The sequence below is a fragment of the Ovis canadensis genome, chromosome 2 (genome assembly GCF_042477335.2).
Source record: "Ovis canadensis isolate MfBH-ARS-UI-01 breed Bighorn chromosome 2, ARS-UI_OviCan_v2, whole genome shotgun sequence".
NCBI classification, from domain to species: domain Eukaryota; kingdom Metazoa; phylum Chordata; class Mammalia; order Artiodactyla; family Bovidae; genus Ovis; species Ovis canadensis.
The window spans coordinates 251718658-251775054 of NC_091246.1; the positions used below are offsets into that span (position 1 = coordinate 251718658).

The following is a 56397-nucleotide window of genomic DNA, read 5'->3' on the forward strand; positions in this document are numbered from 1 at the left end:
GAGAGATTGCCCAGCCTCTGCCTTCAGACAGGGAAGGTGGAAACCCTCCTGGTCCCAAGGCACTATTTCTCTTCTTGAATGTGTCTAAGGGCAGAGGTCATAGAGGGCCCCCAAATGCAGTCACCGCCCGCCCCCACCCCCGCCCCTTATCTGATATCCAGCGGCTATCTCCCCTGCAGACTGAGCTTCTGTTCTTGTGAAAATGGGAAGCATTGTGAGAACAGGAAGCTCCCTGTCTTCACCCCTAAGAATGTATTATCTTGATTAAGGTAATGAAGGACGCGCTCTGAAATACGTGGATGCGGGCCAAAGCAGATGGACGGAATTGATCTGTGTTTGCCAGCTCTCGCCAGCACACTGCAGCGATTTTGCAGGCCACGCCAAGCTCCTGGGGGATGGCACAATGGAGACGTGTCACTGGGAACAGGCTGAAGGGCTTGGGTGACCCAATGACCTGAGCCAGTTCTATGCCTTTGCTGCTGAATACGTGTTTTGTTTCGAAGGCAAGATCTTTTAAGGCAGTTTCATTTCTGAGATGTTGACAGCTACCATGGGCAGCCCCATTGCTAAGCACACAGAGGAACACAGGATGTAAGCTTTGTGGGCCAGTTTTCTTTTCAACATACTTTTTTGTATCGGAGAATAGCCAATTAACAATGTTGTGATGGTTTCAGTTGAATAGCAAGAGGACTGAGCTGTTCATATCCATGTATCCACTCTCCCCTAAACTCCCATCAAGGCTGCCACATATCATTGAGCAGAGTTGCCTGTGCTATAGAGTAGGACCTTGCTGGTCATCCGTTATAAATATAGCAGGGTGTACACTTCCACCAGTCATGGGCCAGTTTCTAAGTCAGAGAGCCCAGCTGTGCACTGGTTCTGGAACATTGCTCCTCCCTTGGCTGGTTCTCTCCTTCCGGGCCCTTGGAGCCTCCAGAAGCTTCCCCCACCCTCCATCTGTGATTCCATCGTGTCCTTCAGTGCATTCATTAACCCTCGCAAGTGCTTCCTGAGTGCCTACTGTGTGCCAGGCGCCGCTTAGATGGTCATGCTAATCCGGTGATTCGACAGTTTTTTGTGCATCGATTGGCCTTCCTCAGTGCAGCGTTGAGGGGGTTGGGTGGGCAGCTTCCTGAGGACTGCGAGCACATCTTCATTCTGTGTCCCCCAGTCCCTGGAACAAAGCCGCGGCTCCATAAATGTCTGTGGAGCAAATGAAGAGAGAGATGGCAACAGTATAAGAGGAGTACGTCCTAAAACAGAAACGAGCATTTATCTCTATTTTTACAGGTGTCAAAACATTCTCAATAAACGCTGCTTCATCTGATTCTTCACCACAGTCCCTTGAGATGCACTTGTCTTCATCTGCGGCGGGAAGGTGGCGGCTTGGGTGGAGCGTGAGCATCTCAGCAGGAGGGGACTTTAGGTGTCGGATCCTGTGGTCTTTCTACCCCTTATGGGAGTGCTGGGGGGAGGGGAACACGGAGAGATCACTCCCCACAGAGAACAGCAGAGAGGGCTGGGTCCAAGGCTGCAGGGGGAGGGAGGAGGAAGCCCCCTGCCGAGGTTCGGTGGCTAGTCACTGAGTCCCTGGTCTGGCCCACGGAGATGGCGCTGAAGAGAATCAGAGACCACAGGTGTTGGGAGGCACCTTGGAATGACCCAGCCAAGCAGCTCGCAGCCTGGGGACCCTTACCATTCCCTGGGGCTGCTTCTAAAAGTGTCCTTACCAGGCTGCATCCCCAGAAGATCCGGGGCTGCTGGGACCCCCTTTAAAAGTCCGTTTGCCTACTGGGCGCAGCCGTAGAGTTCAAAGCCGCTTGGGAGGTGGCGTGGCTGTGCTGAGTCAAAGGCTCGTTGGGGGTGGTCTGAACCGCGCCCAGAGCCTGCAGCCTCTCCCAGCTGCACGCCCCCTTACTCTTGGACGCACTGGGCCTCCCTCTCTTCAGACACCCAGGGGCAGGTTGCCTCTGAGTCTGTAGGCCGATTTGGTCTCTCTTGAGCACTGAGCTCACCCCTGAACTTCCTGGAGGCGGAACTGAGGAATCTAGACAGGCTTGTGCCAGATGCCGTGGCTGGTGGGGTATTGGGGGGAGGATGGCAGGGGCGTATCCCAGCATGCCCAGCCAGGACCGCATCCGGGAGCATTTCGGGCTAGTTCCTGGACTGTCCCCTCCATGGCCCCTCTCCAGGATGGACGGCAGTGGGGGCAAATGGGAGCTGGTTTCCTGCGCTCCCACACTGGCCTTTGCTGCCTCCACCCTCTTTCTAAAACCCAGAGTAAAAGGAGTTAGACGACTGTGGCGGGGTGGTCCCTCATGCTTTTGGCCAGGCTCCTGGGCAGCTGAACAGGGAGACCTCCTTGCAAGACCAATAGTCACAGAATCGATAGGGATGTTTTCTGCCACTCTGGTGCTTAGTTGGTTTCAGACCACAGTCAAAGGAGATAAATGACAGGTATGATACTTACCACATGTAGTTCTTAAAAATCTACATGCCTCTTCCCACTAGGCTGGAAATTCCCTAAGAGCAAAGACCCGCCTGATCCACCTCTGCGCTCCGTGTCCGCTGTGTCTACGTGTCCGATCTGTTGGCTCAATGAGAAGACATGCATTTAACCAAGATTTGAGTCATAAAAACCCAACATGAATGTAGTTTAGGTCACGACTCTCTCTCCATATATAGAAAAGTACAATGTTTCTGTCACCAAAAATGCACATATCAACAAATATGAATATTAAGAACAAATTTCTCTCTCAGACCTCCCCCATCAGTCCCCACTTTCCTTGGCTGGAAGGAAGTATTGGAATAGGGAATAGTGTCCCAGATTATGACATCAAATTAACTGCACCTTGAATTTTAGTTTTAATATTAAAAATATTTTGAAGGACATGTAAAAGGTGTTGCTGCTGCTGCTGCTAAGTCGCTTCAGTCGTGTCCGACTCCGTGCGACCCCATAGACGGCAGCCCACCAGGCTCCCCCGTCCCTGGGATTCTCCAGGCAAGAACCCTGGAGTGGGTTGCCCTTTCCTTCTCCAATGCACGAAAGTGAAAAGTGAAGTGAAGTCGCTCAGTCGTGTCCGACTCTCAGCGACCCCATGGACTGCAGTCCACCAGGCCCCTCCATCCATGGGATTTTCCAGGCAAGAGTCCTGGAATGGGGTGCCATTTCTTTCTCTGGTAAAAGGTGTTAAGACTAATCAAAGACATGAAAAATATGTTTTAAAAACTTTTAGGTTCTATTTTCAGCAAAAGTAAATTCGAAAAATCAGTAACTTCAAAACTAAAGAAGCCGCAGTGAAACTGTTAGGTCCTTGTTATATAACCCTTCAAAAAGCGAAGCAGAAAAATGAAGGGTTTTTTTTTTTTTTTTTTGCGTATATATAACTGCACCAACCTATCCTATTCCTATCAGAGTGGCAGAAGCCTACCTATCAGGGCTTCCCTGACAGCTCAGTTGGTAAAGAATCTGCCTGCAATGCAGGAGGCCCCAGTTCGATTCCTGGGTCGGGAAGATCTGCTGGTGAAGGGAAAGGCTACCCACTCCAGTATTCTTGTGCTTTCCTGGTAGCTCAGCTGGTAAAGAATCAGCAGGTAAAGAATCTGCCCGCAATGCGGGAGACCTGGGTTTGATTCCTGGGTTGGGAAGATCCCCTGGAGAAGGGAAGAGCTACCCACTCTAGTATTCTGGCCTGGAGAATTCCGTGGACTGTATAGTCCATGGGGTCGCAAAGAGTCAGACACGACTGAGCAATTTTCACTTTCACATCCTATTCCTGCAAATCTGTCCTAAAGAAATAATTCAAAAGCTGCAAAAAGCTACACAAAAGAAGATTCCAGCCTTGACTTCTGGACCAAAAACAAAAAAATCTGGCAAAGTGCAAATGTTCCCCCAAAAGGAAATACTTAATAATTTACAGTAGACCAACACATTGAAATCTTATTCAATCTTATAATAATTATGAAGACTATAGAAATTTGGAAAAGGAACATAGTTTTGCTGGTTTTGCTGGGTTTACAAATGTTAAAAATATGCCTGTGTGCCTACCGGCAAGAACATACTGTGCAAAGTAATGAAATCTTTGAGAATGAGATAACATATACCAAAATATTAACAATGGGTATCTCTGCCTGAAAGGATTATGGATGCTTTTCAGTTTCCCCTTCAAGTTTCCTATGTGTTTTGTTTTGGAGGGAGAGTATAATGGATTCCGGAGTCAGCCTTTTCAGCCTGGATATATCATTTATGATGATGATACACTCTGAGGGTTAGCATTTACTCTACTACTATCTCGACAATAAAATCAAGTATCACCTCTTTAAAAAGTAAGCGAATTAGATACCCAGAAGCTGACTGCTTCTCACGACATCTGTGGCTACCTCTCTGGTCTCCAACGCGCACCTGGATTGTGGCTGTAACAGCTGCCACTTGATTTCCTGTCTTTCGCTCTTGTCTGGTCTCAGCACAGCAGCTGGAGCGCTGGTCTGAGTGCACACGTCGGGTCGACCCTCCCACAGCACCCTGCGGGGACTCCCGTTGTACCCGGAGGTGCAGCGCCTTAAAGGTCCCACGGGCTCTGCCTCCCCACCCCCAGCTCTGAAAGCTCTACCCACTCCTCCCTCCGGCCACACTGACTGCCCTTCCCTCCAGCAGGCTAGAAACGTTTCCTCCTTGGGACCTGGGCATCCCCCCTGCCGGGAGCAGGCTCCCCGTCCCTGGAATCCTCGCCCCCGACCCCCTGCTCCCAGGAGCATGGCTGATTCATCTCAGGTTTTCTGCCGCTCAGGCGTTGCTTTGTCTGTGAGGTCTGCCTGGACCAACCACCCCCCCCCCGCCCCCGTGCTCTCCAGATCCCCCTCACCTTGCTCTGCTTTCCATTTTCCATCACCTGTATCCTCTATCACACTGCTCCGTATATTATTTATTATATATATTGTTTCTTTTCTGTCTCAGGCATTAGAATGCAACCTCCCTCAAGGAAGGAAACTTGGGTTTGCTCTGTTTCCCTCATAGATTTAAAACATGCCTGTCTTTTAGGTGCCTATAAATATATTCTGAACTACAGCTAATTTAAATAAGATGAGTTCCTGTTAGGAGCTTCATTAAGAAGGTAAAAAGCAGACTTCCCTGGTGGGACAGCATGTGAGAGTCCGCCTGCCAATGCAGGGGACGCAGGTTCGACACCTGGTCCGGGAAGATACCACCTGCCGCAGAGCAGCTAAGCCCGTGGCCACAGCTACCCAAGCCTGCGTGCCTGGGGCCGGTGCCAGCAACGAGAAGCCGCTGCAGTGAGGCGCCTGCGCACTGGAGGGAAGTGTGGCCCCCGCTCGGTGCAACTGGAGAAGGGCCACACGGCAACAAAGACCCAGGGCAACAGGAAACAAACAATTTAAAAAAAACAAAAAAACAAAAAAACGGCGGATAAAACCGAGCTGAGGTCCAGGCCTGAGTTGGAGAAGCTAACAAAGTCTACAGGGTCTGGATCCAGAGTCTTCAGGACACGGCCCATGGAAGTCAGGTCTGGGTTGACCCTGCAGTATCCCTGGGCTGGAGAAAAACCCTGACCAGAAGCCAATGTGCACAGGAAGGAAATGTATGAAGTATTTTTGATAAAGTGTGTAGAGAATCTCAAAGCTATTAATTGTGTTAAGAGATGCAAGTAAATGTTTGCTCCACTTAATGTACAGTTTAACTCAATTACCATCTAACTCTAGGGGTGTGATTACCGGCCAAGGTTACTTTATAAGAAATCCTTGTTTCAGTAAAATAATACATTGTTATCTAGACCTCTTCCATGCCTCCCTCCCCTGCCTGTGTTCATTCCATTCATCCAAATCCAACATCCGATTTGGGGTGCATTTCCTCTCAAGAGGGCAGATAAAACTACTGTCTTTGGTGCAATTAACGAAGCTCCTTGTTTCATAATTTCCACGCCCCCCTGTTCTTCTGTTCTTTGCAATGAGGAGATCTGTGCTATAAGGCCTTGGGCCAGCTGACAGCTGCCCCTCTCCGACGTCACCCTCTAGCAGAGAGGTGGGACCGTGTATCTGCTCTGGCTGGTGGGTACCACCAACAGACATCCTGCGTCTGCTCCGGCCCCAGCCCACTGTTAACAGGTGTGCCCAACCAGTTGCAGGCAGACTATTCAAAACACAAGCATCATGGGATCTGGTCCCAACATGTCATGGAAATAGATGGGGAAACAATGGAGACAGTGACAGATTTTGTTTTCTTGGGCTCCAAAATCACTGCAGATGGTGACTGCAGCCATGAAATTAAAAGACACTTGCTCCTTGAAAGAAAAGCTATGACCAACCTAGACAGCATATAAAAAAGCAGAGACATTACTTTGCCAACATTAGTCAAAACTATGGTTTTTCCAGTAGGCATGTATGGATGTGAGACTTGGACCATAAAGAAGGCTGAGTACTGAGGAACTGACGCTTTTGAACTATGGTGTTGGAGAAGACTCTTGAGAGTCCCTTGGATAGCAAGGAGATCCAACCAGTCCATCCTAAAGGAAATCAGTCCTGAATATTCATTGGAAGGACTGATGCTGAAGCTGAAGCTCCAATACTTGGTCACCTGATGTGAAGACCCAACTCATTAGAAATGACCCTGACGCTGGGTAAGACTGAGGGCAGGAGGAGATGGGTGTGACAGAGGATGAGATGGTTAGATGGCAACACTGACTCAATGGACATGAGTTTGAGCAAGCTTCTGGGAGTTGGTGAAGGACAGGAAACCCCGGTGTGCTGAAGTCCATGGGGTCGCAAAGAATTGGACACGACTGAGCAACTGAACAATAACAAAGTCCACTCAGGTAAATCCCAACTTGTCAAACTATCTTGTCTTTTAAGAAAATGGATTATGTATCCAGAATCCGACCATCTCTCATCAAGTCTATAACTACCACCCTGGCCCAAGCCACCACCATCTCGTCCCTGATTACTAACAACGTCCAGGAGTTGGTCTCTCCTCTTCCACCCCGACCCCTACAGTCTGCTCGACTCCACTGGACCGTGGGACTGAGGCTCGCTCCATTGAACCTATTGGAAGCTGTCATATCAGCTGTTCACCTTCTTGAGATGAGATCGAAGTGTGTCCAAAAATACTTCCAGAGACCTGGGCTGGTGCATCAGCTGTTCAGGGTGGCTGCTGTTTCCTCAAGCGTTTGAAGACAGGGGCACACAGAGGGATGTCAGCCAGGGCTGGTGGAAACGGCCCTCATCAGGAAAGGAAAATGTCGCATCGCCAGTGTGGACACAAAATAAAACACCCAGCTTCACGTTTGTACTGTGAGCGACCGTCCTGTGCATTGATGAGCGAGTCACCAAGAGGCTGCTCCTCTCGGGTGCTAACTCCTCCGCAGTGGCCCCCCGCCCTCTCTGCTTCTCTGCTGGAGTTTGGTCGGTTCTGGTTTCAGGGCGAGGGTAAACATGCTCAAAGTCTTTATCGTGGGGCGTTGCCCCGGTGGGATTAAGAAAACAGATATGCCTGTTATTCTCAGAATGATCTCCAAACTAACGCTGAAGCAAAGTGATCTAGTTTTCTTTGAAATTCTGTTAAGAGGCATAAAAGTAGATCCACCGACTATATAAAAGGCTCATCTTAAGTATACCTGAACCACAGAGAACTGTGCGCCCTTTTATCTCAACTTATGATGAAACCCTTAGTTTAACAATGCGTAAAGAGAAATTCTTTTGCTTCTTGGGGCAAGGTGGCTTTCTTTGCCATCAGACAAAAGCTTGTAGAGCGTGAACAAAAGCAAAGTCTAGTGTGTGGGAGGTCTTGCTTTTGTCATGCCTGGTAGTGAGAGAGATCCATCACTAGTCTTGGAAGTTTTGCACTGGAATCAAGCCTTGTTGTATTGTTGTGTGTGTGTAGGGGGTGCTCTTGCCTGGAGAATCCCAGGGACAGAGGAGCCTAGTGGGCTGCTGTCTGTGGGGTCGCACAGAGTCGGACACGACTGAAGCGACTTAGCAGCAGCAGCAGCAGCAGCAGCAGCAGCAGCAGCAGCAGGGGTGGCTGCTGGCCCATGGTCGCGCTCACCTCGCCTCTTCAGCAGGACTGCCCTGGATTTGCGGCTGTGGGCTGGGTCCCTGGGTACTTTCAGGGCAAGGACTGCTGTGTCAGAACCACCTGCCATCTGTTGGTGAAAATTTTTTGGATTCTACGGGATGAGTCACTTCTTTCTCCTGCTGTTCCTTCTGCTGCCAGGATGAATTTACCTACTGGACTTTATCAGGGGATGTGCTGGAGTGGCTTGGCATGCAATGCTTTGTCCTGTGCGAAGTTCAGGTCCTTGATGAGCGATCGTCCCAAGGCCAGTGCTAGAAGAGGTGGGGAGGAGGCTCCCCTGAGTTTCAACAAGACGGAGAGATGACCAGACGCCATCCAGCCTGGCCCTCACCCCAGGGCCCTCCCAGATAGCGTGACAGCTGTTGCCTTCACCTGGCTTGAGTCCACAGTCTAAGGTGGTTCCACATTTTCTTGCCAACGCTGTCATGCTAGGGTGCCATCGTTGGCCAGCAAGCACAGCACAGGGCAAGCCCTGGGTGACTGTTGGTTAAACGAGTAACTCAGGTCTGCCAAAGAGGGGGTCAACTTCAGACCTACCAGGGCCACCAAGAGTTGGGTCCTGGGCTCGGCTTAGCCCGTGGGGACAGGGCACCTGATGGGCAGTACCACCTACAGAGCCAAGAACTCTGAAATTCTGATGCAGTCTGCTCTTGACAACCTCAAGAGGAGAGTGAGTACTGGAATGGTCTGGGGGAGAAATTCAGAAGTCTCTTTCCATACAAACAAGCTTAATGCTTTGATAGGTTTCCCTGCTGGCGTAGTTGGTAAAGAATCTGCCTGCAATGCAAGAGACCCCCTGCAATGCAGGAGATCAGGTATGATCCCTGGGTTGGGAAGAGCCCCTGTGGAGAAGGAAATGGCAACCAACTCCATTATTCTTGCCTGGTAAATCCCTTGGACAGAGGCTCTGCGGGCTACAGTTCACGGGGTCGCAAACAGCTGGACACGACTTAGTGGCTAAACCACCACCGTGCTCTGCCATGAGCTGAGATCAGCAGCTTCGGGAAGGGTAGGCATCTGGAGTGCCTGGGAAAGAAGACTTGGAACTCACAGCAGAGCCAAGTGCTTTGCCAAGGAGAACACTGCAGACCGGGTCCAGGCAGCTGTCTGTTGGCGAGCCAAGTGTGGTGGCCGAAGTCTTGGGCTGAAACAAGAAGACGCACGTCTCCACCAACTCATCTTCATGTGAGCTGACTTTCATTGTTGGTACTGTCATGTCCTGTCCCCTCTCACACACACAAAAAGCTCATTAAGGAGTTTCAAATCTAGCTTTATTAACAGATCCCCAAATATACTAAAATATTTCTATGCTTTGTGTGTTCCACTTTTTTTCCCACCACCCCAAAATTCTAAGCTAGTAGCAGCAGCAAATCCCTAAGTGCACAACATTCTAACTCCTTTAAGCATGCTCCATTTCACTGCAGTTTGCTAAAGATTTCCTGCCTGGAGAAATTACCAAGTCCCAGGTGGGTGGGATTTTATTCTTACCACAGAGTAGGTGTGATTTCGTGGGAGGCTCTTCCTCCTGATCTTCCTCGGAGATCAGAGGCAGAGTTCTGTGCTCCAGTCCCAGGTGGGAGGCGAAACTCCTGGACTGTGAGTACCAGGCACGAGTTACCTGGCCCCTGGCCCCCCTGCAGGGTCAGCGGCCGGAGGATGGGGCCAGTGGCGGGGGCCTGACCAAGGCACTGCCCGCCCTGGCTGACCTTTGCAATCAGAGGAGCGGCTAACCAAAATGGCATTAAGAAATGTTGCAAAACATTCCAAAATAGCCTATTCTAGAATGATCTGGGTGGTGTGGGATGCAGTTTGGGACAAGGTAAGCCTTCTTCAGAGAAATGATGCTGGTGTTAATCTCCGGGGCTGTGTTATTGATTTGCTGGAAGTAACATTTCCAACTGCAGGCCTTATCTACACGCAAGATGCACCTGTTTTTGGTTTTGGTTTGGCTTTTTTGGCAGCGTGTGGGATCTTAGTCCCCTGACCAGGGATTGAACCCACGCTCCCTGCATTGGAAGCCTGCAGTCTTATCTGCTGGACCACCAGAGAAGTGCTGAGATGCACTTGCTGCGATACTTCTAGAAGCCCTGCCTTCTCTGTATACCTAGCAAGCCGAGGTGCTTATCAGTACTCAGGGCTTCCTGACAGCACGGCTCTGGGAGGATAAATGTTCCCCACTCTGAAGGGCGATTTGGCCATAAAGGGGGTCCAGATGCGACATGGGAGCCTTGCTGAGCTCACCATATGAGGAAACTTTGGCAGATTTCCATGTCAGCACTTCAGAGCTGGAGAAACAAGGCTCGGGGGTCTGCCACGCAGCTGCAGGCATCATGCTGACTGGCCGGGCATTTACTTGGGCACATGGTCTCAGCACAGGTGCAGCAAAGCAACACCAAACCCAGGCGCCCTCTCCCTCCAGGGGATTCTAATTCAGAGAACGTGGGCACCTGTGTTACCTCCAGGGCGCCTCTGCGCTTGAAGTTGGGAGACCCTGAAACTGGGGGATAAAACAGCGTATCCACACCTAGATCAGTCCTACAAACTTGTGCAGACTTGTGGGCCTTTGTGTCATTTAAAAGCAAACGATACCACCACTGGCAAATGCCAAGGATGTCAGATGCTGCTGGCTTTTCTCAGTTTGGGGAAAATCTTGTGCACAGAGAGCAGCTACCAAAAATTGTAAACCTGGTCAGACTCTGTTAAAAATATAAAGTGGCCCCTGGCTACTCACTGCTTATGGAAGGGATTTATTTTCCAGCTCTTGGACTCTCTCAGAAATGTTGATGTGCTCGGGGATCTGTATTAGCAAAAGACCTATTCTTTCCCCTGAAACCACCTCACACGAACGGTAATACCCGAGAACTCGGGCCACCCGAGACTGGCAGAGGGGCTGCTCCCCAAAGTCAGCTGCCTGCTTCTTAAAGATGCCTGCGAGGAACACAAATGCCAGTGCAGTACTTCCTCAACCCTGGTTATTTAACAGACCAGAATCCTCTCTGGGAAGTGTTTAATCCTGCATCAAATACAGAAAGGCGAACCACTGGCTTCCAGCAAGTGCAAGTTCATCGCAAAGGCAACCAGGTGCTCCAGGAAGGACCTGAGCAGCAAAGGAGGGCTGGGCTCTTCAGGGAGCAGCCTCAGTCACTCGCCAGTTCACTCCAGCGCTGGAGAGAACTGAACAACAGGAAGAGAATCTTCTTAACGCATTTGGTGCGTGTGTAGATTTCACGGCTCTGAAGAAGATGCTTGGAGGGCGGGCATCCCAAGAGCCACAGGTGCAGCAGGTCTATATGGCACTTGGAAGCAAGCTGCCGGGGAGGCCGTGGCACCCATGCATGCACCTCGCTGAGACACCCAGGACCCCAGTCCAATGGCTGCAGACTCAGGACCAACCTTCCCCCTCTTCCTGGGAGATGCCCAGCACCGACTTGTTGGGGATTCCACAGTCCTGCAGAGACTTGCTGAGGTCAGAGAAACGTCTCCTGGGCACCTCCATCGTCTCAACGGCGCAGTGTTGGTAGGTGGCCTCGTTCTTGTGTTCGGCCACGGCCACGACGGTCTGCAAGTCATCAGTTGGCCGGAAGTGGCGGACGAACCTTCGGCCTGAGGGTGAGCGGATGGCGAGCAGCAGCCTTGGCTCTTCATCTGATGGCTCTTTCAGGTCTCCGACCCTGGAGGAGGTCTGTCTCTTGGTCCGCACGAGGACTCTCCTCTCTGGGGAACAGGTATGAGCCTGGGGATCTTTTTCACCCATCTTCGTGGTGCAGGCCTCCTCCTGGGAAAGAGCCTGGGCGCTGCTGAGCTGCAGGGAGCCGGCCTTCTTAGCGACAGTCTCCAGGGCGCCCTCCTCCAGGGTCCTCCTGTTGATGGAAGGGAGGACTGGGTACTTATTGAGGGAAGAGGACGCCCCAAAGGGCGCCTGCTGCAGCAGCTCTGGGATCTCACTGGGGGCTCCCTGACCTGGAGATCCGGGGGAGCAGGCTCCGGGTTTCTGGCTGCTCGGCGACTCGCAGGGAATGGCTGGAGGTAGAGAAGCCGGGGCGCAGCCGGAACAACCCTCTGTGCCCAGGTGCTTGTGCAGTCTTGGCCGAGTGCGTCCCTTGGCAGACTTGGGCCTCGTGACATGCATGTTGAGTGAGTCTGGCTGCCAAAGGAAGCTGTCGGTCACCGTGCTGCCAACAGGGCTGCATTCAGGGGGGGCTATAGTCACAGGGGCTTCGGTGGCCATAGCTTCTCAACAGCCCTAAGGAAGCAGGAGAAAAGAGGAGGCCATGCGTTAAATGTTCTGGGACTTCTGGACCTGAGCTGTCCCACTCCGCACGGGCCAGCATAAGGACCAGCCACAGTGGGGGCGGGGGAGGGGTGGTGCAGAGCAGCTTCTCTCTAGAAGCTGCAAGTCATTCATGCATTCACTCCAGGCATTGGAGCTATCAGTGAACCCAAGACCCTGCAGCTCAAAATATTACAGTGAGAAGAGGCTGGTGTTAAACCCACAGCAAACAGGTCTTTGGAAAGAGTAGCAACTGGTATGGCAAAAGTAAAGGTGCCGCACCAGAGAGTGACCGGGCGGCCCGGGGGCTCAGCGGTGAGGAGCCCGCCTGGGAGGCCTGCGGAGGAGGCCCGCAGGAGACTGCCTACGAAGCAGGAGTGCCCGGATGCTCAGCCATGTCTGACTTTCCAATCCCAGGGACTGCAGCCAGCCAGTCTCCTCTGCCCATGGGATTCTCCAGGCAAGAATGCTGGAGTGGGCTGCCATGCCCTTCTCTGGGGGAGCTTCCCCATCCAGGGACAGAACCCAGGTCTCCCACATTGCAGGTGGATTCTTGACTGTCTGAGCCACCAGGGGCTCCCTTTGTTCCAAAGAGGGCAAGGAATCCTGTTCGGTTGCCCAGCCAGGAAACCATGCCCAGCTTCACTTAAGACTTGAAAGTTAGACCCACAAGCGGCGTGCACTCCTTACAGAGGAGGGGCCCAGTCCTCACTGAGGAAGAGCCCCTCTCTGCCACCCCGGTTTTCCCTCCCTTTATCCTTTCCTCCCTCTTTTCCCACCTCCTCAGAGCTTCTTTTCATTCAACCTTGTGTGGCTCGGTGCACCTCACTTCATGCAATGACCCTCTGCTGCCCTCAGTCACCAGGCTAGGGGAGGAGAGGAGACCCCACTGCTGGTCCACTCACTGGCCAGAACTCAGGGAGGACTCGGCTTCCAGACCGGGGCCGGCAGTCCCTTTCCATAAATGGCCGGAGAGTAAATATTTTCGGCTCTGTGGGCCACAGTCTGTCGCGGCTACTCATTTCTGCCCATGTAGTGTGAAAGCCGCCATCGACAGTGTGGAAATGAACGGGAGTGGCTTTGCTCCAAGAAAACTGCCTTTCTGGACACTGGCATTTGAATTTCGTACCCTTTTTCATGTGGCACGGAAGAGTCTTCTATTTTTCTCAACCATTAAACACAGTTGTTAGCTCATGCTCAGTCGTGTCCGACTCTGTGCAAGCCCCACGGACTGCAGGCCCGTCGTGCTCCTCTGTCCGTGGGGATTCTCCAGGTGAGGATACTGGAGTGGGCTGTCTTGCCCTCCTCCAGGGGATCTTCTCGACCCAGAACAAACTCAGGTCTCCCACCTTGCAGGCAGATTTGTTACCGTCTGAGCCACCAGGGAAGCCCTGTTAGTTCGTGAGCCACACAGAGTGTGGGGACTCTCCCTGGTGGTCCAGTGATTACAAATCCACCTTGCAATGCAGGGGACGTGGGTTTCATCCCTGCTTGGGGATCCGTGGAGCAACTAAGCCTGCGTGCTGTAACCAGTCTGTGCACTGCATCAAAGGTCCCACGTGATGCAACTGAGACCAGACACAGCCAGATAAGTAAACAAATATTAAAAAAAAACCAGAAAGGCAGAGTGCTGCCCCAAGGCCATCAAGCAGCCTGAGAAACAGAACCCAGGTCCGTAACACCCAATTCTCAAGGGCCGAGCTTGGCCTCTCCCCCACCACTGATCACGTTCTGTTTCTTCAGTAGCTGTTGACATTTCTGGTACATTGCTTTCTTCATCTATAGAAGTAGCTGCATGACCTTGAAAACATTATGTAACTAGCTCTGAACCTCAGTCTCTTTGTCTGCAACAGGAGGACAGTAATATGAAGCAGAGTAGGTAAGGCCATAAAAACCAGACTTGTAAAAGCTTAGGCTTTTCTGCTTTTGGTTTCCTCTTTGTTTAGTGCTTTCAACTATTTAAGGTCCAAAAGTCTTACCAGCTGCCTCAGAGTTCTTTTCCAGGGGGTCCTGTGGTGGGTCCACTCCCAGTTACCTCTAGCTGGGTGACTCACGGGCCCCATGTCTGCCCCCTTCACCGCTCAGAAATGCCAGAAGGTGGACTCCAACGAGCTACTGCTTATGAAACTATCTCCAAAAAAGTGTTCTAATGTGTCCCTTCTTCTCCCACATTTTATTTATTTATTTGTGGGCACGCCACAAGGTGTGTGGGATCCTAGTTCTCTGACCACAGACCGAACCTGGGCCCTCAGCAGTGAAAGCACAGTGTCCTAACCGCTGGGCCACCAAGACGTCCTCCCAGTCCCACACTTTAATCATATACTTACCTCTCATCGACTTACTCCAAGCTACCTTCATCACACAACCCTGAGTGGCTCAACTCAAAGCCTCTTAGTTCTGTACCCCAGTATTCCCATTCTGTGCATATTACTATCCCTGCCTAATCTGAGGGTGTATGGCCTTCCTCGCTACTAAAACCACAGCTAAAACAAACACGCAACATTCCTATGTATCCCTTAAGTCCTACTCAGCTCAAAGTCTGCTCTGTCTTAACTGCAAGGCCCTGTGTGTACTCCACTCTGCTCACAGCCTGAGCCTTTCCACACTCCCAAGTTCCCACTTCGTCTTTCACACTCAATCTGGCTGCTGGGGAGTTTGGGAGCCTTCTCGGCATTAAAAAAAAAAAAAAAGCCTGCCCAACTCCTTGTTAATTTAATCTATTTTCTGATCAACTGTGAAGAATGTGGGGTTTTTTCCCCTTTAATTTTAAAGCCTTTCACTTGTAATTAAGCAGCTCTGCACCTGAAGTCAGGGCGGCATGGGAAGGTCAGAATTGCCCAACTGTTCTGCCAAAGAGAAGCTCAACTGGGAAGCTGACTCCCCCTCTCTGCCCACCCTCCCCCCCTCGAGGAAGGGCTATTAATTCGCCACAGCTTCTACAGAATTATCACAGACTTGGCTTCTAACTCCCACACATGCCTGGGGAAGGTTTAACTGTCAGTAAGTTTGGTAACTTAGAAACCTCTTCCTTAACAACTTTGATGAGGAAAGTCACGTGTTCTCGCAGGCTCTGCTGGATTATTTTTAACAGTAAAACTTGACTGCGTGCATGCACTTTCTATACCTTTTGGTGCTATATAATTATCCATGTTCAGGGGGTGTCATAGTCAAGACACCCTGGTCATAAGATAACATGACTTTGAGCTATCTCAGAGGGGAAAAAATCCTCAATTATGACTAATTCCTCTAAGCCCACTCATGGTTATTTAGAGATTAACACCTCCTTCAGGTAAAAGCGTTCCACCGAACCTGCTTTCATAACCCTCTGCCTCCTCGCGAGTGCAGGGACCATCTGCTACATGGAGGGAACACCAACTCTCCCCAGCTTCTCCCGCAGGGAGAGGGGAGGTGGGGGAAACAGGTGTCTGGGGACCTGGGCCAGCGGTGCCTTTCGATTCTCACCTTGGGTCTCATGCTCTACCTGGGAGGCTTCTGCCACAGCCATTGTCAACCCTGCTAGGCTCAGCTCACCACCTCTAGGCCTGGCACACTCTCAACCACAAAGTGATTTTTGACAGGATCTAGGCGTAGGCTTCTGTCAAGCTGCCAGCTGAATAGGCAAGTGGCCTGTTTACTTAAAACATAATAGCTGTACCCAGAGGCCTGCTAGGAGTCAGAAAGCAAACACTGATAACTGTTCCCAAGGAACCACCAAAGGACAGGTGCCCATTTCTTAGGATTAATACCAAATCAGCTGGAAAGAAGGAGAATTTTGACTGGAGAAGCTAAAGTCATATTCCTGCTTCCCAAAGGCCCCGACCTCCCCACAGCGGGTCAAACCACCCTATATCACTCACAACCCAAATCTAAGCCTACGATAAATGCAAGAAAATAATAAGCACCCACATACCATCTGCTGGTATATACCAAGGATACATACATTTGTTTTGAATTGGTCTTCTAAAAATGTTTATCAGTTAATACTCTCCCTTGCCAACCCCCACCCCTCCTTGTGAGGCTTTCAGGATGAAAACACTCAGAAGCAGCAGGAGAGGACAGCTGGCCTGAAAATGAGAACACCTTGGTACCATTCCCAGTTCTGCCTGGGACTAATGATTAGAATACACTGTCCGCAGAGAGCCAAGTTCAAAAGGGGGGCGTGGAGAAACTGGACCACAAGGCCACCAAGTGATCAAAGATTTGGAAAAGGAATTGGGGATGATTCCAACAGCAGTGAGGAGCGGTGATCAGGGGTTGGTGGAGGGGAAGAGCTCAATTCTTTTCCAAGTACAGGCAGCTCCAGAAGGAAGCAAGCTTGGGCAGCAGGAGCAATGTGGGAGGAGGGGCAAGAAAGAGCCTCTAGAAAGTGCCAATTGACTTGGGTGAAAGAGCACTGGTCTGGGGGAGGCTCAGAGCTGGTTCCGGCCTCTGCCAGAGTCACAGGACGTCCGCCTGTCCCTCTCAGTCTGCGTCCGGTCTGTACTGCCCAGCCAGGAGGACATGGCCCAACGGTTTCCAAGGCCCCTCGGCTTCAGCAGAGCCCGGGAACCGTCCCATTCCGGCAACGGTGAGCTCTGGCCAGCTGGGCTGGCTTTGCCCCTGGGGAGTAGCCCCTTCCCTCCTGGAACCCCAGCCTGTCTCCCGGGGTTCGCCCTTGGGCTCTGCTCTGGGGAGGCCTTCCCCGGGATGGGGGAACAGACGAGCCCTGCGGGGCTCGAGTCTGGCCCCTCCAGGCCCCCGGGGAGGCAGAGGACAGACCCTGGGGCCCGCCCAGCGGCCCAGCCGCCCGCGCTCACCTCCCCGCGCGGCTCCATCTGCTGTCGGTGGCAGGGCCCAGCCCGCGGGTAAACAGCCCGGGTCTCCGGGGCAACCACGCGGGTGGGCGGCCACGTGCTTCCGGTCTGACCGGAACAGCCAGAGAGGGCGGGGAGGGGTTGGGCGCGGTGGCGGGGAGGGGGTTGTCCCTGGGAGACTTGGGGCTGGGACCCGTGCCTGGCCTCCCCTGCCTCCACTCATCTCCTGCGGGGAGAGGGCACCAGGCGAGGGGAGCCCTGGCCTAGGGCTGGGAGCGGCCTCCTGCCTGCCTCAAACCCTTTTTGTGAGCAGTGGCTTAGGCCCGGACCCTCCTCAGTGTCCGGGGTTTTCAGATGAAGCTGCTGAACTGGCTGATTCTTGGGAACCCGCGAATCCCAGCCGCTGTTGTAAGGGCATCTGTTTGGGTCTGGTACCGCTTGTCCGCCTAATGTATGCGCCTTATCTCAGCGCAGCCTGCCAACGGCTGCCTCTTGACCTCCTTTCCCCATCAGCCTGCCACTCCCAGGCCACATCCAAAACCCTCCTGTAACTACATCTGCAGCCGGCTGACCCTCCTGACCGCTCCTTCTGCTTTGGTTAACTCCAGCCACTTCTACCATGCTTGTCTTCCAACACCTTCCAGAGGCCGGTTCATCGCCTTTTCTGCTTCCTCCCCTTCAACCTGCGTCTTCCCTACCCTGTCGAATCCAAGCTCCGTTGCCTCAGCTGTTCCCTCGCCAGAGCCCGTGCCCTATGCTGCAGTCTTTCCATCGCTCCCACCGGATGAAATCCCAGCCAGTCCACCCACACCAAGGTCCTGAAGAAATCCTGACGGGCGGTGATGTCACGGACACGTGCAGCCTCCAACCTCACCCGGACCCTCAGCCTTAACACAGAAATCCTTCCAGCTCAGTTCTGACTCCTTTCTTCTCACTGGCTGTTTCAAACCTTGTCCTCTCTCCTGGAATCTCTCACCTCTCCCTGTTCCTCCTCCTGCTCAGAAGATAACCTTTCTCCCTCTTCAGAGAGAAAATAGAAGCCGTCAGATGGAAGCTTCCTCAGCTCTCTGCCCTCAGAGCCGCAGACTCGCCTACTTCTGTCTCCTTGCTTTTCTCTCTCCCTCCGGTTCCAGTGAGAGGGGACCCATCCTCTGATTCTAAGACCAACGGCTGCTCCAGGGCTGCCCTGAAGCCTGCACCCTGTCCACGGGGCCCCACCCATCCGCAGCCTCCCCACACTCCAGGCCTTCGCTCCTGCTGTCTCCTCTGCCTGGAACGTTATTCTCCACTCTCCGCAACCCTTCATCCCCTTCCTTTGCCTCATGCCCACCTATCCTTCAAATCCCAACTTAATAGATGAACGTATTCTTCCAAGATGGAACTAAGGGAGCCTCAGAAGGAATCCTCCCTGGGCTCTTTAGTCTGCAGGCCCTGTTCTAGACTCTTGAAATTCCAAAGGAGTGACTAGCGACTGTATCATCTGAGGACTTGGTGGCTCAGACAGTGAAGAATCTGTTGGCAATGCAGGTGACCTGGGTTCGATCCCAGAGTGGGGAAGATCCCCTGGAGGAGGGCGTGGCAACCCACTGCAGTATTCTTGCCTGGGGAATTCCATGGACAGAGAAACCTGGTGGGTTACAAGCCACAGGGTCACAAGGAGTCGGATACAACTGAGCAACTACCACTTTCACACAGATTGTTAGAAGATCGTGTTAGGAGACATTCAAGAGCCGTATATCATCAGAAGGAGTTCAGATTCACTGTGTAGCCTGATGGCAATACATTTGCTGCTGTGGCTAGCTCAGACACGTGGACCCAGGACTCTAATGGAGCATGGCCCTGACCCTCCAGCAAGGTGTTCACACTTGGCTGAGAAGACAAGTCGCACAGCCATAAGGAGTTACAAAGCAGATCCTTCTCAGCACAGTCTGAGCCATGGCTGGAAGAGCAGCGCGGGCCGGATGTGATTATGAGACAAGTGACTGGCAGGGACGGGAAGTTCTCCGGGGGCCTGAGGAAGGGGGTTGTTTCACCAGAGGTGTCTCTTCCCATCTCAGAAAAGAAGCACCTGTTCTGCGGGAGCAGCTGGAGAGGGGCCTAGGCTGGGCAGGCTTCCTGCGCGGGTCACCCCCTCACCTGCCCTGCATACCCAAGGAGGCACCTAAGGACCCACGAGGGTGCAGAAGGTGGAGGTTTTTGGAGCTGATGGTTCTGCAGCTCTGTGCTGCTGGCTTGTTTCTTGTAAATGATTCTGTCAGAAAATATCTAAGCCAGGCTCTTCAGCCCTTCAACGCCCACCCCAAAAAAGATGAAAGTGGATTCTTCATCAGCTATTTTAATATCACCTAAGGATTATGCAATCCTTTGGAAAATCAAATTGGCTTCTCACCCCGTTTGTGTGTGTGAGTGAGCGTGTTTGTGGGTGTGGATGTATCCCCATGTGGGCACACAGGGAAATGGTGCTTATGCCTGGGGTCTGTTTCATCTTTAGCGGCCTGTGCCTTTTGCTCCAAGGGGCTGTGGAATGCACAGCTCTGGGGGGCGGGGGAGGCTGCAGGGAAGGGAAGCAGAGGAGGCCGGCCAGCCAGTTGCTGTGTCTGCCTGCTTTTTAAAGAGAAGGCTGACTCTGTGCCTTTGTCTCGCCTCCTTCTTTGAAGAGGATGCCTTTAAAGGATGAACCCTGTAATTCCGGGTCTCTGGCACACATACAAGGCGGATTCTCAGTAAACAGGGCCATGGATCACTGCCCTGTGGGTGGCCTGTGGACTCACCTCCTTTCCAGCCCGGGGTCTCTCTGCTTCCCAGCCCTCTTCCTGGGCTCCAGCCAGCTTGTTCCCCAAATGCACCCTCAGCTTTTTCATCTTCAGGGTCTTCATGCCTGCCTGCCCGGACCTTGGTCCCTTCCTTGAAGTTAATCCAAATTCACTGACCCTTTGAGACTCTTCTTAAAAATCACCACTTTCTTGAAGCCTTTCCTGACCATACCCGCCCCCCACACCGTCCTGTGCTTTCTCTAATCCCTTTCAGTCCAGGGGAACCTGCCAGAGATGGCACCGTGGACTTTACTAGGTCAGCTCTTCTGATCTTCTTCACTCTCCTCCTTACCAATGTAGTTGCAAAAAACAATTGAGCCTCAGCGCCGCCCCCCGCCCCCCCGCCAAGTTAATGATTGGCAGAGGAGTGTTAGAACCCCAGTCTGGCTGATTCCAAAGCCCACTGTGTGCCCTGCGCCTCTTCTCACCCCTGGCGTCCCACCTGGCACTCGCCCTGTGCCTGCCTCTTGTGCTGGAAGAGAGGTGGCAGGTGTGACCTCTGGGGTCAAGGCTTGAGTCTGAATTCCAGCTCCACCACTTGCTAGCTGGCCATCTTGGGTAAATGCTTTAACTGCTGTGGACCTCAGTTTCACATCTTAGAGTGAGATGATAAGAATTGGATTGTTGTGAGGCTGAGATGAGATAATGCGTGTACAGGTCTTAGCACAGTGTGTGGCCGGTAGTAAATGCTCGGTGAGGGTTAAGTCCATTGCGCTGTTGTTCTGGGTTCACAGGGCACCTCCCCTTCAGGCGATTATGAGCTCCCTGTGGGCAGGAAGTTGCCTGCGTCTGTGTCCGCTGCTTTGTGGTGGGTGCGTAGCAAATGAGAATTAGAGTAAGGGCAGAGGTGATGTTGATTGCACAGCTGACTTTTCTACGAGAGATCCTGCATGCTGCCCATTGGTATCCCCCCTGAGGGTATGTGGCTTGAAGTGGAAATAACCTCTCCCAGGGCTGGGCTGAAGGCAGGAGCTTCAGTTTCTTAGCAGCTTGTCCCCAGAGACCAACTGGCCTTTTCGTTTGTTTGTTTTTCAATTAGAGACTTGTGGATTTTGGCGTCTGTGCCCCCGTGGCCCAGTCTGTCTGTCCTCAGTCTCATTCGACAAGTCTATTGAGATCACAGCCTTGAAGCAGAAGGTCAGCTGGGCGGGTCTTTTGGTAAAGAGACCAAGAGACTGGCACAGTTAGTTGTGCCTCCTGATGAATCAGCTTCCTGAGGGCACTGCAAGAGAAGTTTCTAGAGAATGAAATTTGCCCCTTGAAGTACTGTAGCTGGTGTTTTTTAAAAATATTATTTCTGCCATATGGTTGGAAAATATCCAAAAATGTATCGCCTACTTCCCAGTGTTCTCCAGCAAAGCATACCAGGCATGGTAACTCACCTTGGCTACTGTTGACGAAGTGCTTTCACCATCGGGAGCTTGCTGAGTCTTGCCGGCAGTCCGTGGGGGGCCAGCTTATTGTCTCTGCCCCACAGATGAAGACTGTGAGGCTCGGGGGAGCTTCAGCGGCTCTGCCAAGAAGTGGCCGACTCTGCACAATGCAACGTTTTCCCGGGGCTTGGAAGGCATTAACTACACCCCAGGTGAAACGCTGTTGACGTGACTGCAGCCATCTGCCCCGCGCTCACAGCCCCAGGTTCACGGGCTCGGTCAGTTATCCTTTTAATCATTCCTCCGTCTCCCCTGCCTCCTGCTAGGAGCGGCCGCTCCTTTTGTCATGCCCGTCCTACTTCTGGGTCTGAGAAAAGAGGCTGATTCTCCTGCCAGAGTTTTGTCGACCGTAAGAGCCTTGTGCCATGTGCTTGGATGCTCAGGGCTGTCTTCAGTTTTGTTTTGTCAGCCGTGTTTTGGATAGTTAGAGGGCTTGGCTCAGTGACCCGCGGGTCAGCAAGACAACTGCTAAGGGGGTTCGGGGTGCTGAGTTTGGAGTCAGACACACCTGGGGACTTCCCTGATGATCAGATGCAGGGGCCATGGGGTCGATCCCTGGCTGGGGAACTAAGAGCCCATAAGCCTCATGATGTGGCAAACAAAAGATAGCAGACTGAGACGCCCTTGGGTTAAGCCCTGGCTCTGCCAGTGTGGAGGGCAACACACCTAACCTCTGCCAGTCTCCGTCCCATCGCCCATGCACTGCGGTGGACCATCTGCGCCAGGCTTAGCCCCATTCTGGCCCTCCATGGTTGCAGCTTTGCTTTTATTTATGAGACGTGAAGCATGGCAGGACTCGGGCCGTTCATTCATTCGATCCTCAAATATTGATTACTGCACATCTCTCCACGGCTACTTTTCTTTATCAGAAAAACAAAGATAATGGCAGTACTTATCTAGCTGAGGACTGGATATGAGGACTTAATGTGTAAATATATGTGAAGCGCTCAGAATTGTGCCACGTGGAAAGTAAACGTGATACACGTTAGCCATCTTTTTTAGTACTAGCTGGTGCCAGGCACAGGGCTAGCTGGACTCCCGGTGAACAGCATAATGGTGACCCTTATGGACCTTGCAGGCTCCTTCCTCCTTCTGTTCCCCATGGGGAGAAAAAACCGAGCAATGTTTTATCACTGTCCACGGAAGATGAATTGATGGGTTGGAGAGAGTCGCTCTTAGGGACCCGCCTGCCCACAGCTCCCTCCGTCTCCCCCTTCATCAAGTCTCTATGCCTCTGATCCTGTGCTCTTGGCTTTGGTTCAAATCCCCCGTAAATGATTAGTCAAAGGGAGAGGACCATGTCCGTCTTGCCTAAGTTGTAGCTGTGGAGGTCAGTGTCTGTGGAAAAGCTCTGTAGCCTTCAAAGGGCCTCCTGGGCAAGAGGTCTAGGCAGTGGGCGCCCAGCGAGGTGGAAGGAGCACTGGATTTGGAGTTGGGACATAGGCTTGTCCTGCCCCCCACCGCACCCCGCAACTCGGTAAGCCGCGTGGGTCTCTTTCAGGCCATGCCTCCCCTCTGAGTTGGCTTCTCAACTGTCAAGTGAAGAAGTCATAGGTCCTGGAAGGGTTGCAGTGAGGAGTAAACAGATGCAGAAAACAAACGAGGTCATTCAAGGCCCCCCTAAATGCCTCCTTCCTTTTGGAGTTGAGTCCAGGGCTCCCTTCTCTGAGCTCGAAGGCATTTATTTACTCAGCCACTAGAGGGCACACACATCACTCTCGTAGACTGGCCTCCCTGGACCCAGGCTCAGGCGGAGGGGTGCAGCCCCGGGGGGCTCCCGGGAGAGAACACCTGTGCAAAAGTGGACGCCGCAGAGTTGGGGAGTGGGAGAAGCTGACACCTGGAGGCAGCTGCTGAGGCCATAAGCGGTCCCCCAGGGCGCTCAGGGCCTGGGCTGGCCTTTCAGAGATGTCCGGGAGGAGAAAAGGGGGCCGCCCTTTATTTATTTTTTTATTGAAGTATAGTTGACATACAGTATCATGTTAATTTCAGGAGCCCACTGTCGTGGCTGATGAAACACGCTGTGCAATGGTGACCGTGATAAAGTCTGTTAACCATCTGTCACCACACGAAATTATCACAGCGTTATTAACTATAGTCCTTATGCTGTGTGTTACATCCCCCTGCCATTTGATACCTGGAAGTCCATGCCTCTCAATGCCCTCACCTCCTTCGCCCAACCCCACCTCCCTTCCCTGTGGAAACCACCTGTCTGTTCTCTGTATCTGTGACTATTTCTGGTCTAGTTGTTCATTTGTTTTGTGTTTCAGATACCACATATAGCTGGAATCATATGGCACTTGTCTTTCTCTGTATGACATTTCACTTGGCCTAATATCCTCTAGGCCCATCCATGTTGTTGCAAATGGCAAACAATTTAGTTTTTTATGGCTGGGTAGTATTTCATTCCGGAGAAGGAAATGGCAACCCACTCCAGTATTCTCGCTTGGAAAACCCTATGGATAGAGGAGCCTGGAGGGCCTCAGTCCATAGGGTTGCAAAGAGTTGGACATGACGTAGCAACTGAACAATATTTCATTATATATACATGTTAAGGAGTGCTTAGGTTGCTTCATATCTTGGCTATTGTAAATAATGCTGCAGTGGATATAAAGGTCATATGTCTTTTCAGGTTAGTGTTTCTGTTTTCTTTGGATAACTACCCAGAAGTGGAGTAGTTGGATCATATGGTAGTGAGGCAAGGAGATCCAACCAGTCCATCCTAAAGGAAATCAGTCCTGAATATTCATTGGAAGGACTGATGCTGAAGCTGTAACTCCAATACTTTGGCCACTTTGATTCGAAGAACTGACTCATTGGAAAAGACCCTGATGATGGGAAAGGTTGAAGGCGGGAGGAGAAGGGGACGAAAGAGGATGAGATGGTTGGATGGCATCACCGACTCAATGGACATGAGTTTGAATAAACTCCGGGAGTCGGTGATAGACAGGGAAGCTTGGCGTGTTGCAGTCCGTGGGGTGAAAAAGAGTCAGACATGACTGAGACTCGTTTGAGATTCAGATTGAGATTGGTTGAGATTGAGACACGACTGAACTGAACTGAACTGATGGTAGTTCTATTTGTAACATTTTGAGAAACCTCCACACTGTTTGGCTACACCAATTTACGTTCCCGTCAGCAGTGCCCAAGAATTCCCTTTTCTCAACATCCTGGGGACTTGGTCCTTTAAATCATCACCTCCAGGGGCTACTCCTCCCATCATGGCCAGGTAGGGTCACAACCTTGGAGCAGACAGAGGCAGATCCCAGTGAGTGAGTGAGAGTGTCAGAGCAGCTGATATCCCATCCCTAAAGAGGGGGCCTGCCAGAGACTGTGCCAAGCCTCCAGGAAGCAATGGAGAGCCAAGCAGACTCTCTTCCCATGGGGTGCTTTCGATCCAGATATGGTCTGTACCTATTTGGTTTCTAACCAGCTTGGAGGCCCTCCTGGGGCCACAGTCTTGTCTCCTTAGAGGAAGGTGTGTGTGTGCTAAGTTGCTTCAGTCATGCCCGACTCTGAGACCCCATGGACTATAGCCCTCCAGGCTCCTCTGTCCGTGGGATTCTCCAGGCAAGGATACTGGAGTGGGTGGCCATTTCCTCCTCCAGGGGATCTTCCTGACCCAGGGATCAAAACCAGGCCTCCTACATTGCAGGCGGATTCTTTACCGCTGAGCCACCAGGGAATAGTTGATGCTTATTAAGAGCCTGTACTATCTCATCGCCAGAAATGCACCCAGGTCCCTTTCTTCTTCTCACCAAAGTGTCATCACTCGCTCTTTTGAAAAATATGAGTCCCTTCATCATGGGCTAAACCATCACACAGTTATTTTTTTTTTTCACACTCAAAAGAAACAAAGGAAGTCAGCCTGTAAGATGGAACCTAATTTAAAAACATCCCTTGCAGCATCTGAGCTGAAGGCTGGCTGGGACCAGGCCCGGTCAGGGCCCAGCCTCTCATCATCTACCAGAATCTTGCCAGTGAGGGCAAAAGTAGCAAATTCTCCCAGGATGCTCGAGCAGGACGCTTGGTTTTGAAATTTTCTTGGGACTTTGCCTCAGGACTCCATGTGAGGACATGGGACCCTGAGCCCACATCCTGCTCTGTCATCCTGGCAGACATGTGCCAGTTATGGCCACCATTACCATTGCTAATGACCTTCCCAGGTGGCTCAGAGGTGAAGAATCTGCCTGCCAATGCACGAGATGCAGGTTCGACCCCTAGGTCTGGGAGACCCCCCTGGGGGTGGGGATGGCAACCCACTCCGGTATTCTAACCAGGAAAATCCTGTGGACAGAGGAGATTGGCAGGCTACAGTCCATGGGGTTGCTGAGTCACGCGTGACTGAGCAGGTACGCATGCTCCATTGCTAATAGTAACAAGAAGGGTGTGGTCACCTGGTACAGCATTTTACAGTGCCAATCTGTTTTACTTGCTTTATTTAGTTGATCTGCACAAGTCTATGCAGTAGGGGGCTTTGTGAGCAGGAGGAAGTTGTCCAGACTCACTGGGCCTCAGTTTCTCCATCTCGAAACTGATAATAGAGTTTCTCAGGTTATTGCAAGGATTAAATAATGTAACACATCTGAAGCCCTTAAGGAAAATAGCACCTGGCATCTACTAGTTTCTTTTTATTTCTTCTGTACAAAGAATTTACTTTATTGGAAATAAATAGGTGTGATAAGTGATCTTCAAAGTGTTTTTTCTTTTTTTTACTGAGGTATAATTCATTTACAATGCTGTGTTGGTTTCAGGTGACGGCAGAATGACCTGGGTATGTGTTAGTCACTCAGTCGTGTCCGACTTTGTGTGACCCCATGGACTGTAGCAACCCCAGGCTCCTCTGTCCATGGGATTCTCTAGGCAAGAATCCTGGAGTGGGTAGCCATTCCCTTCTGCAGGGCATCTTCCCGACCCAGGGATTGAACCTGGGTCTCCTGCACTGCAGGCAGACGCTTTACCATCTGAGCCGCCAGGGAAGCCCCGTCTAGTTAGGCATCTATCTGTTCTTTTTCAGATTCTTCCCCCAGGTAGGTCGTTAGAGTGCTGAGTAGAGTTCCCTGTGCCGTGTGGTAGGGCCTTGTTGGTTAGCTATTTTATTTACAATAGTGTGTGCCTGTTAATCCCAAACTTCTGATTTGTCCATCCACCCCCACTTCCCTCTTTGGTAGTCATTAGTTTGTTTCCTATGAATATGAGTCTATTTCTGTTTTGCAAATAAGTTCATTTGTATAATTTTTTTAAGATTCCAACTAATTTCTTAATAAATGTTTGAAATGATTGATAGGCAATTTTAGTCTCTTTAGGAGAGGAAACTGGGATTCAGAGGGGCTAAGTTTATGGATAAGTTACTTGGTCATCAAGGAAGGAAAACCCAGGGGGACTGCCATGTACATGGGGCCAGACTTTCCCACACTGGATTTCCATCACAAGCCGTGTAGCATTGCCTGTCAACTTGGCACCACAGGAAATACTGACTCTTCCAAAAAAACTAAACAAGGGTGAAGGCTTAGTGTTACCAGAGAAAGAAATTTAAAAAAAAGAAAACTTGGACTTTTCAAACAATTGAACCATTCTTATCTTTATATTTAGGTCTAAATACCCGAGGGGGAATCATATTCAGAGGTGATTAGGTTTAAAAAGGTCTCTTTGCTCGGAGCCCCCCACTGAGGGCTTTTGAAGACCTGCGCTGTAGTTGTGGGTTTCAGTACCACGTGGCATCCCTCATTTTGGTCATTTTCTCCCCAAATAGGACTTCAGCGGGCAGAGCCCTCGGAAACAGAGGACGGTGTGGTTGTGGCTCCTTGGGCCGCCTGAGCTCCTCGGGAATGAAGGTCTTCGGGGTTATCGTGGTCTTTGCTTCCTGCTGTAAGTAGTTACAGCGGGGCGAGCTCCAAGGTGTTACCCCCTGTCTGTGTCTGTGTCTGGGGCGACCCCTCCTCAGGTGGCGTCAGGTGAGGGGAATCAAGCGTCGCTCAAAGGGGAATCCGGAGTGAAGTGGGCCCCCACCGAAGTCCTCCTTCCGCGGCTTCTGCACAAAGCACTCAGCCCAGTGCTGGGATCTCACAGAACATTTAGCAAATCAAAGGTTGCTAACCTTTTGCTAAGAAAGAGGGCATCCAACCACTGTTGTACCACACACATACCTTTCAGGAGTCTTTGGGTGCTGGTTGCCCGTATTTACTTATGTTTACATTAACTTTTATTGGCGTATAGTTGGTTTACGGTGCTGTGTTGGTTTCCCTGCATAGCATGTGATTATGCATGCATGTACACGTGTTATACCGCATGTACACGTGTCCCCTCTCTTGCAGATTCTTTCCCACCCAGGCCGTTGCCAAGTGTGGAGTGGAGTTCCCTGTGCTAGAGTAGGCTCTTTTTAGTCATGTGCTTTAGATGCAGTGGCGTGTCTGTGTCAGCCCCAGTCTCCCGATTTATCCCTCACCTCTGGCCTCCCTGGTAACCCTAGTTTGTTTTCTGCATCTTAAGTTGCCTTCATTTAAAGCCGTATGGATTCCAGAACAAAAGCGTGGGTATATATCTAGCTAGTTTCAGTTCAGTTCAGTGGCTCAGTCGTGTCCGACTCTTTGCGACCCCATGAATTGCAGCACGCCAGGCCTCCCTGTCCATCACCAACTCCCGGAGTTCACTCAGACTCACGTCCATCGAGTCAGGGATGCCATCCAGCCATCTCAACTAGCTAGTTTAGGAATGATTAATTCTCCTCAGAAAGGCATTCTTATGGTGACCTATGGAATAATGGGTAATTATAAGTCACTGCTTCCAGGAGATCAGATTACAGATCTCTGCAAAGTGAAAGAGAACTTACTGGGAAACAGTGTTGGGTTTGCTGGAAAACTCTCTGACGTGTTGCTTTGATTAGATGAGTGGAGATTTGCCCAAATCCATTTTTCTATCCGTTCCAGCTGTGAAACAATCACTTTTGGGTTCCCAAATCAAAATGTCAAAAATGGGATCCTGGTTCACTTAGTCAGTGGTGGAAGGCAGTTTTCAAGATCATGATGCTAGAGGCAGGGGATCTGTGTGCAGGAAGGACCACTGCTGCCCCCCGCCCCCCGCCCCCCGCTCCGTGCACGCCAGGAGCGGAGTCTCAGCATGGTCCTACCCTCTCTCCAGGTGCTGCTCCGGCAGCAGAGCCTGCCCCTAGGCTTGGGCCCCCGCCGCAGTGTGTGGGATCACAAGGCATCCAAAGTCACAGAAAGAGATGGGAGGGCTCCTGGGAAAATCTCCCTAAACCTCCCATTTTGGGTTTTCTTCTTCATGTTGTTATTTTTATTGTAAAACTAAGATTCATTTGTAATTACAATGTGAAATACATTAGTGTGGAGTAACAAGATAAAATCCCTTCTCATCTTTCACAGACCCTTATCCGTTTCGATGTAAACAGTCTTCAGAGTTTGATATACATCCTTTTAGGCCTTTACCTGGGCTTCCCAGGTGGGGCAGTGGTAAAGAATCCACCTGGAAACGAAAGAGGAAACGAAAGAGGCGAAGATTTGACCCCTGAGTCCGGAAAATCCCCTGGAGTAGGAGACATGGGTTTGACCGCTGGGTCAGGAAGATGCCCTGGAGGAGGAAATGGCAACCCACTCCAGTATTCTTACCTAAAGAATCCCATGGACTGGTGGGCTACAGTCCATGGGGTCCCAGAGAGTCAGACATGACTGAGAGATTGACATACACTCAGGCCTTTGAATACATATGTTGCCAACATTTCAATAGAAAATAATATAGGCTTGTTGTAAAAGATATATATAATCAGGCAGCATAAAAGTATTTAAGATAAATGTTGCCTGTTTTTTTCTCCACCTACTTCCTCAGTCCCACTGCCTAGTGATACTGCTATTAAAAGTAGTATGTTTTCAAGACGTCATTTAGTTATTATCTCCCTGTCAGTAGGCATGTGGGTAGTCTCCAATTTTTTGATATCACAAATAATGCTGCGGCAAACATTCCTCTCTCTCTCCATATATACATATATATATATGTACTCCTCACTTTCCTGAGCACTTTGTAGAAGTAAAAATTGCTAAGTTCTTGTGTGTGTGTGTGTGTGTGTGTGTGCACGCGCTCATTCATGTCTGACTCTTTGTGACCCCATGGACTGTGGGCTGCCAGGCTCTTGTGCCCGTGGAATCTTCCAGGCAAGAATACTGCAGTGGGTTGCCATTCCCTCCTCCAGGGAACCTTCTCTAGCCGGGGACGGAACTTGCATCTCTTGCATCTCCGGTGCTGGCAGGGGGATTCTTTACCACTGTGCCGCCTGTATTTGCTGTTAAAAAAATGAATTGAGGACAGCTTTTTCTGCCTCTTAAGTATTCTGTTTCTCCTGTGAGATTGTAAAAGCCGTGGCGATTTTTGCAGGGACTGGCATTTCTGGCTTTGAACCTTTCTTGTTAATGATTAACATCAGACCTGAGGGTGTTTCTGCACGGGATGGTGGTCTTTTACTGTGGGGAGAAGACTGTAGTTGGCAGCATTGTCCCAAACGTCCTGGAAACTGGGTTCTCCTCCTGGGTTAGCAAGAAACTAGCTGTGTGATGCAGCCGACTGATCCTCTCTCGTCCCCATTAAAGGGGCTGGTGTCCAGTTTAGGGGGCTCCGGCTAGGGGATGTGAAAGCAATCTTTCTCATCACGTCTTCTCTTCTTCCATATTTGCTTCTTGGCAGTGATGGCCCCCATGCACAGCAGCTTCTGGCAGTTTCAAAGGATGGTCAAGCACATCACAGGGCGGAGTGCCTTCTTCTCATATTATGGATATGGCTGCTACTGCGGGCTTGGGGGCAAGGGGACCCCCGTGGATAACACTGACAGGTGGGTGCAGAGGCTCTGAGGCTGTCATTTGATTTGCATCGAAATCCTTTCTTGAAGAGAGAGAGAATGTTCAGACTTGCAAATTGCAAGGAACAAACCAATTCGGTGAGCCTGAGCAGAAGGACAAAACTGGATGGGACTGGGAGGGAGGTCTTGGGAAGCCCGGGCTGGGGCCAGCTTCCTGCAGTCTGGGGCCTGCAGGAGGTTCGCTGCTCTGCTGCCACCATCTTGAGATGCTGGACGGTGTTTGAATAAGGGGCCCTCTCGTTTTCATGTTGCGCCAGGCTTTGCAGATCATATGGTCAGCCCTGCCCAGAGCTCTAGAACCATGTGGGCAACGCAGAGCTCTCAGTGCTCATGGCAAATGCCGTCTTTTCTTGGGCCCTCACGTTTTAGGATTAGCAGTGCAGCAGGACTGACCTGCTGTCGCCCATCCTGAGTCCATTCTGCAGGAAGGAGAGAGAATCTGAGTGGCCCAGTTTGGAGAAGTTGTCCATCTGGGTGAGGACACATGGCACAGACCCGTCTGCCAGGCCTACTTCTCAGGACGGAGGGGGGGGTGTGAGTTCCCAGAAAAGGTGGAGGTTGGTGTTATCTGGGGAGGGAACAGGGAAGTAGGAAACAGAACGGTCTGTGCATCTTTTTATTTGAAGAAATAAGAAGCAAAATGTTCCTGGCCACACTCACTGTAGTGTGGATGAATATAGCCCCACAGCAGGGCCTGAATATCACCCCTGGAACTTGAGTCCTCTGGGCTGGGCTCATGAGACCACAGACTGTTCCAGTCAGGAAGACCCCAGAGCCCCGGAGGAAGCCCACTGCTGACGAAATGCCCGGCACGCGCTGAGCCCTGGGACTGGCGGTCTGCGCTCAGGGCCCGGCTGACTCCTCCTAGCGCACGGTCGAGGCCAGACCACCATCTCCATTTCACAGGGGACAGTGGTGAGGAGCCCACTGAACAAAGCCGCAGAGCCGGGAGACCTTCAGCCCCTTGAGCGGTGGAGTCAGGATTTGCACCCCAGTTTCCTTGTTTCAACGTCCAGGCCCTTTAATGCTCTGTGCGTCCCCTTCCAAGTCCTAAGGCTGATGAGCATTCCAACACTGTTAGCCAAAGATGACAACCAGGAGCCCACGTGTGGATGCAGATGGTGACGGCGGAAGACTGAGCGTCCAGCCCAGCGGATCGGCCAGTCCCCGTCTCTGCATTCCTGCCGCTCTGACGGCTGGGGAGGCGGGCGGGGGCCATCCCCAGCTGTTTTCTCTCCTCCAGTGTTGCCCCTGCTCCATCTACCCCATTGCTGCTGCACCGGCTCTCAGCCTCAAGAGAGCAGAGACCGAAGGATGACATCTGATGTGCTGACCTTTGTCTGCTCAGAGCCTCTCCCAGGGCTGGGCACGTAGTTGGTGCTCAGTTATTAATTGAAGGCGAAAGGAGAAGAGAGCGGCAGAGCGTGAGATGGGTGGACGGCATCACTGACTCGATGGACATGAACTTGGGCAAACTCCGGGAGTTGGTGATGGACAGGGAAGCCTGGCATGCTGCGGTCCGCAGGGTCGCAAAGAGTTGGACACGACGTAGTGACTGAACAACAACAGCGAGTCATTAAATGAATGAATACGTCACGGGAGCCTAGATTTTGGGGAAATTCACCTCTGAACCTTGTTTCCTCCCACACAGAATGGGAACAAGGAATGCACCCCTAGGGTCACTGTGAGGAGCTCATGAGCCAGCAGTAGGTAGAGAAGGGTTCTTTCTCTGATTTTTAACACCACCAGGAAGTCACCTCCCTGCCTTCCGCATATTGTCATCCGGGAAGGAGGCAGGTGAGTCCTTTCCCGCCTTCTCCCAGAGCCGTCCTCAGGAAAGCCCCCGTCTCCCTCTGTCTGGCCCGCAGGTGCTGCCTGGCCCATGACTGCTGCTACGAGAGGGCGAAGCACCTTGGCTGCCAGCCCGTGTTGAATGGCTACCAGTTCCGTGTGGTCAACGGGACCGTGGTCTGTGAGTAGTCCTCTCTTGCACAGAATGTCCTTGAACCTGGGCCTTTCTTAAAGTTCAGCCTCGTAGACCCAGAGAGCTTTGGGAAAAGGAGCTTTTTCCCCCAAGTGCTTTGGGATGGAGAGTGGCGATTCTGAGCATCTGTGCTTCCTGAGAGCACAGCCCTGGTCCTCCTCGTCCCCCCACCTCGTCCCTGCTCACAGCTGTGCCCCCAGCTCCCTCCCCTGGAGTGCGGGTTTCAGCCCACAGTCCCCGCCACCCACCCAGGGTCCCTCCTGGGCTCGATAAGTAGTTGTTGACCGAAGATTACACTGAATCTTGCGGCTGCGTTTGGCAGCTGTTGCTATTGAGAAGCTTCTTCCCAATGTCTGTTGTGTGTTAACAAAGCGGCTCGGCTGTCTTTCAGTTGAACAAATATTTGTGAAGGGGGTTGCGTGCCAAGCTCTGGGGTAGGTGCCGTGAATGGGGGGGCAGGGTAGGGAGCCCACCTGGCCTCGAGGCCGTTCAGGGAAGAGGACAAAGGACAGTGTGGGCCAGCGCTGAGTGTCCAGCACGCGGGGAGGGGCTCCAATTTCTCAGAGCGCTATCCGGGGTGGCTGGGGGTGGGTAGGGCAGGCTGGATCTAAAGCGCAAGCTCACTTGCAGGCAGCAGGCCACAGGCTGGTCTCACATGCCGTTCAGTTCAGCAGGGCGGGTGGTCCGAACGCCCCTTCGAGTGTGTGACTCACCTTCCGCTCGGCCCTGTGGAGTCGCGGGAACCACTGTCCTCCCTTGCGTGTTTACTCAGAGCTGTGAGTGTGTCTTGGAGATCACCTGCCCCCTCCCGAGGCGGGGACACCACCTCCCTTGCCTTCATGTCCCAGCGCCCCCCACCCAGAGCTCAGGCTGCGGACGCACGGAGTCAGGCTGGCTTGGTTGGCCCGGTTCTGGTGCCGGGAAGCCGGAAGTGAGTGGGAGGCCCAGCCTCAGCGGAGTCTGCTGTTCCGCTCTCCCCTCTTCTGGCCGCCTGTTGACGGGGAAGGGACGCTGTTTTTCCCATGTGAGCGCAAGAAGCCTTCCTGACCACCCTCCAGCCTAAAGCAAAGTGTCTCCACTATGAGGCCCCTACGGCCGCATCCAGGACACAGGGCGGGATCACGGTCTGGGGGATGGGGGGTGAGGGGGGACTGGAGGAGGAGGATCTCAGAGATGGCTTACTTCCTCAAGTGGTGGCAACGAGTTTCTCCTCCCTGCCGACCCCACGTGTTGGGGGCGGAGGTGGGAAAGGGGGCGAGCCCGTCTGTCGCTTGGTGGGGGAGGGGCACACAGAAAAGCTGCCCTGACTCCTCTCTGTCTGGCTGGTGGTCTTGCCTTCACGTGGTTTCTTCTCTTTTCACCTTGACCATGACCTCTGTCATGTCAGGTGTCACCTTAGGGTGGTTGAAAAGGCATCCCTTACAGAGAAGATACGCTCTAAGAGCTCTTTCCCACGTAAATCACAGGGACTGAGGAGGGAGGGGAACAGAGCTCTGAAGAGAGAAGCAGGTTTTCAGTAGGTGCAAAGGCCCTTCCTGCACTGTGGTCCCAGGCCCCAGACCAAGCCCTCTGCTCCTGCGGGCCTGGGTCCTCTGCACCCGGAGCAGCTTCTTCAGCAACCCTCCTCACCTTCCACCATGGGTACTGGAGCCACATCCAGGGGCCCCGGGAGATGGAGGAAGGTGACCCTGGAGCAGAGGCTGGAGCCCCAGCAGGTGGCATGGGAAGTGTTGCCTGCTTGGCACATCATGTCTGGGGGGTGGTGGGAGGTGAAGGCAGGGTCTCGGAGCTGGACTGGAATGTCTGTGGCCTGGGCTGTGCTTTCCACAGATGCTGGCCCCTGCCAAGCAGCAGTGGCCAGTTGTGCGTGAAGCTCGGCCAGGGATCCCGGAGTCCAGCACCTGTCTAAGAGAGTCAGTGAGGAGGAACATTTACCCATCCTCACCAGGGCACTAGCAACCCCTTCTGCAGCTGACCTACCCAGTGAGTACCAGGCTGATCCCCTGTTGTTTCCACCCCCACCTTTGTTCAGGCGCTCAGTCGTGTCCGACTCTTTGCGACCCCATGGACTGCAGCACGCCAGGCCTCCCTGTCCTTCACCATCTCCCAGAGTTTACTCAAACTCATGTCCATCGAGTCAGTGATGCCATCCAGCCATCTCATCCTCTGTCGTCCCCTTCTCCTCCCATCTGCAATCTTGCCCAGCATCAGCGTCTTTTCCAGTGAGTTGGCTCTTTGCATCAGGTGGCCAGAGTATTGGAGCTTCAGCTTCCCTATTTCCAGGAACAGGGCTGGAAGCTGAACGACCTGGCTCCTAATCCTGGGTCTGTTGCTGGTGTGCTGAGACCCCGAGTGAACCCCAAGCATATCCATTCCCTTGCCTAGTATTAAGTGAGTACCCACGGGGTGCCCATGCAGGGCCGGTGCTGTGCCAGGGCCAGGGGCACAGAGCGAGGCAGCCCGGGGCCCTGCTGCCAGTGCTCTTGGAGGCCAGCCCAACCAACCCCTCGCTGCGGTGATGGGGAGCCTGAGGCCCAGAGGTGGGAAGGGCTGACCCAGGCTCCAGGAAAACTCAGTCTCACGTGTCTTGAGACTGGTGCTTGGGAACACACTGCTGGCCGGAGTCTTCTGGGCCTGAGTTTCTGCGTCCATCAAGCAGGTGCACTCGCCATAGCTGAAGTCCATCGGCAGCTGAAGGAGGCTTGGCACTCAGCTCTTTGAATCCACAGGAAGCCTCTGAGGTGGGCACTGTCCTCCCCGTTATCAAGGAAGACCCTGAGGCTCAGACAGGTGAAGTGAGATGGCCAAGGCCACACAGCCGGGGAAAGAACCGCTGGGACTCAGACCAGGTCGTCCGACCCCAGCTGGTGCTCCTGCCTCTCACCGCCCTCCCTGCTGGCATGAGACTGCTGGAAGGCCTGGCCTTGGGGGCTCACACAGATGCAAGTCTTGTTGTCCAAAGCACGCCTGTCAGAATGTTCTGCTCCGGCCCATGGGGCAAAGGAAAGCTGAAGGAGCTTGACCTCTGCAGTGCCCCAGATCTTCCTGTTCCAGTTCCGTGCACCTCGCTGCAAGGCCCAGAGACAGCAAATAGTTTGGAGTCAGGCAGAGCTGGGCCTGAATCCCAGCTTCCCCTTTTCCAGCTGGATTAATTGCACGACCACCCTGGGCCTTAGTCTCCTCCTCTGTAAATTATTAATCAGTACTTCCTAAGGTCTCTAAGGTCACTGGAGAAGGCAACGGCAACCCACTCCAGTAATCTTGCCTGGAAAATCCCATGGATATAGGAGCCTGGCAGGTACAGTCCATGGGGTCGCAAAGAGTCAGACACGACTGAGTGACGTCACCAAGGTCACTAAAGAATTGACTGAAGTAACCCAACGCAGGGACCTCCCAGATGGCACCAATGGGAAGTCACCCACCTGCCAGGTCAGGAGATGCAAGAGACTTCCCCTTCCTGGGGAAGATCCCCTGGAGAAGGGAATGGCAACCTGCTCCAGGACTCCTGCCTGGAAAATTCTATGGGCAGAGGAGCCTGGCAGGCTACAGTCCATGGGGTCACAAGAGACTGACCACTCCCCAACTCAGAGGTCTGACCCAGAGCGGGTGCGTAATTAACACCTTTCCTTTTAGAAGTTGAGATTTCTTCTGATTTTTTTTAACCCTAGTTTCCTTTTCCCCTTTACTTCGTAGGAAAGCACTGGGATTTTCTTTATTACTGTTGAGAGATTTCTTGGAAGCATCTCCTCTGCATTGGTCTCCCCTTGAACTAATATCATTAACCCCTTATAGGATGAAAGCTCTCCCCCCCACCCCCACCACGATTCCCAGTTACACTGCAGTTCAAAGAACTGCCCTGCAAGGGTTAATCACCTCCCAAGCCTCCCAGTTCTGAAATCTGGCACCCAAGCCTAGTTCCAGGTTGCTTAGCAACCAGCAGCTGCTCCTGGATGTGGTTGGTGTGAGCAGGGAAGGGAAAGGAGAAAAACAGCCTGGTCTGTCCATGTCTCAAAATGTCAGTGGGAGAGCAGTGCAGAGAAAGGCCTGGAACCCAAGCCCTGGGGCCAACTTGCCAAGTGGTGACGGCTGCCCTCAGGCGACCGGGAAGGTCGTTGGTGCTCTGTTGAGTGGGCTTGTGTAACCACTTGGAATTCGCGAGGGATTTTAAGTGGTGACGCCCCCCACCTCCACCCACGTGTGCCCTCATCTGTTGGGCAGGGAGGGGCCGGCCATGGTTCCAGAGCCAGAGTTCCAGCCCGAGGCCCCTCTGTCACCTCCATCTCTGAGCCTGTGACTCTGCCCTCTGCCCAAGGCAGAGGGCGAACCAGGTAACCACTGGAGTTTGTATTTGCAAAGATCTTTCTCCTTTGTTGAGTTTACTGCTCACAACAACACCTCCACTCACTGACGCATCACCCTTTTCCTTTCCTAGAATCTGGCTCAACCTGCCATCATCTCATCTTGCTCAGTTATTTGTTTACTTATGGATCAACTCTCCCTTCAACTGGAGCCTGAGCTCCAGGAGATTGGGGAGCGTTGTTGGGGGTGGGGGTGGGGTGCATGCATGCTCAGTCGCGTCTGACTCTTTTGCGACCCCATGGACTGTAGCCGCCCCCAGGCTCCTCTGTCCCTTGAATTTCCCAGGCAAGAATACTGGAGTGAGTTGCCATTTCCTCCTCCAGGGGATCTTCTAGACTCCGGGATCAAACCCATGTCTTCTGCGTTGCAGGTAGATTCTTTACCTCTGAGCCCCATGGGGAGCCCCAGGGAGGGGGTGGGTGCTCAGTCTCATATGCAGTTGTGGGGTCCACTCGCTCAGACCTGTCCCCCTGCTTCCTGGACGAAGGCCGGGCATGTGTTAGAAACTCAGTATCTGTTTGATGATCGAATGAGTAAAGACATTCATGAAACAGTCTGTACATGAACCTGTACCTTCGTTTGAAAGCCTAGGGAAGAGATTCAGAGAGCAACAACTTCAGTGAGATGCCAGAGCTTGCAAGCGGCAGATCTGGACCCAGAACCTGACTCCCCATTTCTTGGGATGGGGGCTCTGTTTACCGCCCTGCGGGCTGTGTCTGAGTCCAGCCAGCGAGGCAGCAGCGTACAGTGATGGAGCCCTTACTGCATGTTTGGCGCTGAAGATCTGCAAGAAAGAGACAAACTCCATGACTGGAAGGAGCTTGTGTGCAGGCAGGGAGACAGTCCATGAAATATTCAGAAAGAAAGATACACTCGGGTAGTGACAAGTGCTGTTACACCTCTAAAATAAGGCCACTCACTACGGAATGAGGGCGGCAGTGGGGGGTGGATGGCTCCTTCAGGTGTGGAGGAAGGCTTCTCGGGGCGGGGGGGTGGCATCTAGCCGGAGAGTAGGGGGTGCCTGTCCCATGGGAAACAAGTCTGGAGAGGCCTGGCCGTGGGGAGAGGGGCTCCCCTGCTCCTTTAGTCCGCAGGGCGGAGCCTTCAAGCAAACGGTGATCAGCTCAAATTTTCCTTTAGAAAGAAGACTCTGGCCCCTGCCCAGAGAAGCTGGGGAGCAAGGGAAGAGAGAGGGGCAGCCACTGGTGGGCTGTCTCCGTCGCACTGGGGAGAAGTGGCCGTCGTGTGGCTCGGGAGCTGGGGCGGAGTGTCAGCCGCTGGGCGTGCTTGGGAGGTGAACGGACAGAACCTGCTGTGGGGGTCGGTGTGAGGCCTGGAGGCGAGGGAGGCTGACTCTGACATCGTGGGTCTGAGCATCGGTGAGTAACCGTGTGTCTACCAGCTTGTGCGCATAGAGGCGCACAGACTCTGTGGTCACAGCAAGAGCCTGGATGAGCCGTGCTGGGTTTGAGATGCACATTGGACTCTCAGGGGCGGGGGGAGGGGGTGCGGTCACGTGAACACACGCGTATTGGTGTCTGGAGCTCAAAGGGCTGCAGGGAGAACTGGGGAGTCTCTGCAGGGAGAAGTGAGGAGTGGGCAGTGCTCAGGCGGTATTTAGAGCCCTGAGCTTTAAAACAGGAGCACCCAAGGAGAGAGGTTAGAGTCCAGGGCAGAGGTGCAGACAGGGAGCGGCCTGGTAGGCAGCCTAGGTTAGCCCACGCACGAGCGCAGACCTTCCCATCTCATTGGTGGAAGTGTGTGCTTGCGTGCGTGCCAAGTTGCTTCAGCCATGTCCGACTCTTTGCAACCCATGGGCTGTAGCCCTCCGGGCTCCTCTATCCATGGGATTCTCCAGGCAAGAATACTGGGGTGCCCCCCATGCCCCCCACCAGGACATATTCCCAACTCAGGGATGGAACCCACGCCTCTGATGTCTCCTGCGCTGGCACAAGGGTTCTTTACCACTAGCGCTGCTGAGGAAGCCCAGGTGGAAGTATTTCAGTCTGTTTCATGGAAATGAGAAAGCATTATCAGTTCCATTCTTCATGTCTCGGTTTCTCCATCAACAAACGGAAGGATGCAGGGTCTGGATTTGGGCTTGTTGTTAAAAGATGATTTGCATGGCATTTCTTGGCCCAGGGCTGCCTCTCTAGCCAGTGACAGGCCTGACTCTACTGCGGCTGTGGGATGCCCACAGCGATAGACCGCTGCTCTGTGTCAGTCCCCGAGGCCTGGGGACCGGGTCAGTCATTAGACATAGAGCTGATCGTCAGGAGAAAATTTACGCTTCGTGCTTTGGAAAGGACCAGAAGACAAAGCAAGAAAGGGACGTGGTGAGAAAGGAAGAGGGAGGCTTGCTGAAAGGAGACGGAAGAAGGACGAGATGGGAAAGAAAAGGAGACCAAGAGAGAAACAGAGAGAGAGGAGGGGGAGAAAGAGGAAAGCGTGGGAAACGTGACTCCCTTCCGGTTTCCAGAGAGGCAGCACCCGGGTGATTGACAGCTCGAGGCACTAGGCCCTTTGGGAGGAAAGCAAGGTTGGATGGGCTGGAGCCCTGCGCCCAAGTAGCCCCACTGCGTGCAGCAGCCACACGACCTGGGGGCCCCTACCCGGTGGCTGCCTGGGGAGGGAATCCAGGGGGCAGCTGGGCGCAGCAGAGGTGAGAGACCTGGACATGGATGGGATGGGGGCTCTCGGGGAGACCCAGGGGAGTTGGGGCCCTGTGGGTGTCGTAGAATTGTCACGCATGTGCGAGGGCAAAGGTGGTCCAGGCACCAGGAGCAGCAGGAACGGCAGGAACCATCCCTGGTGCATTTTCTGAGGGTGAGTGGAGAGCTACCGAGGCATGGGCTGGGTGTCGGCATGTCTTGAGAAGCCCAGGCTCCGTCGAGCTGGGGGAGGACAGCTGCCTGCAGGAATCGCGGACTTCAGAGAGGGAGAAGGAAAGCAAACAGACTATAGCCAGCACTGGCCCAGCTTCAGAGGGGCCTTCCTCTTCCAACATGTGCAGCATCGTCATAATGACAGCGTCAGTAGAGGCCTCTGTGTTCCGGGCGTATCCAGACCTCTCCACCTGTAACAACAGAGAAAATCCTCACGATGCCTGAAGTAGACGGCACTGTTTATTTTTGACACTACTGTTTTTATCACCATCTTATAAATGATACTGAAACTAACTTGCCCAAGGCCAACACATCAGGAGATCTGGCTGCCTCACTTCCTCACCCCAAACCCTCAAAAAAGAATGGAGTTATCTAGAAGGAGGCTGCCTTAGATATCCCCCATGCCAGGGGTCCTCCACCTCCAGGATCTAATCAGGCCTGATGATCTGAGGTGGAGCTGATGGAATAGGAATGGAAATAAAGTGCACAGCAAGTGTGATGCCCTCGAATCATCCTGACACCATCCCTTCCTCCCCCACCCCCAGGCCGTGGAAAAATTGTCTTCCATAAAACTGGTCTCCGGTGCCAAAGAGATTGGGAATCATAGTCATGTATGGATGTGAGAGTTGGACTGTAAAGAAAGCTGAACGCCAAAGAATTGATGCTTCAAACTGTGGTGTTGGAGAAGGCTCTTGAGAATCCCTTGGACTGCAAGGAGATCCAACCGGTCCATCCTAAAGGAAATCAGTCCTGGGTGTTCATTGGAAGGACTGATGCTGAAGCTGAAACTCCAGTCCTTTGGCCACCTGATGAACTGACTCATTTGAAAAGACCGTGATGCTCACACATGCACACACACACACACACACAGCACCACAGCGCAGATAACTCTGACTACTAAATAAAAGATCCCCACCTAGTGGTCATTTGGCCACAGTGCAGACACCCCATCCCAAAGGCCCATTACCGTTTCCTTCATTCACTGAAGGACTGTTAGTTGAGCACGTACTCTATGCCAGCGTTTGTTCTGCATCCTGGGGACACTGGGAGGGACAAGACAGAAAAAGCCTCAGTCTCACATAGCTTACACTTTGTCAAGGAGAGACAGACACAAGCAGGTAACCAGAGGAGGGAGAGATGTGAAAAGTACGGGGTATCAGACAGGGATGCGAGGGAAAGTGGCTGGAGAGGTTTAGCTGGAGTGGTCGGTGGGGGGAGGGCTCTCTGAAGAGAGGAAATCTGACCAAGACCCAGAGGTGGGATGCCTCCAGCCACTCAAAGATCCTGGAGAGAAGTGTTTCAGACAAAGAAACTAGCAAGTGCCAAGTGCAAAGGCCTGGGACAAGACCAACCAGAGCACGTGACCCAGAGAGGCCAGCGTTCCTGGAGCAGAGGGAAGGTGAGAGTGCAGGGCTGTGGGGGTGGAGAGGTGGGCAGTGGCCCCGTTACGGCAAGCCCATGGCAAGGGCTTGGGAAGTCTTGGTTCAAATAGAAACCACAGCAGGGCTTTCAGCAAGAGAGTGAACCTCGTTCATTCTGAGACAGTCCTTGTTTACTTCCTTCCATTAGGGCGGGAGAGCTGGTGATGGCAGGGACTGGGGTCATGGCCAAGAAGATGGGGAGAAGAGGGCAGAGCATGAAATATTTTAATGCAGAGACATCCATGGAACTTTGGGTGGATGGAATGTGGAAGTGAAAGGAAGGCAGGAACCAAGGTTGGCTGCTAGCTTTCTGGCTTGGGTTGGAGGTGGTACCAGTTCTTAAGCTGAGAGTATGGGTGGAGGGCCAGATCAGTGGGTAGGGCAGGGGCACTTACTTCAAGGGCTTCCTTTGGGGCATCTTATACTGGCGATGCTACTGATTTCCACGTTGAGATGCCAGGTAGGCTGCTGGAAATAGGAGCTGAGTTCTGAGAAGATGGGCTCTGTGTCCTTGCCCTGGGAGCTGCTTGGGGGCACTAACTCAGTGCTCCCCCCACCCACGTGCAGCCCACACCTGCCCCTTCTCCTGTTTCTTTCCAGGTGTCTCTTCAGGGCCTGTCCAGCTGTGATGGTGGAAGGGCTTGAGATGAAGGAGAAGGACTCCCAGTTCCTTTTTCCTTCCAATTTTCAACCCTTGACCCCTTGCCACGAGCTCCCAGCTCTCCCCAACCTTAGAACCACACCCTGGGGGTGGCTGGAAGCCCCCTGGTGACCCTCTGTCTCCCTGCAGGTGAATGTGCCCTTGGTCCTGGCGTCAGCTGCCTCTGTGGGCTGCGGGCCTGCGAGTGTGACACTCAGTCTGCCTACTGCTTCAAAGAGAACCTGCCCACCTACGAGAAGAACTTCAAGCAGCTCTCCAGCCGGCCCCACTGCGGCAAGCACAAACTCCAGTGCTAGCGAGGCCACAGGGTCCCTGGTCAGGCCCAGGGTGCTCCTTTGTCACTCAGCATCAGAGGGCTGGAGATCAAAAGTGCAAAAGACAGAATCTGGGCCTTCGATTGAGGGAGACAGACCATAAATATAAATAAACAATATGTTCCAACCACAGTAAGTGCTAAGAAGCTATAAAACAAAGTGACAAGGTAGAGAGATGTCCCGTACCCCCATCCCAGGAAGATTCCAAAAGGGGAGATGGCCCTGGCATCTGCCTTAAGTGCCCCCTTCATCCCCACCCCAAGATCGGGATGCTGGGCAGACTTGGGTACCAGACCCACCTCCCAGATCCAGCTGGAGCCAAGGTCTTGGGCACATGCCAAGGCCCCGAGAGGTGCACCTGGACTCTTTTCTCGTTTTGCTGGAGTTCTGCCTTCTGAAAACCTCAAGGTAGGAAAACATCGGTGCCATTCTCACCTCTCAGGAGACAGAGCCTGGGAACATCCATGCCCACGGCTGCCACCGGATGTCACGGCCAGGAAGACACCAGAGCAATGGAGAGAGAGTGGGGGCAGGCGAGTCAGGGGTATCCAAGGTTGCTGGTCACGTTTAGAAGCCCCTGGTCACGAGGCATAAATTCTAATAAATATTAAAGCGAACCAGTCTGGGCGGACTCTGATCATTCTGACAGCCAGCTTGTAGGGAAGACTGCAGAAATGACCACAACTGGAGATTTCCCCGGGACCCAGTGGTTAAGACTCTGCCTCTCAATGTGGGGAATGTGGGTTCGATCCCTGGTCAGGGAACTAAGATCCCAAAAGCCACAGGGTAATTAAGCCCGTGTGCCACAACTAAGACCAGAGGAAGCCCAATCATTAAAAAATAATAATAAAGACGACTCTGGTTAAAAAAAAGCTACCACTGTTCTCACCTCTCTGTATCCTCACCTCTCAGTCTGTTGTTCAACTGCTTAGTTACCTCCGACTCTCTGTGACCCCATGGGGTGCAGTGTGCCAGGCTTCTTTGTCCTAATGCTCAGCTTTTCCCATCAAGAGGTAGAGTCTGTTTCCCCCACACTGTGAATCTGAACTCTGAACTGATCTTGTGACTTAGTATGGGCCATAAAACATGATGAAAGCGGTGGTCCACCAGTTCCCCCTCGAGGACTCAGGAGGCCCAGTGCATACCCTCTTTCGGAACTCTGCCACTGCCGAGAGAAAAAGCCCAGGGCAGCCTGCAGGAGGAGGGAGGTCAGGGTCAGGGTCATCCACCCAGCTGTCTGGGCTGAGACCTCAGACCTATGAGAGTGCTCGGCAAGGATCAGCAAAGCCAGCTCACAGATGACCACAGACCCAGAGAACCTCAGTGAAGCCAAAAGAACCGCCCAGCTGAGCTCTGGCGAAGCTACCACCTTGTGGAAGTACAAGCTAAATAAAGGCCCTGTTTACATTAAGTTTCGGTGTGGTTTGTCATGCGGTCTAACTCACTGATGTACTTGGTCCTCAGTCCCTGAGGCTCAGCACTGTGACACGCCTGGAGACACCAGTAACAGCGTGGCGTGCCCCTGCCCCTTACCTGAGGGCTTGGGAGGAGAAGGGCAGGTGCTGACTGATGGGGAGACAGTGGCAGACTTTATCTTTAGGGGCTCCAAAATCACTGCAGATGCTGACTGCAGCCATGAAATTAAAAGACGCTTGCTCCTTGGAAGAAAAGCTATGACCAACCTAGACAGCACATTAGAAAGCAGAGACATTACTTTGCCGACAAAGGTCCATCTAGTCAAGGCTATGGTTTTTCCAGTGGTCATGTATGGTTGTGAGAGTTGGACTATAAAGAAAGCTGAGCACCCAAGAATTGATGCTTTTGAACTGTGGTGTTGGAGAAGACTCTTGAGAGTCCCTTGGATTGCAAGGAGATCCAACCAGTCCATCCTAAAGGAAATCAGTCCTAAGTGTTCATTGGAAGGACTGATGCTGAATTTGAAACTCCAATACTTTGGCCACCTGATGCGAAGAACTGACTCATTTGAAAAGACCGTGATGCTGGAAAAGATTGAGGGTGGGAGGAGAAGGGGACAACAGAGAATGAAATGGTTAGATGGCATCACCGACTCAGTGGACATGAGTTTGAGTAAACTGCAGGAGCTGGTGATGGACAGGGAGGCCTGGCGTGCTGCAGTCCGTGGGGTCGCAGAGAGTCGGACACGACTGAGCGACTGAACTGAACTGAACTGAAAAATCCCCAATTGACCGAGGCTCAAGGCCGCACAGGTAACACGTGGAAGGACAGTGACTTGAGCCCAGCTGACTCTTCTCACGCTAAGGTTCCCGCCGCAGGCTCATCCCAGAAAGAATCCAGTTCCAGAGAGACCAGGGGGAAGGGTGCTGGAGGAGGCGGCTCCGGGATTTATACTCTTGCCCTGGAGGGAAGCCCAGCTTCTGGTTTTGGTTATTGTTTGTTTTTAGTCGCTAAGTCGTGTCCAACTCTTTGCGACTCCATGGACTGTATAGCCTGCCAGGCTCCCCTGTCCCTGGGGTTTCCCAGGCAAGAATACTGAGTGGGTTGCCATTTCCTCCTCCCAGAGATCTTCCTGACCCAGGGATTGAACCCACGTCAACTGCATTGGCAGACGGATTCTTTACCGCCGAGCCACCAGGGATCAAGCCGCTAAGTTACTGTGTGGTTTCATTCATTCATGCACTCACTCGATGCCCAAGTGTCCAGTGTGCCAAGTGAGACAGGGCTGGATGCTGGGGGTTCAGTGGGAATAGGAGGCCTCCCTCCCCGACACCTGAAGCTCACAGCTGAGCTGGAGAGGTGAAGAGTGGGGCACCCAGATGCAGGCACACCTGTGGGTACCCCATCCAGACCTGCTGGTGAGCAGAGACTTCTAGACCTGAACGTGAGTTGGGAGTAGGCCAGGCAAGGCAGAGAGAAGGGAGAGGGCATGGGGCAGAGGGAATGAGCAAAAGCCGGAAGGAGATAAGCGGGGAGGCTGAGGCCGGGAGGCCAGGGGTGAAGATGGAGGCAGGAGTGGAGATGGAGGGGGTGGGAGGCAGTGAGCGAGGGGGCTAGGGAGAAGGCCAGGGTCTCCTGTGAAGGGCCCTGGAGTGAGGACCATCACACACAAGCCCTCTTCCTTTTTCTGGGCCCCAGGCTCCTTATCATAATGAAGAACCAGCATTTGTGTACACCTGACCCTTCCTGAAGCCCCTTTTCACCTGTCCTCGTGTTGTTGTTCAGCAGCAGAATCTCAGGACATATTCATCCCCATTTCATAGATGGAAACAGAGGGTCTGAGCCAGCACGTGGGGCTGAAATGGGAACCCATGTCTTCTGATTCTAACTTTCTTGTTCCCCATCCCCTTTCTCACAATGAGGGGGCTGTCAACGGGTTGCCCTCTGCGGCTGAGGTTCTGGAGTTGGGGTTCAAACCCTGGTTCTGTTGCATGACCTTGAGTAACTAACTTGGCTTCTCTGGGCCTGTTTCCTCCTTCTAGAAACGAAGCTATGAATGGCCCCCACCTCATAGGGTTGCGAGATTTAGCTGAGTTGGCACACACAGAGCTCTGAGCCCAGTGCCAGCTGGAGTAAGTGCTTAATACACTTTGCTCTACTCCCTGGGCCCCAGCATCCTGAGACCCCAAACCGCCAGCCTGGGGGCGAGAGTGCAGCAGGGTTCCAAGCTGGTGCACACACCCCTGCCTCCCCATGAGCAGCTTTGCTGGTTGTCACAGCTGGCGGCATCAGCTGCTCGTTAGAAGCCGTAGCCAGGGAAGCTGACAGCAGTGTTGCTGTGCCAGCCTCTGGGGAGGACAGGGCTGCCGCCCTGCGTTCACGGCCGGCCCTGAGCGTGGAGAGCTGGGCAGGCTGGGTCAGGTCAGAGACGGGCAGGTGTCGGGTGCCTGGCCGTGGATCCAGGGTGCCAAGCTACCTCCTTCCTTTGCCTGCTGCCTCTCCCTCATCCTTCCCCTCCCCGACCCCCAGCAGCCTTGTGCAGAGAGCCAGATTTTCTGGCTAAACCACAGCTTTGCTCTGCAGGGTTCCATTTGCCAGAGAAGGTCACAGGCCATCTATCCCCACCAGCATCTTCCTTCCTTCCACCTGCCACCCTTTGCTGACCTGGCCATCAGGACCTCTGTCCCAACACGCAGCCCAGGGCCCCAGTCTCCAGCGCTGCCTTTCCAGTCTCGACACCAGGCCTTGTGCTGGGAGCATTCACCTCCGTGGCCTCATGCGGTTCTCAGACCCCACGATGCTCGTCATTATTACCCTCATTTTACAGAAAGGGGGGATGGAGACTGGGAGGGTGGGTGACTAGCCCAAGGCCAAGTGGCCCTTGAACAGCAGAGCCCGCGTCGAGCCTGGCCCGCTCCTCGTGAGGTGTGGTGGTGATGGCCAAGATGAGATGCAGTGGCAGTGGCGATTTCCTAGTGCTCTCTTGGGCACTGCCAGCCTGGGAGCCTCTCTCACTTTGGGTTCAGACCCAGAGGGGCAACAGGTGTGGAGCACAGCCTACAAGGTAACCGATCGCGATCCATTGTGTTCCCTGGTGGCTCAGATGGTAAAGAATCCAGCTGCAAGGCAGGAAACCCGGGTTCGGACCCTGGGTATCAGGAAGATCCCCTGGAGGAGGGAATGGCTACCTACGGCAGTATTCGTGCCTGGAGAATTCCGTGGACAGAGGAACCTGGCGGGTAACAGTGCATCCGGTCATAGTCTGACCCAACTGAGCTATTAACGTCATCATCTATCATGACCACCAGGTGTCACCCAAGCTCTAGAAAAGCCTTGACAGCCACTCCCCGGAAGGGTCTGAAGAACGGGAGTGAAAACGGAAGGCTGACCCAGCTCCGGGCAGAGATGATGTAGAAAATCAGACGAAAGTTAAAGTTCTGAAAGTAGATTTTGTTAACTATCGCAACAAGGGGAGACAGTATAGAACTGGGCTCAGCTTTTCTTCTTCTTCTTTTCCCATTTATTTGGCTGTACAGGCCTTAGCTGCGGCAGGCAGGAGCTGCAGTCTCAGCTGGGCATATAGGGCTCTTTAGCTGTGGCATGTGGGATCTAGTTCTCCGTCCAGGGGTCGAACCCAGGCCCCCTGCATTGGGACCGTGAAGTCTTAGCCACTGGACCACCGGTGGAAGTCCCTGGGCTCAGTTATTAACAGAACAAAGAAAAAGTGGGGATTTCTAACTAAGGAGAAGGGTGAGGGGAATCAGTGGATAGAAACTCGCTAAGAGAGTAGGGGGATTTTACTAAACTGACCTAGCAGGATTCTTGCTAAAGACAGGTCATGGTGATCAGATATCACCTGTTAGCTGACTTGGGGGTGGGGTGGGGAGGAGGGGAGGTCGGGTGAGAAATTTGATCAGATATTGAGGAAAAGCGGGAATCTTCACTAAACTGATAGAGCACGATTCTTGCTAAAACCCTCTCCAGTATTCCTGCCTGGACAATGCCCTGGACAGAGGAGCCTGGTGGGCTATAGTCCATAGGGTCACACAGAGTCAGACATGACTGAAGAGATTTACCTTGCATGTATTGCTAAGACACAGGAATGATGCAGAGATGGACGCAGAAGCCCGCAGGTGGAGGGCAAGTTGAGAAAAGGTCTCAGAGGAGCCTGACTGAAGTTTGCTTGAGGAGAGAGTCTTTGCCATTCCCTCCTCTTGTTCAGGGAAGGAGGAGATCTTCTTTCTCCTGAACCGTATGAGTTCTGAGAAATGGAATATTTCCTGCCAGATCAGTAAACAAAGGATGTCTGCCGGGGTCCAGCCCCAATGGATCCATGGTGATTTGAAGGGGAGACAGATAGGCGAGGAAAATATTTAGAAAATATAAGATTAGCTTAGGAAGAAATAGTATAGTAGGAAATTTAGGTGGAGAAAAAGAGGCTGAATAACTTGGTTTACGGGGAAAACCAATAAAACCTCGAGACAAGAGGTTTGCACCATCTACGTTAGGCCACCGGCGCCCACTTGAATATCGGAGGGTGCCTCATCTTAGGCTCCCTTTCGCGTGGATCTTAGCAGCCAGGGCAAGTGAGTAGACGTGGTGAGCCTCCCTGCTCCAGATGGGAATTCAGCCGAAAAAGGGGAGAAAAGAATGACATGGGGAAAGACCAGCATCGGTGCAAGACTCCAAAAACTTTATCTTTCAAAGTCAGCTTATATACCCCAAGTTGTACATAAAGAAATAATGGAATGTGCAGAGTTATGCAGGGGCAGCAGTCCTGACCCTCATTGAGACCAGGCTTTCTTTTTGTATACCCTCCTGTATACAAAAGGTCTCACGTGGTTTTACATTATCTTCTGGCCAAGAGGCCTGTTAACATTTTTATGGCTCTCTTCCTGGATAATTGTCGAGAAAACTCCTTTTCCCTGGAAGTGTTTTTTCTTTACTCTGCATCACCCTCAAAGTACTAAATAAAGTTACATTCCTGTAGAACAAAGGTGCAGTGGGTTATAACAAAGAAAGTACTTAACTCAAAGATCTAATGTTGCTAATACCAGGTCTACTACCTGTTTTTTCTATATACCAACTATACCTAAAAATAAAAGATATGAAAATTTTGCAGCAAGTATTGGCTCAACAAATGAAACCTTTAATCAGTCCTATTCTAATGATTTTGACTCCTTGGAAGCCCCTACATTCCTAGGATGTTTTAAGCTTCCTGTGCTTCCTGCGGTCAGGAGGCCTCAAACAATCACATGCGCAGCTGTATGAGTCCTGCAGGCAGGCTAGAAAGCCATCAGAGGGGTTTTTGGATTGAAACACCCTTTCAAATGCAGAAGACTAAAGCCCTGAGATGACTTTTTCCAGAGCGTGTCAGAAGAGTGGAAAAGCAGAGTACAAGGCTGGCAGACTTCGGTTTTGGGGGTACATGCTCAGGAAATACCAGGGGGAAAACCTGAGATCTGACTCGCCTTGCCCATCAGATCTCTGTCACATGACCTTGTCACGGGTGGGATTCCTCACGCTGGCTCCCGGCAGATGGCACAGTCATCAGTGATCGCAGCCCCCGAGGATAGTGAGCCGGTGAGCCCTAAGGGAACTCTGAAGCAAAGAATTCCTGCCATCAGGCAGCCATCAGACTGCAGCCGCTCCCTGAGGTGAGCCCTGGGGAGACTCAGGGTGTGAAAACACAAGACGCTAGACCCAGATAGGTGAGGGACACATGGAAGGAATGATTTCAGTGTGCCCAGACTCTTGCATCTCTGCATACATAGAAAGGCACTAAATTCCTTAACTTGGGATACCTGGTTTTCATTCATTTACAAGAAGATTGTGATGTTCCCCACTACCTGCCCTTTGTTGCAAAACTTTGATACAGTACTAGCTCCTCTCCTTGCATTCTCAGAGCAGATTCTCAAAGCAGGATGAAACACTGTCTCTCACTGCAGTTCTCAGTTCAGGTCAGTTCAGTCGCTCAGTCATGTCCGACTCTTTGTGACCCCATGAACCGCAGCATGCCAGGCCTCCCTGTCCATCACCAGCTCCCAGAGTTCACTCAGACTCACGTCCACTGAGTCAGTGATGCCATCCAGCCATCTCATCCTCAGTCGTCCCCTTCTCCTCCTGCCCTCAATCCTTCCCAGCATCAGAGTCTTTTCCAATGAGTCAACTCTTTGCATGAGGTGCCCAAAGTATTGGAGTTTCAGCTTTAGCATCAGTCCTTCCAAAGAACACCCAGGACTGATCTCCTTTAGAATGGACTGGTTGGATCTCCTTGCAGTCCAAGGGACTCTCAAGAGTCTTCTCCAACACCACAGTTCAAAAGCATCAATTCTTTGGCACTCAGCCTGCTTCACAGTCCAACTCTCACATCCATACATGACCGCAGGAAAAACCATAGCCTTGACTACACGGACCTTAGTCGGCAAAGTAATGTCTCTGCTTTTGAATATGCTATCTAGGTTGGTCATAACTTTTCTTACAAGGAGTAAGCGTCTTTTAATTTCATGGCTGCATTCACCATCTGCAGTGATTTTGGAGCCCAAAAAAATAAAGTCTGACACTGTTTCCACTGTTTCCCCATCTATTTGCCGTGAAGTGATGGGACCTGATGCCATGATCTTCGTTTTCTGAATGTTGAGCTTTAAGCCAACTTTTTCACTCTCCTCTTTCACTTTCATCAAGAGGCTTTTTAGCTCCTCTTCACTTTCTGCCATAAGGGTGGTGTCATCTGCATATCTGAGGTTATTGATATTTCTCCCAGCAGTCTTGATTCCAGCTTGTGCTTCCTCCAGCCCAGTGTTTATCATGATATACTCTGCATAGGAGTTAAATAAGCAGGGTGACAATATACAGCCTTGACGTACTCCTTTTCCTATTTGGAACCAGTCTATTGTTCCATGTCCAGTTCTAATTGTTGCTTCCCTGACCTGCATATAGGTTTCTCAAGAGGCAGGTCAGGTGTTCTGGTATTCCCACCTCTTCCAGAATTTTCCACAGTTTCTTGTTATCCACACAGTCTAAGGCTTTGGCATAGTCAATAAAGCAGAAATAGATGTTTTTCTGGAATTCTCCTGCTTTTTCCATGATCCAATGGATGTTGGCAATTTGATATCTGGTTCCTCTGCCTTTCTAAAACGAGCTTGAATATCTGGAAGTTCATGGTGCACATATTGCTGAAGCCTGGCTTGGAGAATTTTGAGCATTACTTTACTAGCATGTGAGATGAGTGCAATTGTGCAGTAGTTTGAGCATTCTTTGGCATTGCCTTTCTTTGGGATTGGAATAAAAACTGACCTTTTCCAGTCCTGTGGCCACTGGTGAGTATTCCAAATTTGCTGGCATATTGAGTGCAGCACTTTCACAGCATCATCTTTCAGGATTTGAAATAGCTCAACTGGAATTCCATCACCTCCACTAACTTTGTTTGTAGTGATGCTTCCTAAGGCCCTCTTGACTTCACATTCCAGAATGTCTGCCTCTAGGTAAGTGATCACACCATCTGTGTTGATCACAATAAACTGTGGAAAATTCTGAAAGAGATGGGAATACCTGACCACCTGACCTGCCTCTTGAGAAACCTGTATGCAGGTCAGGAAGCAACAGTTAGAACTGGACACTGAACAACAGACTGGTTCCAAATAGGAAAAGGAGTTTGTCAAGGCTGTATATTGTCACCCTGCTTATTTAACTCCTATGCAGAGTACATCTTGAGAAATGCTGGACTGGAAGAAACACAAGCTGGAATCAAGATTGCAAGGAGAAATATCAATAACCTCAGATATGCAGATGACACCACTCTTATGGCGGAAAGTGAAGAGGAGCTAAAAAGCCTCTTGATGAAAGTGAAAGAGGAGAGTGAAAAAGTTGGCCTAAAGCTCAACATTCAGAAAACGAAGATCATGACATCCGGTCCCATCACTTCATGGCAAATAGATGGGGAAACAGTGGAAACAGTGTCAGACTTTATTTTTTTGGGCTCCAAAATCACTGCAGATGGTGAATGCAGCCATGAAATTAAAAGACACTTACTCCTTGTAAGAAAAGTTATGACCAACCTAGATAGCACATTCAAAAGCAGAGACATTACTTTGCCGACTAAGGTCTGTCTAGTTAAGGCTATGGTTTTTCCTGCAGTCATGTATGGATGTGAGAGTTGGACTGTGAAGCAGGCTGAGTGCCGAAGAATTGATGCTTTTGAACTGTGGTGTTGGAGAAGACTCTTGAGAGTCCCTTGGACTGCAAGGAGATCCAACCAGTCCATTCTGAAGGAGGTCAGCCCTGGAATTTCTTTGAAAGGATTGATGCTAAAGCTGAAACTCCAGTACTTTGGCCACCTCATGAGAAGAGTTGACTCACTGGAAAAAACTCTGATGCTGGGAAGGATTGGGGGCAGGAGGAGAAGGGGACGACCAAGGATGAGATGGCTGGATGGCATCACGGACTCGATGGACGTGAGTCTGAGTGAAGTCCGGGAGATGGTGATGAACAGGGAGGCCTGGCGTGCTGTGATTCATGGGGTCACAAAGAGTCAGACACGACTGAGTGACTGAATTGAACTGAAGATCTTTTTTGTACAGTTCTTCTGTGTATTCTTGCCACCTCTTCTTAATATCTTCTGCTTCTGTTAGGTACCTACCATTTTTGTCCTTTATCGAGCCCATCTTTGCATCAAATGTTCCCTTGGTATCTCTAATTTTCTTGTAGAGATCTCTAGTCTTTCCCATTCTATTGTTTTCCTCTATTTCTTTGCATTGATCACTGAGGAAGGCTTTCTCATCTCTCCTTGCTGTTCTTTGGAACTCTGCTTTCAAATGGGTATATCTTTCCTTTTCTCCATTGCTTTTTGCTTCCCTTCTTTTCACAGCAATTTGTAAGCCCTCCTCAGACAGTCATTTTGCTTTTTTGCATTTCTTTTTCTTGGGGATGGCCTTGATTCCTGTCTCCTGTACAGAGTCATGAACCTCTGTCCATAGTTTATCAGGCACTCTGTCTATCAGATCTAGTCCCTTAATTCTATTTCTCACTTCCACTGTATAGTCATAAGGGATTTGATTAAGGTCATACCTGAATGGTCTAGTGGTTTTCTCCACTTTCTACAATTTCAGTCTGAATTTGGCAATAAGGAGTTCAAAATCTGAGCCAAGTCAGCTCCTGGTCTTGTTTTTGCTGACTCTATAGAGCTTCTCCATCTTTGGCTGCACAGATTCTGATTTCAGTGTTGACTATCTGGTAATATCCATGTGTAGAGTCTTCTCTTGTGTTGTTGGAAGAGGGTGTTTGCTATGAACAGTGCATTCTCTTGGCACTGTGAGGCAGCTGCAATGGTGCAGAAGCATGGCTGAAAGGAGCTACCCCATGTCCAAGGTCAGGGGCAGCGACTGTGCTATGCTGGAGCAGCCATGAGGAGATACCCCACGTTGAAGGTAAGAGAAACCCAAGTAAGACAGTGGGAACTGAGAGACGGCATCAGAGGGCAGACAGACTGAAACCACAGTCACAGACAACAGGCCAATCTGATCACACGGACCACAGCCTTGTCTAACTCAATGAAACCAAGCCATGCCGTGTGGGGCCACCCAAGACAGGCGGGTCATGGTGGAGAGGTCTGACAGAATGTGGTCCACTGGAGAAGGGAATGGCAAACCACTTCAGTATTCCTGCCTTGAGAACCCCATGAACAGTATGAAAAGGCAAAATGATAGGACACTGAAAGAGGAATTCCCCAGGTTGGTGGAGATCAGTGAAGAAGTAACTCCAGAAAGAATCAAGGGATGGAGGCAAAGCAAAAATAACACCCAGCTGTGGATGGGGCTGGTGATAAAAGCAAGGTCTGATGCTGTAAAGAGCAATATTGCATAGGAACCTGGAATGTCAGGTCCGTGAATCAAGGCAAATTGGAAGTGGTCAAACAGGAGATGGCAAGAGTGAATGTTGACATTCTAGGAATCAGCGAACTAAAATGGACTGGAATGGGTGAATTTAACTCAGATGACCATTATATCCACTACTGCGGGCAGGAAACCCTCAGAAGAAATGGAGTAGCCATCATGGTCAACAAAAGAGTCCGAAATTCAGTACTTGGATGTAATCTCAAAAATGACAGAATGATCTCTGTTCATTTCCAGGGGAAACCATTCAATATCACGGTAATCCAAGCCAATGCCCCAACCAGTAACGCTGAAGAAGCTGAAGTTGAACAGTTCTATGAAGACCTACAAGACCTTCTAGAACTAATACCCAAGAAAGATGTCCTTTTCATTATAGGGGAGTGGAATGCAAAAGTAGGAAGTGAAGAAACGCCTGGAGTAACAGGCAAATTTGGGCTTGGAATGCGGAATGAAGCAGGGCAAGGACTCATAGAGTTCTGCCAAGAGAACGCACTGGTCACAGCAAACTTTTTTCAGCAGTTCATTTATCAAATGATCATTTTTTTGTTCATTAGTGACCAGTGGACCCATCTGTTGAGACTTGGCAGTAAAGGGTATTTTCTGGGTGGTGTGAACGAACCATCAAACATTTAAACGAGGGGGGATTTCTATTAAAAGAGAGAGAGAGAGAGAAAAGAAAAACAGAGATTAATGAGTAGAGCAATTAAGCTTAGTTTCTAAGTCCAGAGGGCAGCCAACTGAGATGCTGGACTTGAAGCATCTGTAGATGGTGAAGTGAGGAGGCAGTGGCAACCCCTTGGTCTTCCTGGTTTGCAGTTTGAAGCATCTTTGTTGATGGCACAGACAATAGTGTCACGGTCACGTTTGTGTCTTGGAGAAGAGCGTGGATGCATCCAGCTTCAGGTCACAAGGCTTCTTTAGAAAGTTCCTATAAGTTTCTGGACAGTTGGGTTTAGTTCCCAGTGACTCCAAGTCAAGAGGGATGAGACAAAAATCGGAAACATTCATTTGAAGAGTTGTAGCCACATTTTTGGAGAAAACTAGAAGAATTAATACAGTGTGCAGGATGGCAGAACTGTTTGGGTTTAAAGGCAGATAACAAAGCATAAAGGCAAATGGAGTCTAATCAAGAAGTGAAAAATGGCTCAAAGACCATGAATAGGACTTTGATATAATAACCCAGGAGGCTGTACTATGCTTTCCCACTGAAAGTGAGAGGCGTCGAATTTTTTAAAAGGCACAGTGTGAGAGATGCGAGTTAAGTTTTATTGGGGGCGAAATGCGAACTGTAGCGTCTGAAATAGTGCTGAGGAAATGCTCCAAAGAGTTAAAGAGGGAAGGCGTCAGAATATATGTGATTTTGGTGAAGGGAGTTATGCACCATCAAGCATACATTTTGACAAAAGGTTCCTGTTAGTCAAGAAGGTTGCTGTTTAGTTATGAGGCGCAGGCGTCTCCATAAGTGATTTTAGCGCTTTTCTAGATATGAGAAGATGGTAGAAATTTGGCTCATAAAATCTTCTCCTGAAAATATCTAGCTATCTGAAGACCTGTTCTGCCACTTTTTCCCAGAGCACAGAGAGCCTCATTCCTGAGGCTCATTTCCATGCTGAACTCCTTCCAGGGAGTGTTGAAAGTCTGCAGCTGCGGTGTCTAGTGACTTCCTTCTTATGGTAGCACATGGCAAGTGACAGATTTTAGTTGGCAGAGATCCCAGGGTCCAGGGGTGAATCTGACTCCTCCATGTGAGTCACAGCTCCTAGCAAACCAGAGATGGGCTGTAATGTGGCCAAAACAGATTTTTATTCAAAACTCTTGCAACAGGAGACAGTATAGATTTGGGCTCAATTCCAAATACGATTTCGAATCTTGAGTTTCCTGTCTATTTCTCACTGGAGTATAGTTGCTTTACAATCTTGTGTTAGTTTCTGCTCTGCAGCGCTGTGAAATCCTGCGTTTTCTAAAGTGGGGATTTAGAGCAGGAGTTGGAGGGAGGGATGGAAAATTGCTGAGAGGGTAGGGAATTCCTGCTGAACTGACCAAACAGGATTCGTGGAGAAGGAGGGTGGGCGTGATCTGATATCACTGGTGGGGGGAAGGGTGGAGGATGAGAGATTTGATCAGATACCGGGGGTGGGTGGGGGTGCTCAATGAACTGACGTAGCAGGATTCTTGCTAAAACGGGGCAACGGAAACCCGCATGTGGAGCCCTGGTTGAGAAAAGATCTCGCCTGCCCAAATTGTGGTCAAGGAGAGCATCTGTCAGTGGCCGCCCTCAGACCAGCGAAAGGAAGTCCCGCACCCTCCTCAAGCCTTAGCATCAAAGGCCTTGAGGAGAGAAAGACCACCCAGACTGGGTTAAGCAGAGTCCTTCCTCAAAATCCATGGCCCTGTTCTCCTTCCCCACCTTCAGGGGCATCTAATACACTGTTCCAGCTCCACCCCACCCACCTCCAGGACTGGCAGAGACAGGCTTGGGCTCCATCCTGACACCACCTGGCCCCATACGTCAAGGATGTCGGTCCATATGTCTGCCTCCCCCTCCCAGACTGTGAGCTTCCTGTGGGCAGGAGCTGTGTCTGATCAGTGGTGTCTACTGTGAAGCCCAGCCTGGTCCATAGGAGAACCCCAGGACAGACAGGTTCACTAAACGAATGAACCAAGCAATGGATGACCACGTCCAGGGCTTTTCGATCTTTTGGCCCAAGAGTGCCTTTTCTCCTTGCAGTAGCTCTTGTGAAGGGGCAGTAAGAACTGCAGGAAAAGCATCCTCATGGAAGGATGAGTAGGAGGCCTCTGACCCCTGTCTCCTCAGCCTCCCCTTCCCCAGAGGTCACCCCTGGGTGTCACAGGAAAATCCGCAGCTTTGGGGAGCCTCTGAAACAGCTGCTCTGGTCTCTCTGTACTTGGGGAAACCGATGCCCCTCATAGGCAAGGGGTCAAGCCAGGACCCAGGACCTGGCACCCTGCTGGGCTCTTAGTCACTTGTCCCACTGGCCCCAGCAGCCCGAGTCCTCGTTAAGAAGGTGCAAGGAGGTGACATGGAAAGTCAGAGGCTGAGATTCAGAGCCCAGCACCATCACTAATGGCCTGGGTGACTTTGGGAAAGTTCCCTGCCCTCTCTGGGCCTTGGTTCTCCAACAGAAAAAAAGGTGGGATGGACGGGGAGCACCGTGGAGTGGACGCCGGGCAAGCTCTCAGCCCACTGGTTG

At 51.7% G+C, this 56397-nt stretch overlaps 2 protein-coding genes and 1 long non-coding RNA gene across 15 annotated transcripts; 1 reads left to right on the top strand and 2 right to left on the bottom strand.

Annotated features, from left to right (window-relative positions):
• Window positions 1-592: 592 nt before the first annotated feature.
• LOC138433060 (uncharacterized) lies at window positions 593-7980 on the bottom strand. Its single transcript, XR_011254124.1, has 3 exons — window positions 7081-7980; window positions 2471-2587; window positions 593-1203 (listed from the first exon to the last, which is right to left on the bottom strand). It is a non-coding gene; the product is annotated as an uncharacterized lncRNA (long non-coding RNA).
• Window positions 7981-9332: 1352 nt separating this feature from the next.
• UBXN10 (UBX domain protein 10) lies at window positions 9333-17251 on the bottom strand. Of its 2 annotated transcripts, XM_069575096.1 has the most exons (3): window positions 17150-17199; window positions 12044-12326; window positions 9333-11943 (listed from the first exon to the last, which is right to left on the bottom strand). In XM_069575096.1, the coding sequence occupies exons 2-3, from the start codon at window positions 12271-12273 to the stop codon at window positions 11466-11468; spliced, it is 708 nt and encodes a 235-aa protein (XP_069431197.1). In that variant the 5' UTR covers window positions 12274-12326; window positions 17150-17199; the 3' UTR covers window positions 9333-11465. The 2 variants fall into 2 exon arrangements, with proteins under 2 accessions (XP_069431197.1, XP_069431196.1); XM_069575095.1 differs by having other exon boundaries at window positions 9333-12326; window positions 17150-17251.
• PLA2G2C (phospholipase A2 group IIC) lies at window positions 16449-43290 on the top strand. 12 transcript variants are annotated; one of them, XR_011254123.1, is made up of 7 exons: window positions 16556-16920; window positions 27145-27260; window positions 30084-30228; window positions 32124-32227; window positions 36922-36968; window positions 37739-40882; window positions 41695-43290. XR_011254123.1 is itself a non-coding variant. In XM_069575083.1 (6 exons), the coding sequence occupies exons 1-6, from the start codon at window positions 16685-16687 to the stop codon at window positions 41980-41982; spliced, it is 936 nt and encodes a 311-aa protein (XP_069431184.1). In that variant the 5' UTR covers window positions 16556-16684; the 3' UTR covers window positions 41983-43290. The 12 variants fall into 12 exon arrangements, 11 of the variants coding, with proteins under 11 accessions (XP_069431185.1, XP_069431184.1, XP_069431190.1 ...); XM_069575083.1 differs by lacking the exon at window positions 37739-40882; XM_069575094.1 differs by lacking the exons at window positions 16556-16920; window positions 36922-36968; window positions 37739-40882 and adding exons at window positions 17296-17554; window positions 21437-21610.
• Window positions 43291-56397: the final 13107 nt, after the last annotated feature.

Excerpts from the sequence above, each read along its gene's own strand:
- UBXN10 (XM_069575095.1), bottom strand. The coding sequence starts at position 12,311 with ATGGCCACCGAAGCCCCTGTGACTATAGCCCCCCCTGAATGCAGCCCT.
- PLA2G2C (XM_069575083.1), top strand. The coding sequence starts at position 16,685 with ATGTGGGAGGAGGGGCAAGAAAGAGCCTCTAGAAAGTGCCAATTGACT. Across the intron at positions 16,921-27,144 it reads ACCGTCCCATTCCGGCAACG|GACTTCAGCGGGCAGAGCCC; the intron begins GTGAGCTCTGGC and ends CTCCCCAAATAG. Across the intron at positions 27,261-30,083 it reads CGTGGTCTTTGCTTCCTGCT|TGATGGCCCCCATGCACAGC; the intron begins GTAAGTAGTTAC and ends GCTTCTTGGCAG.